Source organism: Peromyscus maniculatus, chromosome 11, assembly GCF_049852395.1.
Source record: "Peromyscus maniculatus bairdii isolate BWxNUB_F1_BW_parent chromosome 11, HU_Pman_BW_mat_3.1, whole genome shotgun sequence".
Classification (NCBI taxonomy): domain Eukaryota; kingdom Metazoa; phylum Chordata; class Mammalia; order Rodentia; family Cricetidae; genus Peromyscus; species Peromyscus maniculatus.
The window spans coordinates 49326200-49398288 of NC_134862.1; the positions used below are offsets into that span (position 1 = coordinate 49326200).

The 72089-nt window shown below is 36.7% G+C and overlaps 1 protein-coding gene across 11 annotated transcripts; it reads right to left on the minus strand.

Moving 5' to 3' along the window:
• Window positions 1–4656: 4656 nt before the first annotated feature.
• LOC102903013 (complement factor H-like) lies at window positions 4657–59345 on the minus strand. Of its 11 annotated transcripts, XR_013043304.1 has the most exons (10): window positions 59187–59342; window positions 50767–50893; window positions 49655–49840; window positions 28596–28754; window positions 18605–18778; window positions 15152–15340; window positions 14603–14779; window positions 13713–13763; window positions 8324–8373; window positions 4678–5526 (listed from the first exon to the last, which is right to left on the minus strand). XR_013043304.1 is itself a non-coding variant. In XM_042258257.2 (9 exons), exons 2-8 carry the CDS (start codon window positions 50843–50845, stop codon window positions 13753–13755), a joined length of 975 nt encoding a protein of 324 aa, XP_042114191.1. In that variant the 5' UTR covers window positions 50846–50893; window positions 59187–59342; the 3' UTR covers window positions 4679–5526; window positions 13713–13752. The 11 variants fall into 11 exon arrangements, 4 of the variants coding, with proteins under 4 accessions (XP_042114192.1, XP_076403686.1, XP_076403685.1 ...); XR_013043302.1 differs by lacking the exons at window positions 8324–8373; window positions 13713–13763 and adding an exon at window positions 11050–11140 and having other exon boundaries at window positions 59187–59343; XM_042258257.2 differs by lacking the exon at window positions 8324–8373 and having other exon boundaries at window positions 4679–5526.
• Window positions 59346–72089: the final 12744 nt, after the last annotated feature.

The window sequence follows — 72089 nt, forward strand, 5'->3', positions numbered from 1 at the left end:
AGGAGATACTGTATCAATAATGACAGGGACATGTGGGGAAAGGTAGTATGTACAGTATGTACCACCTTTTAGGAAAATCCAATGGAGAGATATTTTTGTCTCTTCCTTGACGGCTGCCAGTGTCTAGTTCTTGGTTTTGGAGTGGGTGCCCTTGTGTTTAGAATTGTAATATCCTCTTGTTGGATTTTCCCTTTGATAATAATATAGTGCCTTTTGTTATGTCTTCTGATTATTCTTGGTTTGAAGTCTATTTTTTCAGATATTAAAATAGCCACACTATTTTTGTTGTTGTTGTTGTTGTTCTTCCATTTCCTCGGAATTTCTTCTTTTAACCTTATACCTTGAGGTGGTATCTATGCTTGATGTTGAGGTGTGTTATTTGGATGCAGCAGAAGAATGGATCCTGTTTTCTCATCCATTCTGTTAGTCTGTATTTTGTTATTAGGGGATTGAGAAGATTGATATTGAGAGTTGTCAAATAGCAGTGTTTATTGATTGCTGTTATTTTATTGTTACTTTATTGTTATTGTGTTTTTCCCTCCTTTGATTGCTGGTTTGGGATTGTTTATTCCTTGTGTTTTTATGGGTGAAGTTAACCTCTTCAAGTAGCAGTTTTCTGGATTTATAAATAAATACTATTTAAATTTGTTTTTTATCATAAAATGCTTTTTTTTTCTCAGTTTGTTGTGATTGAAAATTTTGCTAGGTAATGTAATATGGTCTGATATCTGTGGTCTCTTAGAGTTTGTAGAATATCTGTCTAGGCCCTCCTGGCTTTTAGAATCTTCATTGAGAAATTAGGGGTTATTTTAATGGGGCTATCTTTATATTTTACTTGGGCTTTCCCCCTTGAATCTTTAAATAATTTTTGTTCTGCACATTTAGTGTTCTGATCATTTTGTGTTGTGGGGGATTTCTTTACTGCTCCAGTATAGTTGGGGTTATATATGCTTCTTTTACCTTGATAGGCACCTCTTCTTTTAGGTTAGGGAAATTGTGTTCTACATTTTGTTGAAAATCCTGTAGCTGAAGTTTTCTCTGGTCCTTTCCAGCCCCACAGACCCCGCAGCCGCTTATAAAATAATCACTCAGAAGCTTATACTAATTAAAACTGCTTGGCCATTAGCTCAGGCCTACCACTGACTTGCTCTTACACTTAAACTCAGCCCATTTCTGTTAATCTATATGTTGTCACGTGTTCCATGGCTTTACCTGTGTGCCATTACATACTGCTCCCTGGGTGGCAGGCTGGCACCTCCTGACTCAGCCTTCCTTTTCCCAGAATTCTCCTTGTCTGTTTATCCTACCTATACTTCCTACCTGACTACTGGCCAATCAGCACTTTATTTATCAACCAATCAGAGCAACCCATTAACAGCATACAGAACATTCCACAGCAAAATCATTTCTGTGCCTTTGACTTAATTTTTCCTTTTTATTTCAGTTATTTGTAGATTTGGTCTTTTCATAATGTCTCAGAGTTCATGAACTGGATTTTTAAAGATTTTGCATTTTCTTTGACTGAAGTGTCTATTTCTTCTATCATTTCTTGAATGCCTGAGATTCTTCCTTCCATCCCTTCCACTCCATTGAAGAGGCTTACCTCTGAAGTTTTTTGTTTGACTTTCTAAATTTTTAATTTTCACTTTTACTGCACTTTGGGTGTTCTTTAGTGGTTCCATTTCTACTTGAACTGTTTTCATCAGTTTGTTTGTGTTTTCACAGACTTCACTAAAGGAGTTATTCACATCCTCTTTAAGGTTTTTGAAAATATTCATAATAATCATTTTGAAGTCCTTGTCTTGTGCTTCAGCTATATTGCATTTCTCAGAGGCACCTGTAGTAGGGTTGCTGGCTTCTGGTGGGATGTTGTCTTGGTTGTTAATTATTGTGTTTTTGTATTGGCTTCGAGGCACCTGTGTTTAGGATGATTCTTCTTGTCTCCAAAGTGGAGTCGCCAGGGAATGAAGTCAGCAAAGGAAGACAACTCACTACAAGTACTGGGCTGGGGATGAGATTCTCCATACTAACCCTTCCATCCTTTGTTTCTTTATTTCCTTCCTACCTTCCTTCCTTCCTTTCTTCCTTTCTTTCTATTTTTTGAGACAGGGTTTCTTGTAGTGATATTTTATTTGTGCTCTAATAAATAAACCTTGCCTGGAAAAAGCCAGCCACTGTATTAAGCATAGAAGTCAGGCAGTAGTAGCACAAGCCTTTAACCCTATCACTTGAAAGGCAGGGATCTATCTGGATCTCTGTGAGTTCAAGGCCACACTGGGAACAGAGCCAAGCCTGGTGGCACACACCTTAAATTCCAACACTAGTTAACCATAAAGGTCTGGAGGACTGTACAAACAGGAAATGACAGCGTTGGGCAGGAAGAGGAAGTGATGTAGCTGGGCAGAGTGAGCAAATGAGATAACAAAACAGAAAGGCATATAAGCATGGGTAGACAGGAAGTAGGTCTCTTTGGAGACTGAGGGTCATTAAGGTGAGGTTGCCTTGGCTTGTTCTAGTCTTCTGATCTCTCAGTTGTTCACCCTAATATCTGGCTCCAGGTTTTTATTTTAATGAGTGTAGATGTAACCAATCGTCTTTTTAAAATAAGAAACACAGAGCCAATGTAAAAGAGAAAGCCGAGAGGTCAGAGCTCAGAGATAAAATCTTACCTCCTGCAGTGCTCCTAGCTTCCCCGAGAGAGGGAGGTACTTCCTGTGTCTCTGTTTAAATAATCTTTCTGTTCTGCCTTCTCATTGGTTGTAAACCCAACCACATGACTGCCTCATCACTGCCTGTAAGTACCGCCCTCCAGGTCTTAAAGGCGTATGTCTCTAATACTGGCTGTATCCCTGAACACACAGAAATCTACCTAGCTCTTCTAACCACCATGCTCTTGCTATGGCTCTAATAGCTCTGACCCCAGGGCAACTTTATTTATTAACATAAAATTAAAATCACATTTCAGTACAAATAAAATATCACCACAAATGAGACCTTTTAAGAGTTGTGTTACAGTTTCTCTTTGTAATCTAGGATGTCTTGGAATTCACTCTGTAGACCAGGCTGGCATCAAACTCAGATGAGACATGCCTACCTGTTCCTCTTAAGTGCTGGGATGTGTCACCATCAACTAACATATCCTTTTTCTAATTCCTTCATTAGCTTGTGTCTATTGATCGAGGAGTTGAGGTCATTGATATTGTAAGTTTTTTTTATTAAGCAGTGTTTATTGATTCCTGATATTTTGTTGTAGTGTTGTGAGTATCCCTCTAATTTTGATTTACCATTCTGTGATTATCTTTGTGTATTCTTGGTGTAGCTAACCTCCTCTCTGAGACTGAGTTTTTTCTTCTAATGTCTTCTATAGAGGTTTATTGGTGAACAAAAAAGATCCTTAAACTTGGTTTCATCATGAATCTTTTTCTCTATTGATTTTGATGAATAGTTTTATTGGGTATTTAGTGTAGGTCAGCATCTATGGTGTTTCAGAGTTGTACAACACCCATCAATGTCCAGAAGGCTTTTAGAGTCTCTATTGTGAAGTCAGGTAATGTGCTTGCTGTCGTGTGTGCTTGGTCTTTATCCCTTTCAAATTTTAAATCCTTTATTGTGCATATTTAGTGTTTTGATTATCATGTGTTATGGGAATTTTCTTTTCTGGTCTTGTCTATTTCCCTTTCTTTGTGTCTTTTATACCCTGAAAGCATCTCTTTCTTTAGATCAGGTGGAATTTTCTTCTTTGCTTTGTAAAAAGTATTTTCTATGCCTTTTGTCTGTTTTTTCCCTCTTTCCTCTATTGACTGGTCTTTTTAATGTCAAAAATTTCTTTAATGTTTTGTGCCTGGATCTTCTTTTCTTCCTTCCTTTATCTTCCTTCCTACCTTCTTTTCTTTTAAATTTAATATTTCTTTTGACTGAGCTATCCATTTTTCTTCTATTGTATCTTCAAGACTAAATTATCTATTTAACTTCATTAAATATGTTGGAGAGGTTTTTCTCTGAGTTTTTGTTTGACTTCCTGAGCTTTTTATTTTGAGTTTTAGTTCATTTTGATATTACTTTAGTGATTTTATTTTGTTGTTGTTAAATTATACTTTCAAATCTGTTTTTTTTTTCAGTATTTCATTCAACTGTTTATATGTTGTTTTCACTGTCTTCATTTAGGCATTTATTGGTATTCTTTTTAAGATTCTCCAGCATATGCACAATTGCCCCTTTGAAGCTCTTGTTTTATTGCTTTTCTCATGGCATGCTACAATAGGGGTTCTGGTTTCTGGAGGAAGCACATTGCCTTGTTTATTCATGTTTATGTTTTTATGCTACAATATAGGCATCTAGAGTTATGCCATTTGACATTCTTCTTGCTGAAAATACTTGGTCTTACCTTTGTTGAGTAGGAGTTTCACACTTGGGTTGCTCTTGCCTGCTCTGGACTCTAACCATGTGTAGTGGCTTTAGGATCTCCAATTCCTAGACATGTGTGGTGGCTATAGGACCCCTGGTTGAAAACTGTTCAGTGGGTCTACATGGAGTTACAAAGAAATGGAGAAGGATTAGAAAGAATGGATGAAAGCTAAGGAACAGGGGAATTTAGGGGATGGGGATGGAGGTAGGCTGGGAGGAGAAGCAGTAACTTGTAACCCTACCAGTTATGAAGACAAACATAGGTTTTATGTTTATTATATTCAACACAATTTTCTTTATTGTTTTGGGGCATAGAGTATGTGCATCTTACCTGTTTGTAAGTTATACAAAATTTTTATAGGTTTTTAATGCCAAAATTGTGGTATTCAATGTACTCTTATACCCAATTAAAATTTGTTCTTTTATATAGTTGTTGTATATTTAACATTATAAAAGTGGTACATTTGAAAATTAATTCACAAAATTCTTATTTATTAATTAGTAACAAAAGCAAAATCACACAAATTACTTATATTCATTAGTAATATAAAGTATGACATTTTGTTCTTTCATATTTGTGAAATTACACATTTTAAAGACTTGTGTTCACTGTGAATCTTGGAATCAAAAGGTGTAGAAGAAGCTTTGGGAAAGTGGTGGATAAAGACAGATTGGGAAGTGATTACATCTATTACCTTGCCACTGATTTTTGTGCTAAGACACATCATGTTTGGGGAGTTTTGAATAAATCACATTGGCCTTTGTGTCAACAGTCTCTCAGTTGCCAGATTAATCACCATATATCAATACAAGTTTATAATAAAATTGAGTTAAACAATACTTCAAAAGTAAAATTGAAACTATTGATAATATGCATACACCTTAACCAAAGAAAGTTGTATGACTAAATTCAATTAATGCTTTTAATATTTTGTATAAGTGGGATAATCAATGTGACCATCAATCCACATTGTATGAAATAGTTGAGATGCTGCTAGATGATATCCATTTTTACACTTAAATTGTTGAGTCTCCCCTGACTCATAATACTGCTTTTGTTTTTCTCTCCATCTGAAAATTAGGTCTTAATTTCCATAATTTCTTCTGATACTATTTATGGATCTAAAAGAAAAAAATTATCAAAAAAATCAATACATAAACCTACAAAGATTCAGTTTTCAAGTAGAGTGTATTATGTTTAAAGCATTCTTTGCTAAACTAAACTAAAAAACTATAAAAGTAGCACATAAAGTTAAATAAATACATAACATTGCATGATGTCAAAGTTATATGTTTAATGTGACAATAAGATTATAATCAAAAACTTCTAACAGTGGTAACTTGCATTTCAAGATATTCATGTTTGTTTTCCTTTAGGGATCTAAGTATTGGGCAAAGTTATACAATTTGAGTTATGTCATATATGATAACCATATCTGATGTTCAATGATGGGACAATCGTTAATAATATTGAGATTACTCTGTTGAAGTCTGTAGCTTCTTATTAATTGTGTAGTAGAAGCTAGATGCCTCAAACCAAACCAGTGACTCATAGCAATGAACACTTACAGATAGAGATAAATAGATAAATGGACTAAAGGATACACTGTGTGACTCACCTGGCCACACTACAGTTTCCATGATACTTTTTAGGTTTGTTTGTTTGTTTTTTTGTTTTGCTGGTTTGGTTTTTGGTTTTTATTTTAGATTTGGTTTTGTTTTGGGGCTGAGGAAGATATTCCAAAATGGGCATTAACCAATAGTGTCAAGTACATATTATAAAGGTTATCACATATTCTGGGATTTTAAAACATGAACATATATCTTCACTAAAAGTATATTTCATGAAAACTCAATTTTAAAAGAAATTATAAAAGTATATTTCAGTTACTAGTTTTTTTTTTTTTTTTTTACCAGTACACACATTTGCTTGTGTATGGATAAGTAGAAAATCAAAGAAGAAAACATTAAATTTTTTTTTGTTTGTTTTTCGAGACAGGGTTTCTCTGTGTAGCTTTGCGCCTTTCCTGGAACTCACTTTGGAGACCAGGCTGGCCTCGAACTCACAGAGATCCGCCTGCCTCTGCCTCCTCCCGAGTGCTGGGATTAAAGGCGTGCGTCACCACTGCCCGGCTAAATATTTTATATAAATGCAAATGAAAACATGAGATAAAACATTGGAAGGAAACACTAAGTAGTGAAAAGACAGGACCATCATCTCAAACTGGAAAAGAACAAAGAATAAAAAAAAAATCTATGTGTTTTCACTTTTTTTTTTTTTTCCTTTTCGAGACAGGGTTTCTCTGTGTAGCTTTGCACCTTTCCTGGGACTCACTTGGTAGCCCAGGCTGGCCTCGAACTCACAGAGATCCGCCTGGCTCTGCCTCCTGAGTGCTGGGATCACTTTGTTAATGTGGAGAAGGAAGCAAATACTAACACAAACACAAATTGTGAAAATCTAAAATGATGAACAGTGATCAAGCCAAAGCCAAATGAGGGAAAGGTAATGAGCTGTGATTTTTTAGTAAAGGAATGTAATAAATTGTAAATAAAAGAAAAGATAAACAGAATGTTCCCAACCAGAAAAGAAATGGGTATTTTACTGAATTTAAACAACAAAAGTCACTGCTGTTAAGACTTTGGAGTTACTGAGAGCTGTGGCACAGAAAAGCAGAGGAAAGAACATGGAGTAGTAGTACCCTACAGTCTCCACAGCCATCCTATAGCTTCTCTGTCCAAAGGCCAGCACAATGTACCACAGTACAAGGCTGTGATGCAGAACACAAGAAGAAAAACCACCACAAATAGTAAGATAGAAGGTTCCCCGCACACCAACAATGTGTGATATTCAAACTAGAAGAGTGGAAGGATTCCTCTGAATCTTCATGATCCTTTATGAAGTTCCCCAGAAGAAGTTTATAGATACTCTGAACACACTAGTTGAGTCAAAAACAAAGCTCTCTAGACAAGTCTAATAAAATGTCAAAGGGAAGAAAATGATTACTCAAACTCAATCTTCCTATCCTGCAGGTTTGCTATCCTAAGCCCTGATGGCTAGAGTTCCAACTTTATTGAGTGCTGCTTTATTCAAAGGATTGTGGTGGAGGTGAAAGAAAATATATTTGTGGCAACATCTTTTCCCCCCAATTAAAAAAAAAATCTTAGAAAAACATTTGGTAATGCTCACTTAGTATCACACAAATCCAAATCTGTGGGATGACAACTAAGAGCATGGAGGAAGCTTGCTGCACTCATCATACACATTGAAAAGGAACATGGTCCCATATGAGTTAATGAAGGCTCTCTTAAGATATTAGAGAAAAGCAGAATTATAGTCAAAGTGAGTGAATTGGGAGGGGGATCATGTCCAGAACTGAAATAACCAACCAGAGAAGTAAAAGAAATTTTGTGTGTAATGTACTGATACATTCCTATATAAAATGAATTTTAAATTCTGATAGTATAAAATGTCTGCAGATTAATAAACTTCTTTTTGTGTGTAGGGGGTTTTGAGACAGGGTTTCTCTGTGTAGCTTTGCACCTTTCCTGGAGCTCACTTGGTAGCCCAGGCTGGCCTCGAACTCACAGAGATCCACCTGGCTCTGCCTCCCGTGTGCTGGGATTAAAGGTGTGCACCACCAACGCCTGGCAGATTAATAAACTTTTAATCAGACTTATTAGATAAAAAGTAGAGATGGCACAGATCACCAATATCAGAAATTATGACAATTATATTATTTTACTCCTTTACCTATTTTAAAAGAATAATTGGGGAAATATTATGTACACTCATGTCAATTAATTCGACAAGTTTACAATGAATGGAGTTAGTAAAAGCCATAGATTATACCACTCACTCAAGAAAAATAGGTAAGATGAATATAGTTGCTTCAGTATGGAAAAACATGTACTAGCTCACCATCTACTGAATACACATAGGATATTTTGGCTGTATACAACAGATCAGAGCTAAAGGAAACAAAATATATAAGTAAATATAAAGATACACCATGCTCATGAATAGAAAAATTAAATTATACAATATCAATTGTTTCCAAATTGATTTCAGAAAAGCATTTTACATTCAAGAGCAAGCTCCTTCTAAAAGTCACATGGCCAGAGAACAAAACAGTAAGAAAATCCTTCAAAATGCTCAAGAATCTAGATATTTCAAACCCAATTTAAAGATTATAAATTGTCTTGATTAATAGAAGTATCACAATTACCGAAGAATAGATTTCTACAATCTATACTTTCTTTATAATTTAAATATTTTAAATATAATTGATTAAAAAATAAAAGGAGTGGTTGTCTAATATTACAAGATATTTAGCCTACAGTAGTCATTAAAGAAATCTGTGATGTTACAGGTGAATGTACAAACACACAGAGCAGTGGAAAAGAACAGCAAGTCAATAACCAGATACAAATAGGACCAGGATATATTTATCAAGAATCAATAGCAATTTCCTAGTGGAAGATAGCCTTTTATCAAATAGAACATCAATAGGCATTTAAATGCAAAATAAGAAAAAAAAAACTTTCTCACACTCATATAAAGATTAACCCAATATTGATCAAACATCTAAATGTAAAATATAAACTTCTAGAACATTTGCTTTTGGCTTAGGCAATGACATCTAAGATGACATAAAAAAATGACCAATAAAGCAGACCATACCAACCTGAGGAACAGGTATGTGGTCTACCCACAGAACTCTCTTAGTCCCTGCATTCAGTTCCCACAGGTTCAGTCCACCACCATCACTTACTTCCTCACTTCCCACACCCACTGTTATGTCTAAGTTCCCAACTGGGTCAGACATCCCCTGCTTAAGTGCAGACCATACCAGCAAGAAGACAGGTAGGCTGCTCATAGAACTTCTCCACTCTCTCGGTTCCCAGACACAATCTTCAATAATCCCTCCACCCCCGCCCCAATTGATGTGTCCCTGCTCCCAAGTCAGGTGGACATCCTCTGCTCACATGTAGACCACACCAGTGAGAAGAACAGGTAGGCGAACTTGACCAAAGGCCATGCCAGAACTCCAGGTAGACCAAATCCTGTGGCATGGTTATTAGTCTCCCCACCTCCAACACTATCCTCAATACTTTCTCCCTTCTTCATTGCCAGGTCCCAGCTCTTCAACTTGGTTAGAGAACCCCTGCTCAACCACAGGCCACACAGACCAGAAAACCAGAGAAAGAAACTGAATCCAAGGAACTTTTGTTCCCCACCAAACAAACACAAACTCAGAAATTAGCACCTAAGCCTTTAGTCACCTGAAACCCAGAGGTATAGATGCCAGCTAAGAATACAATCAACAACCACATGTTGTAGTAATTATTAACACTGATCCATTAGCCAATAGTTTGTGGCAGCTTGGCCCAATGGGCATGGTCTTCTGTGAAAATATGTGACCGGATAAGGAGTTGGGAAGGAAGAGGTGGCCCCTCTCTTTGGCTGGGTGGAGGTGGGAGCAAGCGATGGAGAAGAGTAGCTTTCAGTTTGGTCTCCATCTCTCCTTTGGGAATGAAGAAGTAGCAGTGCAGCTTTGTTCTGTATTGGTGAGTGTACTGTATTGATTTCACTAGTTAATAAACCTGACTTGGTCCCAGACTTACTCTCCTCCAACAAGAGCCAGGGCAAAATGTTGCCACCAAAGCCAAGCTATTCTACTACAGCAAGGCCCAAATATTCCAACACAGCTGTAGTACAAGGAAAAGAACACCAAAACAACTTTATGAAGATGATAGAGGTCCTTAAAGAGGGAGTGAATGAATTCCTTAAAGAAAGTAAAGGAAAAGACAAATAAGAAATTAGAGGAAGTGTAAATCCATTGAAAAGCCAAGAAAAAAACCTAAACAGTAGAAGGAAACGAATTGATGATCATTAATTTCTCTCTGATTCAAAGTTCAAGATTATGAGAACATGGCTTTCTACAATACAATGCTAAAATAAAATGCAAGGGCAGGGCTATTAGTTCATTGGAACAACACTTGGTTAAGCCATGGCCTTAGGGTCAATTCCAGCATCTAGAAAATAAGATGAACTCTTACACTGATAAAACACCTTCAGCAAAGTGGCTGGATACAAGAATAACTAAAAAAAAGTCTATACTCCTCCTATGTACCAATGACAATCTAGCTGAGAAAGAATTCAGGGAAACAACACCCTTAACAATAGTGGAAAATAACATAAAATATCTTGGGTAACTCTAAAAAAGCAAGTGAAAGACTTGTATGAGAAAAACTCCAAGTCTTTGAAAAAAGAAAGTGAAGAAGATGTGAGAAGATGGAAAGATCTCCCAAGCACATGGATAGGAAGAATTAACATAGTTAAAATGGCCATCTAACCAAAAGAAATCTACAGATTCAATACAATTTCCATCAAAATTTCAAGACAATTCCTTATAGTTCTTTAAAGAACAATACTCAACTTCAAAACAATAAAACACACAAACAAATAATAAATGGTATGACTAAAATAATCCTGTCTAATATAAGAACTTCTAGAGGTGTCACCATCCCTGATTTCATACTGTACTACAGAGCTATAGTAATAAAAAACATATTGTATTTACACAAAAATAGACAGTATGATCAATGGAATTGAGCCAAAGACACAGACATAAATTCACATACCTATTGATGTGTGGTTTTTGATAAAGATGTCAAAAATACACAATAGACAAAGAAAGCACGTTCAACTAATGGTGCTGGTCTAACTGGATGCCTGCAATTAGAAGAGTGCAAATAGATTTATATCTATCATCCTGCACAAAATTCAAGTCCAAGTGGATCAAAGACCTCAACATAAACCCAGTTACTCTGAACCTGATAGAAGAGAAAGTAGGAAGTAGTCTTGAACACATTGGCACTGGAGATCACTTCCTAAATATAACACCAGTAGCACAACACTGAGAGAAACAATTAATAAATGGGACCTCTTGGACTTAAGTTTTGTGTATGGTGACAGATATGGATCTATTTGCAGCCTTTTACATGTTGACATCCAATTATGTCAGCACCATTTGTTGAAGATGATTTCTTTGTTCCACTGTATAGTTTTGTCTTCTTTGTTGAAAATCATATGCTCATAGGTGTGCAGATTAATTTCAGGGTCTTCAGTTTGATTCCATTGGTCCACATGTTGGTTTTTTATGCCAGTGCTAAGCTGTTTTTATTACTGTAGCTCTATAGTGAAAGAGCTACTACATATCCCTGAAGTCAGGGATTGTGATGCCTCCAGATGTTGTTTTATTGTACAAGATTTGTTTGGCTATCCTGGATTATTTGTATTTCCATATGAAGTTGAGTATTATTCTTTCCAGGTCTCTGAAGAATTGTGTTGGTATTTTTATGGAGATTGCATTGAATCTGTATATTGCTTTTGGTAAGATTGCCATTTTTACTATGTTAATCCTACCTATCCATGAGCATTGGAGATCTTTCCATTTTCTGACATCTTCTTCAGTTTCTTTTTTAAGGGACTTAAAGTTCTTGTCATACAGGTCCTTTGCTTGCTTAATTAGAGTTACCCCAAGGTATTTTATATCATTTGTGGCTATTTTAAGAAGCTTTTGTGGGGCAAAGGACATGGTAAACAAGACAAAATGACAGCCTACAGAATGGGAAAAGATCTTCACCAACCCCACATCTGACAGAGGGCTGATATCCAGAACATATAAAGAACTCAAGAAATTAGACATCAAAATACCCAACAGTCCAATTTAAAAATGGGCTATAGAGCTAAACAGAGAATTCTCAACAAGAAGTTCAAATGGCTGGAAGATATTTAAGGAATTGCTCAACATCCTTAGTCATCAGAGAAATGCAAATCAAAATGAGTCTGAGATAACACCTTACACCTGTCAGAATGGCTAAGTTTAGAAACACTGAAGACAGCTTATGATAGAGAGGATGTGGAGCAAGGGGAACATCCTCCCCTGTTGGTGGGAATGCAAACTTGTACAGCCACTTTGGAAATCAATACGGCGCTTTCTTAGAAAATTGGGAATCAATCTCCCTCAAGACCCAGCTATACCACTCTTGGGCATATACCCAAGGAATGCTCAATCATACCACAGGGACTGCTCAACTATGTTTATATCAGCATTGTTTGTAATATCCAGAACCTGGAAACAACCTAGATGCCCTTCAACTGAAGAATGGATAAATAAAATGTGATATATATACACAATGGAGTACTACTCAGCAGAGAAAAACAATGACATCATGAGGTTTTCAGGCAAATGGATGGATCTAGAAAAAATCATCCTGAGAGGTAACCCAGACTCAGAAAGACAAACATGGTATGTACTCACTCATAAGTGGATACTAGTTGTAAAGCAAAGGATAACCAGACTGCAATTCACAACTCCAGGGAGGCTACCTAGTAAAGAGGACCCTAAGAAAGACACAGGGATTGCCCAGTGACAGAGAAATGGATGAGATCTACATGAGCAAACTGGGGTAAGGGAGGGGTAATGGAGTGCAAGGGTAGGGGAAAAGAGAGCTTAGAGGAGCAGGAGATCCCAGCTGGATCAGGAAAAGATTGGGTGAACAAGGAAAGAGATACCTTGATAAATAAATACCCCATGGGAACAGGAAGAAGCATAATGCTAGAGAGGTCCCCAGGAATCCACAAAAATACCTCCACTGTAGAATACTGGCAATGGTCAAGAGAGTGCCTGAGCTGACCTACTCTGGTGATTGGATGGCCGAAACCTCTAACTGTCATGATAGAACTCTCATCCAGTGACTGATGGAAGCAAATGCAGAGATCCATGACCAAGCCCCAGTTGGAGCTCCAGTTGTCCAATTGGCAAGAGAGAGGAGGGATTATATGAGCAAGAGATATTGAGACCATGACTGGAAAAAGCACAGGGACAAATAGCCAAACTAGTGGAAACACTTGAATAATGAACCAATAGCTGTGGAGCCCCCATTGAACTGGATCAGGCCCTCTGGGTAAGTGAGAAAGTTGATTAGCTTGAACTGTTTAGGAGGCCCCGAGGCAGTGGGACCAGGACCTGTCCTTGGTACATGAGCTTGCTTTTTGGAACCTAGGGCCTATGCTGAAACACTTTGTTCAGCCTTGGTGAAGGGAGGAGGGGATTGGACCTGCTTCAACTGAATCTGCCAGGTTGGGCTGACTCCCCAGGGAAGACATTGTCCTGGAGGAGGTGGGAAGGGGGGTTTATTGGGCATGAAGCCTAGGGGGGAGGGAGGAGGGAGGACAGGGGAATCTGTGGCTGATATGTAAAATTAAATTAATTATAAAATAAAAATATATAAAAAAAAACCTCAAGTCCAAGTGGATTGAAGAAGTCAACATAAATCCAGTTACAGTGAACCTGAAAGGAGAGAAAGTATGGAACAGCCTTGAATATACTGGCAAAGGAGACAACTTTCTGAACAGAACATCAACTAGTGTCTCAGGCACTAATATCAACTGCGAAACTGAAAAGCCTCTGTAAAGCAAAGGACAATGTCAACTGTCAGTTGGACAAAAAGGCAACATACTCACTTTTTTCAATGCCAATGACCTGAGCACTATACATGTTTGAACTGATTCTTGAATAAAAATGAATTTTCAGAGATGAATCCTTGGAAAGTGAGCATAAAAATGCCATTTGTTTTAGGATCTTGTTGAATTATTTAGAGAAAAAGCTAAAGCAATCTACCTGGATATAACTTTAAAAAAAACTTAAAAAGATACATAAAGATGAAAAAGTGATATGTTAATATACATCAGCCCAATTAACAAATTGGGAGAATATGTAAAATTAAGAATATGAGCAAAACTAGCATGAAGGAAAAACTACTAAATAAAACTCAGTACATATTTTAAACTGATTACTAATATTAATCATATAAATATTCAAGTCTTGAGTAAATCAGTGGTATGTGCTGCTATTATCATTTGTTTAATTTTAAACTATAATTTTATAATTACTATGACTTAGATGACAAGGAGGTTTCAAAGCATGTTCTACTATGAATTAGCCAAAATTTACCCAATATTTTGTTTTATTATGGCCTAATGTCTGTTAGGTGTCTTTACTTTTCTATATACTTACCAGTAACCGTTGGTATTCACTTACATACATTAGAAAAGAACTATTTTGCCACAGTTATTATAGATGGAATGGGAAATCAAGCGCATCTTGTGATCTCAGTGCTGGTTACTTACTGACACGGATGCATTTGGGTTGAGGAGACCAGCCGTTCTCTGTACATGTAACTATGTCTTGACCATTTGGAGGACTGTAGCCAGGTTGACAATTGACTTTTGCAGACTGGCCCTCTGTATATGATAGGTCCCATAATAAAGATTTTCTATTCTCCACATTATGGAAATTACATTCTCCTAAGAGCCATAAGATGGTAAATTAAAAATGTGAAAACATTAATTTATTCAAAGAAACTAAATTAAAATTTATCATTACAATAGTTAAATGAGCATGCATGATGTTCAGTACTCAATTGTTTAAAAGAATACCACTTGTCTTTAGCTTTTATAAAAAAATATGCAAGCAATAAAGGCATTTTCATAGTCCCTATTTTGGACATTCATTTCATGAAGAACTGCTCATAAAGGTCAGAAACTAGTCTTTTTGCTCAAAAACTCTTCTGTCGGTCTAATTTTTGCTATGAGAGACTTAACTGTAATTATGTATGTGCTTTTCTCTTTCTACTCTTTGATAGAATTAAACATGATTCAATGCAGACATTGACTTACTGACGCATGGAACTTGTGGCTCCCAGCCTTGTCCAGTGCAGATAATGGATCTCTTATCTGAAGATATCTTATATCCACTGTTGCAGTGATAGAAGAACCACTTTCCTGCAGGTACTGGGAGGAGCTGCCTGAGATAGTTTTCATCATATAGACGTCCATTTTTGATTTGTGGAAAATCACAAGGTTCTGCTTGAAATAAAACAAAAGAAAACAAAGCGGAAGTCTCTTTCAGTACTCCCGCCCCCATCCTCTCACCTGTTTCCTCATGTTCCCATTCCCACCCATCCTCAGTCCACCCATGAAATCTCTTCTATTTCCCCTTCCAGGAAGATCCAGGCATCCCACCATGAACCCTCCTTGTTACTTAGTCTCTCTGGGTCTGCGGATTGTAGCATAGTTATCCTTTATTTTATGGCTAATTCCGCTTATGAATGAGTACATAATATGTTTGTCTTTCTAGGTTTGGGTTACCTCACTCAGGATGATTATTGTAAAATAAATAAATAGGTAGATAAACAAACCAAAACAATTTATATATTTAAAAAAGAGAAACAAATAAACAAACAGGAAAGCATGCGCATCATAGATAAGCCATTTGATCAGTAAATTACTTTTAATTAATTAAAATAACTACATGAGAAGACCGAGTATGTCCATGACAAGGAAACAAATGGAATTCTGGCAACTGAGGTATGTGAGGAGGTCTTTCTTCATGTAGCCAAGTTATATCTTAGAGCTCACCAGAGAAGTGAATTAGAGATATTTGTTAATATATAACTTCTCATTTAGCATTTGAATTAGAACAGAAATCTAACATCATTACGTCATATTGAAGTATTATTTTATTTTCATATTGAAACACTATATAGTTTGATGTATTAATAAGTTATATGCAATATTTCATTAAACTTTAACTCTTCATGTTATTATTTTAAATAATTAGCACTTTTAATATCAGGATAGCATTAATCTTTTTATGAAGTAGGATTGTACTTTAGAGAACCTCACAGCCATTATATTCACAAACTCAACAATTACAGATACCACAATGAATCTGCACAAGAATAGAAAATCAACATGTAGGCACAAATGGAGTAAGGTCTCAGGGAACCATGGTTCTCACCTCTGAGCCATTTCAAGCTCATAGATTCAGGAAAAGGGGAGGAGGTCAGTACTCTCAGGTCTACATCCACCCACCAGTGAATAAACCTGGTTCCAAGGGACAGTTTCAATCCAATGTTACACATATGCTCTGGTTAAACTAAATACATCATCATATCAAAACTCAAACTTAGGAACCTGGGGAAAAGATAGGCAAGGATGAGGTGTTGTTGATAGAGTTGGAGGCATGTGAGAAGAAAGAATATTGAGAATCCATTATATACATGTAAGAAATTATTAAAGAACTAAATTAAAAATATAGAAAAATTACTAAACAGTTTCCTTTTAGTTCTCATATGTATTAATAGTATTTTGTAATGAAACTAGCTTCTTTTATATATTTATCATATAATATATTTTATATATTTTCCAAAATCTTGTGTCAGCTACAAGCTTGGCTCCTCACTGCAGCTCCTGTTGGGAGATGGTGTAAATTTCAGGAACTGCTGGCCAGCTGAAGTAACTTAGGTCACTGGGGCTATGCTTTTGAAGGGATATTTGGATGTTGGCTTTTCCTTTTTAGTTATGTTTCCTGGTGGAGAGGGGGCAAGTAGCTTTGCCTTAGCACGCAATCCTTGACATGATACTCTGCCTGCCACATGTCTAAAGTGGTGGAAGTCACTACAAGTGTAAATCAATCCTTGTTCTAAGTTATTTACTTCAGTAATATTGACACAAAGCCAAAAAGATGACAATAAAGCGTTCCTTGGCCACTCCCTTTTTTTTGGCTTAGGGAATATCAGGCTTAAGTATGATACACATTTACCATGGACTGCTAGAAAGGAGGAAAGAAGGAAAGAAAGAAAGAAAGAAAGAAAGAAAGAAAGAAAGAAAGAAAGAAAGAACGAAAGAAAGAAAGAAAGAAAGAAAAATAAATAAATAAATAAATAAGGATGTAGATAGGCAAAAAACCTGAAAAGAATGAAGTAAATAAAATACCCTTGACTCAAATAACACTGTGTTGTACACGTGTTAAGAAGCAACTGAAGTTCTTCCAAGCAAAATCTCCAAAGAGGGAAACAGAATTTCCTTCATGTGTGTGTTGAACTCAGTATATGAAGAACATCCATGGCAAAACTATTGTGTGTGAATAGATCACAGATGGGTTCTGGGCCCCCACTGTCTCTCTGATCAGTAACTCCTCAGCAAGTTAGCTTTCATCAAGCAATCTATGCAGAGGCATATCTGTGGTGGTATTGTGTTCCCCAAAATATTGTGTACTCTAATAAATTTATCTGGGGTCAGAGAACAGACAGCCACTAGATACAAAGGCTAGAGAATGGTAGCACTCACACCTTTAATCCTAGCATTCCAGAGATAGAAATCCCTCTGGATCTCTGTGAGTTCAAGGCCACATTGGAAATAGCCAAGCATGGTGACACATGCCTTTAATCCCAGAAAGCCAGCCTTTAATCCCAGGGAGTGGTGGTAGAAAGCAAAAAGATATATAAGGCGTGAGGACCAGAAACTAGAAGATTTGGCTGGTTAAGCATTCAGGCTTTTGAGCAGTAATTCAGCTGAAACCCATTCCGGATGAGGACTCAGAGGCCTCCAGTCTGAGGAGACAAGACCAGCTGAGGATGCGGCGAGGTGAGATAGCTGTGGCTTGTTCTGTCTCTCTGATCTACCAGCATGGACCCCAAAAACTCGCCTCATGTTTGATTTTATTAATAAGAACCTTTAAAATTACAGCTACACATATCTAATAATGAATTGAGGCCTCTTGTTAAATCCTTGTGAGTGTGACATGTTGAACACAGAGCCTAAAGCTCAACAAAGGCTCCTGATGACTGAGAGCCATGGCAGTCTCTGAGAGCACCACACTGATGCAGAGACAGTATCTAAGTCATCCTCAAATCTGGACTACACAAATGTGAAGAAGATATTTATTCATTATGCAGCAAATATTTTTGATGAATATTTGCTATAATGAAAATAAATAAAATTAATTCTATGATGATATTCTTATCTAATAATTTGCTAAAAAAATCTTTGAAAGGTTTATTAATTAGAAAAATATACCTATGCATATATATATATATATATAAATTTGAGTAGAAACAAATTATGAATTATTTGTTTTCTAAAATGTGGTTTAGTATTACTTGAAATGTTACATTTTAATATTACTTAAAAATATAATATATAAAATATTACTTTGAACAATAAAGTGTTTCTAAGGATTGTACACAATCAATAAGTCAAATATTTGTTATTAATATATCTCTATCTGTGCCTTTTTAAAAGAGTAATTTTCAGGATTATAGGATTAAATATGTGAATAAAGCTTACAGTTACATCTTGGAGCAGGGATCCAGCCATCACTTGTACACTTTACAAGAGGTATTTTAGTTGCAGGATAGGAGCCAACTTTACAATCATATATGATTGCATCATCAGTTTTATATTCAGTCTTCTGAGGAAAATAGAAACCATTTGGAATAGAAGGAGGTTTGCATGTCGTTTCTGAAAAGAAGTATATATAAATAAGGAAAAATATTTATTCTCATTAAAATTAAGAATATAAAAACTAAATACAGATACTATTTACTTATACTGATAACTGTGCAAATGAAATTTAATGAGCACATCTTTATATGCTTGACATATCAGTCAGGCTTCCCCTCTCTCATCATGATGTATGTGTGCCTCTCTGACATTAATTAGTTTCTCTGGATACTGTCACATATAGTACTTCATGATTCTATAAATGGCAATAACTTCACCATATATAACATTAACAATTCCTTTCACTTTCTAATTCTTTCCTTGACATTGTTGCTCTTGACTCTCACTGGGTCTATGTATTAATATTCACAGGCTTTTATTTCTAAATAGTGTGAGGATTTCACATCTTATCCTTTTGAAGTAACTATGTCCTTTGATTTACATGGGACAATTTAGTGAATAAGGAAGCTATATCTTTCACCTACACAAAAACATAGTGTAATTCTTTCACTTTTAAAATAAGAAAAAAAAAACACTACTATCATAGATAAAGCACTTGATCAGTGAATTACTTTCAATTAATTACAATAACTACATAAGAAGACAGAGGGTATGATGGACAGGAAAACCAATAAAATTCAGACAACTGAGGTATGTGAGGAGGTCTTTCTTCATGAAGTCAAATTATTTATTGCAACTCAACTGAGAAGTGGTTTAGACATATTGTTAAATCTAATATGGTAACTGCTTATTTATAATTTTAACTAGAACTGAAATATTATATTATTACATCATATGGAGCCATTCTTGTATCTTCATATTGAAATGCTATATTGATCATTGTATTAACATGTTCATATGTAATCTTTCATTAAATTTTATCCCCTCATGTTCTTATTCTTTTGTTTGATTGTTTTTGTTTTTTGAGACAGTGTTTTCCTATGTAGCTTTGTGCCTTTCCTGAAACTCACTCTGTAGCCCAGCCCGGCCTCAAACTCAGAGAGACCCACCTGGCTCTGCCTCCCAAGTGCTGGGATTAAAAGTGCGCTCAAACCACCACCCAACTACATGTTCTTACTCTTAAATTAATACTTTTAGTATGAAAATAGTATCATACTATTTTCCATGAAGTATGGTTGTACTTCTGAGAACCTCACAGAAATATGTTAAGAGAATTCCTACAAAAATGTACAAACACAAATTTTCTACGGTTTCTTTATTCATTTTAATTTTTGTTTTGGCAGGGAATATTTTCAAAACTTTTGTAAGCATTTAGTACATGGTCTATAAATTTAATTCATTTTTATTTTAAGTGTTCACCAATCATTGAGCATCAAGGTTATTCCATCTTGTATCTTCTTTATTTCTTCCCTGTCTTGATGTTTTAATCATATAAGTCTTTTACTTTCTTGAATAGTTATGCCAATAAACTGTATTTTAGTTTTTGAAGCTGTTGTGAAAGGTACTATTTCTTTGAGTTTTTTCCCTTGAATTTGTTTTTTATTTGCTTAGAGGAAGGCTACTGATCTTTGTCTGTTAATTTGGTTTCTAGTTTGTTTGCTTGAAGTATTTAACAGCTGTAGAAGTTTCTTTGTAGAGTCTTGGGTTCTTTTAGGTAGAAAATGATATCATCTGAAAATGGAGATGCTTTGACTCCTTCTTTCCTTGCTTGAATCCCTTTGATCTGCTCCCTTATCAGACTGAGGGCTTGTGTCTTTGCCCGCTGAGTCATCTTAGTCAAAGCATCCAGGAGTCTCTTTGCAATCTTTCCTCTGTGTGGGGAAGTCTCTTCTTGCTCTGGCTGCAGAGCTAGGGAAGTTAGTGCTGGCTTCTCTCCGTCTCTCTCTGTGCTGCCGTTCCAGGTCTCAGGATCTTGTACTTGCTGAGTCCCAGCTCCCCTACCACCGTGTAATTTAACTCAAAAGTGCGGCTGTGAAAGCCTGGCCCTGTGTTGCAGCCTGAGATTTCAGTTCTTCTTAGTGTCTGAACGGCAGAAGCACGAAGATCAAGAGTTCAAGGACATCCTCAGCCAAACAGTGAGTTCAAGGTCAATTTTGGAAGCGTTGAGCCAGTGGGGGTGGGATAAGAAATCTATCTACCTGTGTTGATTTCAGGAAATGGAGAAGGATGCTAGGAAATCCAGCCATTCAGTCATCCTGGAAAATCTCTACATATCAAAGACGTTTCAAAGAAATCATGGCCAACTCACTATCTTTTAGGTGTGTTATATATCCATTGTGCTCTACATAATTCATTAGTATGTTTATAAAATTAACTCATTAATAACTTCTGAGAAATACTTTAAATATAATTTATTTAAAAAACACATATATACCACACCGATGTAGAGTCGACAGCAAAATCATCTTCAAATCTAGCCCACAAAAATGGAGAGACAACAAAGGTTCATTATGAAGCATCTACTAGAACTCAGGGCCCAGGACCAGATGGCTTCAGTGCAGAATTTTTACCAGACTTTCAAAGAAGTACTAATACCAGTACTTCTCAAATTATTCCACATGCCATGCTTTGTTGATGCCTATAGGAGGCCTGCCCCTTTCTGAATAGACATGGAGGAGGGATGGATGGGGAGGGGGTAGATGGGAGGTTGGGGGGAGAACAGGAGGAAAGGAAGGAGAGGAAACTATGGTCAGTATATAAAATAAATGGAAAATTTTAATTAATAAGAAATTATTCCACACAATAGAAACAGATAGAACATTACCAAATTCTTTTTGTGAGGCTGCAGTTACCCTGATACCCAAACCATACAAAGATTCTTCAAAGAAAGAATTACAGACTAATTTCTCTCATGAACATTGACGCAAAAGCACTCAATCAAACACTGGCAAACTGAATTCAAGAACACATTAAAAAAGATCATCCATTATGATCAAGTAGGCTTCATCCCAGAGATGTAGGGATGGTTAAACATAGGAAATTCTGTCAATGTAATCCACCATAAAAACAAAATAAAAGAAAAAATAACATGATCTGTAGCTCGGAAGTTTCTCTCCTGGTCTGGCCAAGCCCCCACAGTCATGCAGCCCACTTATAAAATAATCACTCAGAAGCTTATATTAATTAAAACTGTTTGGCCATTAGCTTAGGCTAACTACTGACTAGCTTTTACACTTAAACTCAGCCCTTCTGTTAGTCTGTATGTTTCCACATGTTCCATGGCTTTACCTGTGTGCCATTACATGCTGTTCCCTGGACAGTGGGATGACATCTCTCCTGACTCAGCTTTCCTCTTCCCAGAATTCTCCTCTCTGCTTATCCTGCCTATACTTCCTGCCTGGCTACTGGCCAATCAGCATTTTATTTATCAACCAACCAGAGCAACACATTCACAGCATATAGAACATCCCACAGCACCTCCCCTTTTCTGTCTAATCAAAAATGAAGGGTTTAACTTTAACATAGTACAATTATACATAACAAGTAAGAATTACAGTTACAATATCTAGTCTATTTGTATTTTGTAAAATTAAAGAAAATATTTTATCTATCCTATATTTGTGAGCCTAAGGTTTCATATCTAATTTATCTTAACCAAGGAAAATTTTATCTAGTCTTCAACTACATCAAAGACCCCAGAAGGATATAATATTACCTAAGTAAAAAGGAAGAGCATGTAAGCAACTTCCAAAACTCTGGAAATGACAGGGACAGCTGCCTTCTTGGACAGTTACCCAAAGTTCCTCTGTAGTGTTGGGACATCCATCTTCAGCCTAGAGGCTTAGAGTCTTTCAGTCATTTTTCTCTATGTCCTTTAGAATGTCTGGCAGTTTCTTCTGTGAAGCAGGAACCTGAAGGACCATCTTGCCTTGCAAAGTTCAGTAGTCACCTTCCTATGTGTCCTGTATGTCCAGTAGATACAACATTTTGTCAAGCAGTCCAGGTAAGAACAGTTTCTTGCCCAAATGGCTGCTTTTGCCAAGAAGAAGAAGATAAACTCAATAAGGAATGTCTTCAATGCCCATCTTTCTCTTTGAAATAATTGGTGCTGCCAGGAGCAGATGTGTCTCACTGTCCAGAAAGTCTAAGTTTTTATAAACATTTTAAATGCCATCTTCTGTAGGTCTCTAAAGTGTTTAAAGATTACCTATCTAACTAAATTATATCTATATATATCTAGAAAACTTAACATGACTATAATTTTGACTATCATAGAAGACTAATTATTAATCTGTATTTCTTAATTACTCATTACAATTTCAAATGAGCTGCATAAACATAATACCTTAAACAAGAGTAGAAATATACATACGGTATAACAAAATTAACTTTAAATTTGTATCAATAAATTAAAATCCATAGCAATGTAAAACATTTCAAACAAGTTGTTGCTCCTTAAAAGCAGGTTCAATAATCTACCCTTTTATCCTATCATATCTATATCCTTTATATCTATATCATATCCTCCTTTCTTTTCTTTTCGTGGATACCTAGCCTGAACTAGCCATCCCCTGTAATCAGATTGGTGACTACCACAATTGTCATCAGGGAGCTTTCTTCCAGTGATGAATGGAAACAGATACAGAGACCCACAGTCATTCATTAAGCTAAGCTCGGGGAATCTTGCTAAAGAGAGGGTAGAAGGATCAAAGGACCCAGAGGGGTCAAGGATATGACATGAAAATCCACAAAAACAACTAACCTGGCTCATAGGAACCCACAGAGTCTTAACCAACAACCAAGGAGCCTGCGTGTGACCAACCTAAGCCCTCTACATATATGAGACAGTTGTGTAGCTTAGTCCATTTGTGGAACTCCTAACAATGAGAGCAGGGGCTGTCTCTAATGCTTTGGCTTGCTCTTAGAAACCTAATCCTCACACTGGATTGCCTTGCACAGCCTAAATATAAGGGGAAATGCTTAATCTTATGCCAACTTGATGTGCCAAGCTTTGCTGATACTCTTTGGAGGCCTGTCCCTTTATGAACAGAAACAAAGGAGGAATGGATTGGGGGTCCTGGAGGGTAGGTCGGGGGAGGGAATGGTGGGAGAGGAGGGGAGGGAAACTTCAGTCAGGATCTAAAATTAATTAATTAATTAATTAAATTTTTAAAAAATAACAAAAGCATTGTAAACCAACCACAACTGCTTAAGATGAAGAGATACTTCCCAAAAGAGTAAATACACATACAAGTGAGGGAAAAATGCTAAATATCATTAGCTATCACAGCACTGCCAATTAAAGCCACAATGAGATACCTTTTCACCCAGTTAGAATAATCCATTATTACATAAAATTGCCCTTAAAAATATCAAATGCTTAATAGTGTGTGGAGGAAAAGAAGCTGATAAACTGTTGATGAGAATGTGATTATTTTGTAGTTACTATGGAAAACAATATGAAGATTCCTTAAAAATCTAATCTACCATAGATTATAAAAATAGATCTATCATACATCATCCCTGTATCCCTCTTATGGTATATACCCATAGGAAATGAAATCAACCTACAAAACATGTATGTATATGTTTATAGTAAATAACAACATTACAGTAGCTAAGATGGGATATTTGTCTAGATGCCCACCAATTGATTAATTTATAAAGACAATGTAATATATTTATATTTAATAAAAAAGATAATTTTATTATTTGAGCATGAAAATGGCAGTGGAAGACATTAAGTGAAATGATCCAAAAAACCAGGAAGACAAGTCTTATGCATAATCTCTCATACAGTGGAAAGTCCTTTGAATGCATGGCAATGATTCATAGAGCTGGGTCGCATATGTAATGGGATAGTGCATTAACAGAGGTTGGAAGACATTAAGTTATAAAAGCAAAACACAGGGAGACATGTCTTTTGTGCTCCCCTCCCATGTTGAAAGTAAAACTAAAATGACAGTGATTAGTAGAAGTTAGATGGTGTATCAAAGGGGAGGGGAGCATGTATGAAGGATGCTGTGTTTAGTCACTGCAAGCTATATACAGATATGGAAATATCACGCTGGCACCCAGCTTTATGGACATCAATACATGTTAACAAAAACTCAATAATATATAATAACATATAACTTGTCAACTCTTTTTATATGAAAATGAACTAATCATCTTGCCTTCCTCTGATATTTGTTAGTCAAGCAGTCATCTAAACAGTTCTTTTAACCTGTGAGTGTTCCTTTATAAACAGGAAAATTTCCCAACCAGGAAACTGATTTTCCCATGATTTATAAAAATGCAGTACTTATGTAAACATTTTGGTGGCTCAGACAACTCTCTATTTCTACATGTTATTTTCTTGTTGCCCTGCAGTTGATACAAAGACTGGCACTGATATTTAACTGATGATAATGGTGTGTACACTGAAAATTGGATGGAAGTGATTTCTCCATTGGCAATAGTTGGAGGAGGCTCACATTTCCTTGTTGAGTCTAAGAACACAGCATTTGAATGTTTGAGAGATCAAATCAAAGTACAGGCTTAAGCAGAACCAATGAAAGTACAGTACTAATCATAATATCAAGACTCTAGTGATTTGTGGCTACAGAGAAGATTGCTTGAGGATATTTTAATAATATAAACTGAGAGTTACAGTGCAAGTTCTTCCTCTTTATTCACCTAAAACACTTACTGAAATAGAATAAGCCTGTTTGCTCTGAAACTTTCTAGTGCTAATCAATGGCTTAACGACTGCTGACCAGACAGAGGTCAATGTTTTCCCTTGTTCTTGTAATCAGATATTCTTGTTTCTCATTGTCATTTTGTAGAAACACACATTTACCAACAGTAATGTGGGGAGTATAAACTTACAGAAGCAAATGAGGCTTGCTAGATTCCTGATAAGGTCAAGGTAAAAATAAGTATTGCCTCTGTTAGGGTTTCTATTGTTGTGAAGAGACACCATGACCATTGAAACTCTTATAAAGAAAAACATCTAATTGGTGCTGGCTTACATTCAGAGGTCTAGTCCAATGTCATCATGGAGGGACCTCAAAGCCCACCCTTAATGACACACTTCCTCCAACAAGGCCACACCCACTCCATCAAGGCCACACCTCATAATAGTGTCACTCCTTATGAACCTATGGGGGACATTTCATTCAAGCTACCATATTATGCTTTTGCTAAGTTCAACTGGTATTCTTGTGAATATACCTTTAGTAACCAATATGTAGTGGGTAGCCATTCCAGCTTGGTTCTGGAAGTTCCAACCCCCATTGAGACTCTGGCAACTGTCACGCCTACGAGGCGGGGCGAGGGGAGGCGCCTGGGGACCCGAGAGCTGGATGGGCCAGCGCTCGCTCTGGGTGCTCTCTCGGTGCTGGAACGCTGACCGGTGCAGATTGACTGTGCAGAGCTCCGGAGAACACCGCTGGACTGCATTACAACTTCCCCAGACCCTGCGACCTACCCATTACTTAATTTGTTAGTTACGCCATTAAATAAATATCCTTTTAACTACGTGGAGTGGCCAAAATAATTTCTCCAATATCTGGCGCCCAACGTGGGGCACGAACCCATGACCCTGAGATTAAGAGTCTCATGCTCTACCGACTGAGCTAGATTCCCGAAAGTTGCTTGCATCCATCTACCATTTCTCAGGGACCATTATGTTCCTTCTCAGGTCTTTGATGGGATTGAAGACTAGCAGTTATAGTTACAACTTAGTATATATATCTTAGATAGAACGTATTAAGTATTAGGTTCAGGTTCTTTAGGATAGGACACCTTTGAATGATCTTTATAACATGCTGTTTACCTATGCTCTATACTTCTCTGGATTTTAGTATGTGTTTCTTGCTTGATATTGTTTGCATTGGTTGTAGTTACATCTGATCTAGGTCATTATCTCTCATTATTTCTGGACAATATTTGATAACCATTCCTTTGTATATAGTCTTGTATTAGTTTAGAACCTTCTTATTTAGACAAAAAGGGGGAGATGTAGTGGGTAGCCATTCCAGCTTGGTTCTGGAAGTTCCAACCCCCATTGAGACTCTGGCAACTGTCACACCTACGAGGCGGGGCGAGGGGAGGCGCCTGGGGACCCGAGAGCTGGATGGGCCAGCGCTTGCTCTGGGCGCTCTCTCGGTGCCGGAACGCTGACCGGTGCAGATTGACTGTGCAGAGCTCCGGAGAACACCGCTGGACTGCATTACAACTTCCCCAGACCCTGCGACCTACCCATTACTTAATTTGTGAGTTACGCCATTAAATAAATATCCTTTTAACTACGTGGAGTGGCCAAAATAATTTCTCCAATACCAATATATGAAGAAGGGAGGGAGACATTGAGAATTCTGATTAAGAAACTCAGGAATCAACTAACCAGACAATGGTGTGTGATTTGATTTTCTTTTGGACTGCTAACTGTCATGGTGAGGCCACTGGAGAAGGCTGCAATCAGGTAATGATAATATGTTCTGATGAATAAGTTTTCAACAGAAGCATAATGAAACTGAACTGAATTCCAACATTGTTTAGAAAAAAAAGCAAAAAGTTCAAGACCCAAACAAAATGTTTTTGTGAGAAGGAAAATGAAAAAATTGGGTAAAAGGCATGCTTAAGCATATTCAAGAGCTGAGTAAAAAAAAGCGTCTTCCCATACACTACCATGGAGGCCACAGGAAGTGAATGAACTTTGAATTCTATGTCCTGTGGTGCTAACCTTTTAAACAAAGACATTAATGAAGACATTTTCATATGAAAGAAGAGAAAGAGAATGTTTCTCCAGTAGAGAGTTCCTCATAAAAATAATTACTGGAATCATGCCAGAAATAAAGACTTCAGGAGAAAAGTAACTGGTACAAGAATGGGCATATAGTAGATATTCCTGATCATAAGATTGTTAAGTTATATTTATGTTTGATATGAAACTTGCCATTTGATAATGGTGCTCAATATTTGTAAGAGAAAATTCTAATGGCATTTTACAGGAACATTGAAAATTGGAAAGGTAAATGGATTTTAAAGGTAAGTGCAGTTTCCAGATTCCATTGAAGTGTAAAGTGACAGCATTAGTAAAGGATGATACATACACACAAATACCTAGGGTGACTTCAGTAATAGGAATTTAGGAAACTATTAGAGATAGCATACTTAAATTATGCCCTCAAGAGGAATGAAAGATGTATGCCAAAATAAAATTCTTGAAAACTACTCCTCAAAGAAAGGGAAAAAAGATAAATAAGACTGAGGGACAGAGAACACAAACAGAAATTAACAAAAGGACAGATATCTTTAACACACAAGTAACTTTCCCATGCAAATGATCTAGACAGAGGTTTGAGAGATAGACTAATTAGTTGAAGATTCTTTATAGACTTGATATAAATTTGTCCCTCATCGATATATAATTCATATTCAATCTATGTGATTATTGAAGTAATTTGGAAATTACTGAACTTAGAAAAATGTCTCAACACATATTCATAAATCATTCCCATATGTTGTATTCAAAAAGTAAGAAGCAAGGAAATACTATGATGAAGATATTGTATTTTATTTACATGGTGATAGTCTATTATGCCATGTATTTACATTTCAAAATGAATATTTTGCAAGTGTTTTCTCAAGCTTCAAACATGTATATTTTCTTTTATACATTTAATATCAAATAAATAAATTAGTGGCTTAAGATTTAAAATGATGAATTTTTTCCTTAGTTGCAATTGTTCCACTAATTTAATAAAATCTTTGTTAAAATATCCTACCATATTTCCTCATTAGTTTACCAAAAGAAATAAAATTTCAGCAATATAATTTTTTTTTGCATTTGAAAAATTCTTCTCACAGGAATTACCTCATATTATTGTTATTAATATGAAAATGTAAATTAAAGTTTCAAATAAATATTGGGAATATTATGCCCTACCTTTGCATCTTGGTGGTTCTGTCCAAGTTCCATTTTGACATATCACTTCCACTTCTCCAAATATTTTAAGAGGTTTATTACATTCATAACGTACTGTCTCACCAGATAGCCATGTTATAGTAGCATTTTCTACATGTGGTGGGTCCATACAGGAATTAGCTAAAGAGAAGAAAAAACTATTATTACCTATTTGTTCATCTTAAATATCAATCAACATATAAGATTCCATATATATTTAAATGGCATTTAGAAACAGTAATCTCCTAAAGTTATTTGCTACTTTCAACAAATTTACATGTAATATTGAGTTATTGAATATACAATAATGTCCTTTTATAAAAAGTTGGGGATTTGGTTCCTTAAATCTCTTCCAGTCCTCCAGTAGAAAACTGATCAATATTTTATACACTGAAACCAGTGTTCCTCAAATTTCTGTTTAGGTGCAGTAGCATACAGAATATAGAATACATCCTATAAATGCAGTATGAATTCCTCAACTGAATGTACCAGGCTGTGCTGACTCCCCATGGGGGGCCTTACCATGTTGGAGGAGGGAATGGGGGGTGGGTTGGGAGAAAGGCCAGGGAGGATGGGAAGAGGAAAGAGAGGGGGATCTGTGGTTGGTATGTAAAATGAATAAAAAATTTCTTAATAAGCCGGGCGGTGGTGGCGCACGCCTTTAATCCCAGCACTTGGGAGGCAGAGCCAGGTGGATCTCTGTGAGTTCGAGGCCAGCCTGGACTACCAAGTGAGTCCCAGGAAAGGCGCAAAGCTACACAGAGAAACCCTGTCTCGAAAAACCAAAAAAAAAAAAAAAAAAAAAAAAAAAAAAAAAAAAAAAATTTCTTAATAAGAAATACTTAAAAAGGCAAAAGTCAGAATGAAGAGATCACTTGACATCAGTTTTGGCTTGGCCATCATCTTGTTTATTAATTTTAAAATTTCCCTATAAGAATAAACACAGAGGTATTTCTTTGGAGACTAGTTCAAGAATTAAGAACACAGTATCACTTTAAGAAATATTCAACATCCTTAGTCATCAGGGAAATGCTTATCAAAACTACTTTCAGATCTCATCTTACACTGGCCAGAATGTCTAAGATCAATAACACAAGTGATAGCTCATGCTGGTTAGGATTTGGAGCAAGGGAAAAATACATCAATTGCTGGTAGGAATGCAAGCTTGTATAGCAACTATGAAAATCAGTGTTAGACTCCCTCAGGAAGATGGGAATTGAACTACCTCAAGAGATATTACTCAGGCATTAAAAATGAAATTATGAAATTCATAAGTAAATTGATGGAACTAGAAAAGAGTCATCCTGAGTGACAAATCTGAAAGACAAACATGGTCTGTATTCATTTATATGAGGATATTGGTTGTTAAGTCAATGATAACCAAGCTACAATCCATAGAAACACTAGATTAGATATATGGTAAGAGATGGGGGTGAGGAGGGTAAACCAGGTAGATCTCCCTAGGAAAGGGAAATAAAATAGATAGTTATGGAGGGATGGGGGCACTTGAATGGAAGGATCAACCAGGGAAGAGGAGGGAAGAGGGCCATGAGGGATAGAATAGGGAGAAACAGTTAAGGGGCACTTTAGGGGTGATATTGGAAAGCCAATAAAGTAGATGATGCTTAAATATATATGCATATATGATGGCTCTCTAAATAAAATTTCCATGTATGTAGGAGACAGAGTCCCAAATTGACATCTCTTGTCACTAAATTAAGCTTCCAGTAACATGAATGGGTTACATCTAATTGAGTTGTTGGCCAAAGGGGTCCCATGGGATTTATAAAACAACCAAGCTATTGCAAAGACTATAGGTTGCTCTCCACAAACTCACAGCAAAGCCCCACTGATAAAGAAAAGATATAACTCTCTGAAGATGGAGAAGTTGAGCTACTGCCTACCATGAGATTTTATCTAGAGTTCTAGTGTCTTTGGTATAGGAATGCACTTTGCACGCTTTCAAGGGAGAAATATAAACACCAACCCAGCAAAAGCTGTTGGATCTACAATGGTATTCTGCCTGCAAGACATGATAGCACAGTGGTGGCGCAGTTTGTGGGAATAAGCAACGAGTATTGAATTTGACTTAAAGCCCACTTCGCAAGATGAAGCCCGATGTGGCTTGGGTGCCCACGAACCTGAGACTAGATAGCCCAAGGACCCGAGGTAAAACCAACTGTAATTTTTTTAAAGGAGCAATCAAATAATTGCTAATGACATTTCGCTGTACTTATAGATCATCTACCTGGCTAGACCATCATCAGAGAAGCTGGGGAACAAATACAGAAAATACAGAGACTCCAAGCCAGACATTATGCGGAGAATGAGAGACCTTGGAATACTCACCCTTAAATGGGGTGTCTCCATTAAATCTCTGCCCTGAGGGCTCAGGGAACCATGCGGAAGAGGAGGCAGGAAGTGTAAGAGCCAGAATGAACGGAGGACACACACACAAAAAATTAAAGCCCTCTAAATCAACAGGATCAATGCATGTATAAGCCCACAGAGGCTGAAACAGCATGCACAGGGCCTGCATGGATCTGCACAAGATGGGGTCCTAAAGAAGAAAGAAATGGACCCAGGTCTCAATCCCTAATCCAGAAGCTATCTCCAATTACTAACCACTTGCAGATGAAATTTAGTTTGCTCCGAGGGAGTCTTCCTGAGGAAACAAACTACTCTTAAGGGTGTGCTGCATGCCCAGCAATAGTTGGCCAACAGAAAATGAACTCAAAGGCTTTTTGGGAGTTTCCATGTTTTATAATGTCAAAAGGGGGGTTTTCTTTCCTTTTTTTTTAATTTAAAATTTTCTTGTTATTGTCTTTATTTTATTTATATTTTCTCCTCTCTTTTTACTCTGCAAGTCCTTTGCATATATAGAATGGTTTCAGGTTTGGTGTTTTTTTTTTTTTTTTTAATTCCTGAGTGTGTGAACAACTGGCACTTTATGCATATATATTTTTCCTGTACCTTTTCTTGGGCTCTTTTTGTTCAGTTTGTTTGTCCTATTCCAATGTGCTACTTTTTGTTTTATTTTATTATTATTTCTTAGAAAAGTGTTTTCTAATGAGAGACAGAAATGGGGTGAATCTGAATGTTAACAGATGTGGGGAGAAATTGAGAGGCATAGAGGCAAGAGAAATTGTAATTAGGATATATTATGTGAGGAAAAAAAACTATTCTCAACAAAAGGGAAAAAAAAGCAGACTGTTTCAAGAATAACATAGTTATAAGAAAATGGTATCAAATAAAATGTAAGCCACATACACAAATCCCTGAGAAGATGGCAAAGACCATAGAGGAAGTATGATGCACTCAACACACACACTGACTAGGAACAAGGCCTCACATCAGTTGCCTGATGCTCTCTTAAGACATTAGAAAAACAAGGAATCTCAAAGTAGTTTTGATTTGCCTTTCCATGATGGTTAAGTATGTAGAACATTTCTTTAAGGGTTTCTCAGCTATTTGAGTTACCTCTATTGAGAATTCTCTGTTTGGATCTATACTCGATTTTTGTTTTTGTTTGCTTGCTTGTTTTGGTAAAACATTCTCCAATTTTACATAGGATAATTAATAATATCTTGAGAAACAAATTTGGGGAAAATTTTTCAAACAAATGTTAGTTGATAAATGATACCACTTTAATCTGGGGCTTTCTTGTAACTTGAGATGAGTAATACAAATTTAAATAATCAATTTTGTTTTCAAAAGAGAATTTTCTTATTTTTCAAGAAGAATGAAAGCAAAAAGAAAAGTGAAAATGCTTTTAAATTGCAATAAATATCCACTACTCTACCTACCAGAAGAAAACTGTACTTAGAATTCCATTCTATGTAATGTGAATATATCCACATATGTGTTTTCTATTTAGAGCTATACTTCATTTTTAAAATTTAGTTGTTTTTTTTTATATCAAGTTTCATGAGTTCTTTATATATTTTAGATACTTGGCCTCTATCAGATATGGAGTTGGTAAAAACCTCTTCCCATTCTGTAGATTGCTGCCTTGTCTGAATGACAATGTCCTTTGCTGTGCAGGGGCTTTTCAGTTTTATGAGCTCTTGTTTATTAATAGTTGATTTTAGTGTCTGCTTTAACAGTGTTCTGTTCAAAAAGTCATTTGTGCCAGTGAGATATTCCATCTTACACTTGTCAGAATTTCTAAGATCATAACAGTTCATGCTGGCTAGGACATGAAACAATGGGGAAAATTCCTCCATTGCTGGTGGGAGTGCAAATTTTTATGGTCACTTCGGAAATCAGTATGGCAGTTCTTCATAAAGTTGGGAATCAATCAATCTACCTCAAGATCCAGCTATACCACTCTTGGGCATATACTTCAAGGATGCTTTATCCTTTAACAAGGATACTTGCTCAGTCATGTTGATTGGTGCTCTGTTAGTAATAGCCAGAGATTGGAAACAACCTTGGTGTCCCCCAAGAGAGAATGGAAAAGCAAATGTCATTTACACAATAGAGTATTACTCAGCTATTAAAAGCCAAAATAAAACATTTGCAGACAAATGTATGGAAATAGAAAATATTCATGCTGAATGAGGTGACTTAAACCAAGAAAGATAAATATGGTGTGTTTTTCCTTATATCTGGATAGTAGCCATTAAATAAATGATAACAAAGCTACAATCCCAGTAGTTTGATTTTCTCTGTAGGTTTCCCCATCGTGATCTTGATGCCCCTTGCTCATAGAATTCCTCTTCTCTTTCTTTGACTGGACTCCTGGAGCTTGACTTGGTGTTTGGTTGAGGATCTCTGCATCTGCTTCCATCACTTACTGAAGAAAGGCTCTATGCTGACAGTTAGGGTACTCACTGATATGATTACTGGGGTAAGACAGTTCAGGTACCCTTTCCACTATTGCTAGTAGTCTAATCTGGGGTCATCCTTGGGGATTCCTGGGAACTTCCCTAGACCTGGTTTCTCCCTATCCCCATGATGTCCCTCTATCAAGGTATCTCTTTCATTGCTCTCCCACTTCATTCCTGTTCCAGCTCGACCATCCCATTCCCTTATGTTCTCATCTCCCATCCCCTACCCTCTATTCACTCCCCTCACCCCCAGTTTACTCATGGAGATCTCACCTATTTTTCTTTCCCAATGTGATCCATGTATCCCTTTTAGGGTCCTCCTTATTAGCTAGCTTCTCTGGTGCTGTGGGTTGTAGTCTGGTTATCCTTTGGTTTACATCTAGTATCCACTTATGAGTGAGTACATACCTCCACAGGACTGGACTAGGCCCTCTACATAAGCAAGACAGTTGTGTAGTGGGTAGCCATTCCAGCTTTGACCTGGAAGTTCCAACCTTCATTGAGGCTTAGGTAATGGCACGCCTACAAGGCGGGGCTGAGAGAGAACACTAAAGACCTGAGATCCAGATGTGCGGCTCTCTTGGTCCCTGGACCCTGGACGCTGAAGGTAGAGTTCTCCAGAGAACACTGCTGGACTACACCTTTCCCAGACCCTGTAGCCTATCCCTTCACTTGTAAGTTACCCCACAAAATAAACCTCCCTTTTAACTATGTGGAGTGGCCTTATAATTTCACAAATACAGTTGTGTAGCTTGATCTACTTAAGGCATCCCTGACAGTAAAATCAGGATCCATCCCTGGTGCATATACTGGCTTTTTGGAGCTCACTACCTGTGGTGGAACTTCTCACACAGCCTTGAGGCAAGGAGAGGGGCTTGGACCTGCCTCTACTGAATGTACCAGGCTCTGCTGAGTCCCCATGGGAGGGCTTACCTTGTTGTAGGAGGGAATGGGGGTGGGTTGGGGGAAGGCTGGAGGGGCGGGAGGAGGGAAAAGGGGAGAGGGGTATCTGTGATTGGTATGTAAAATGAATAAAAAATTTCTTAATAAGAAAAAGAAAGAAAGAAAAATAAAGCACAACTCTTCTATAAAGGAAAAAAGCTATAATCCACAGACTTAGAGAAAGAGGATAGGCATAGAGGAAGTGAGTGGGTGGACACATAAATCTCCCTCAGAGGGAGAAATAGAGTAGATTTTATGGGTGGAATAGAGCTGGGGAAATGACTAGAATGGGAAGATCAGGTAGGAAGGGGAAGAGAGATGAGGTCAAGGGAGAGAATGAGGGGAGAGGCAGATATAATTGAAGGACAACGTGAGGGGCAGTATGGAAACCTAGCACAGTGGAAAGTGAGAAAAAATGACTCAGAGTGATATTCTGCTATGTTCTTAGTTTGGTGTCTTATTCAACCATAGTTAGAGAGGCTTCCTTCTGCAGCAAACAGAGACTCACAGACAGACATTATATATGTAGAGAGAGATAAGATACCTCTTTCTATCAAATTCCTTCCCTCAGAGCTCAAGGAACCCACAGAAGAGGACAACTTTGATATGATGGTTTTTGTTTAATCTTATTTAATAAAAATGAAACTAAAAAAAAGTACTAAAAGCAACAACACTTTTAAGTGAACTAGATTTTACTTAGCCTGCTGAATCAAACTTGTCACAGTTTTGCTATCAGAGGTCTGTTCAGCTTCTCAGTATGGGCTTCAAAATTTCAGAAGAGTAAATAAACTCTTTATACTCTTCAAGTCATGGTGATGAAGACAGACAAAATCAGAAGTTTATAGCTATCTTAAGGAAAACAATCTGATGGAATATTTGAGAATGAGCCTCCTTCTAGCAACAAAACATGAGATATTATCAGAAGATAATCATGTGATAAAGCCTGTCTCTTTGGCACAAACTTGGAGCTCTCTGCTCCATGATAGAGTCATATGTGCAGACTTTAGAAACTCCTGGATGCCTAGCTATTCCATTGGTCCTTTCCATGGAGCTTGGTAATCACTGAGTAGCCAATGGATAATGGAAAAACACCATAAAAGACAATCACAAAAGTAATCCAAGTAATATAAAGTTGCATTTGCCAACTAAAAATGCAGAGAAACCAGGCAGAAGAATTCAGTGATATAGACACAAAAACATTATATTGGCATCTGGGTGACTATTGAAATCATGACCTATGTAAATATTCTTACATGGGTATTATGGTTATCTTGTAATTTTTATAAAGAAGAAAGGATATAGTACAAACCGTTCACATAGCATCAGTTAGGTGATTTGTTTAAAATGCATGTTTTATGACTTTCTGGTTGTTAAGGTATAATTTCTGTCTTCTACACTGAGTTAGGAAATTAGATGCTGTGAGTACTGGGACTTGATTTTATTTGGAATGACTTTTTGTTGGTTTGAAAATAAATCTATGAAGAAGCATTTTCTAAATCTCATTTTACTGTCATAATCCCCCAACATAAGAGGAAATGGAATATAACAAGAATTAAAAACATATGTCTATTTAAAACAAAAATAAAAAACAAAAAGTCTTTAGAAAAAAAGCAGAAATTAAAATCATTTTGTAAAATGAGGGTGGGGGTCTTTATATACTGAACTGAAATAATAAAGCAGGAAAATTTTAGAGAAGGTATGTAATGACCAACACATTCCTGCATAAAATTATCTTTAAACCTTGATAATATAAAATATCTCTAAATTAATAAATATTTGGAAAAAATTGCCTGAAAAAGTAGTGATGGCACAAATTACCAATATTACCATAATGGGAATTATATCATTATAGTGTTTTAAAACCTATTTTGAAAGAACAATTGTGAAATATTATGAACACTCATGTTATTTAATTTGACAAGTTAAAAATGAACAGAGTAAAAGCCATATATATATATATATATATATATATATATATATATATCACCCACTCAAGAAAAATAGATAATATGAATATAATTGCCTTAATATGAAAAACATGCAATAGCTATAAATCTACTGAAATCACACAAGGTCTTTCTGCTACTTACAACAGAACAGTGCTATAAGAAACCAAAGTTATAACTAAATATAAAGATATATTATTCTCAAAAATAGGAAAATTCAATTAATTTGTATAGATTGTCTCCAAATTGCTCTCAAGAAAAGCTTTTCACATACACCAAGCTCATTCTAAAGGTGAAATGTCAACATGACAAGGGACCACAATAGCAAAACAGTTTTATAAAGTACTCAAAGAGCTATATGTGTTAAATAGAATGTAACTATTGTACAATGGGTTGATTAATAGAAATATCACACTTCCCCAACAATATATTTCTACAACCTATACTTTATCATTTAAATATTTTAAATTTAATTGTTTAAAAAGAAAGGAAGTTCTAATATTACAATATATTAAGTCTTCAGTAGTCATTAAAGAAACCTGTGATATTGGTGAATATACCAGCCCACAGAGCAGTGGAGGAGAATAGGGAGTCAATAACCAGATACACAAAGGACCAGGAGATATTTAGCAGGAGTCAATAGCAATCTCACCGTGGAAGATAGTATTTTATCAAATAGGATATTAACGTCTACGCATTGAAATGAAAAATAATAGGCTTAAATTTATTTCTCACATTCATATAAAAAGAAAACAAAATTGATCAGATACCTAAATGTAAAACATGAACTTCTAGAAGAACATCTGCTTTTGGCTTAGACAATGGCATTTTATATGACAAAAATAATGAATAAAGGAAAATTTTTTCCTTTTTCCTTTATTTTATATCCTGACTGCAGTTTCCCTCCTCTTTTCCTATTCCCTCTGCACCTTCCCCACCCACTCCTCTGTTTCTGTTCAGAAAGTGGCAGGCCTCCCATGGGTGTCAACAAAGCATGGTACATCAAGTTGAGTTAGGACTAAGCTCCTTCCCTTGTACTAAGGCTGGACAAGGCAACCGAGTATGAAGAATAGGTTCCCAAAAGCTAGCCTAAGGATTAAGGACAGGCCCTGATCCCACTGCTAGGAGTCCCACAAATAGACCAAGCTAAACAATCATCACACATATGCAGAGGGCCTATGCCAGTCCCATGCAGGCCTCCTAATAGTCTGTCCAGAGTCTGTGAGCTCCTATGAGCCCAAGTGAGTTATTTCTGTGGGTTCACTTATGATGACTTTGACTTCCCTGGCACATACAATATTTCCTCTCTTCAGTAGGGTTCCTCAAACTCTGCCAAAAAAATTGGCTGTTGATCTCTGCATCTGTTTCCATCAGTTACTGGACGATTGCTCTCTGATGAAAATTAGGATAGTCACCAATCTGATTACAGGAGATGATCAGTTCAGGTACCCTCTATACTATTGATGTGCTGGCTATACACTATTGCTAGGAGTCTTAGTTAGGGTCATCTTTGTGGATTCCTGGAGTTTCCCTGACATCAGGTTTCTCCCTGACCCCAAAGTGACACCCATCAAGACATCTCTCTCATTACTCTCCCACTATATCCCTCCCCAACACACAGCTTGCCTGAAGATCAGAGGGTGGAGCTAGTCACTAGTTAACCATAGAGATCTGGAGATTTATATAGATAGGAGACAGGAAGTGATATGACTGGGCAGAGAGAGGAATATAAGGTAGGCAGAGACAGGAGCTTGGCCCTTTTCAGTCTGAGGACTTATTGTGGTAAGAGGGAAAGGGGAAGGGAAATGGTAAGACTGTGGTTGTTCCTGTACTTCTTTGATCTTTCAGCATTTACCCAGATATCTGACTCCTGGTCATATTAAAACCAATTAGAATTTGCTCTATATCTGGTGTCCAACTTTGGGTCATGAATTCACACACAAAAAGCCACTTCCTTGTGGCTTTGTAGCCACTGGCACAGGCCAAAGTTACTACCCCACCAGCTAGGATTTCCTTTTTTTTTTCTACAAGCCTCTGAGCAAGATGGGAATTTTTCTGTTGCAGCTTCTCTGCAACAAACTCCACAGGTATGTGGGCTCAGAAGCCTGCCAGAGTTAGACCCTCACCATCAGCCAGCAATGCCTTTAAGCAGCTCCTACCACATGTGCTTCTTCCCAGTGATTCCCTGTGTTCTTTTTTTTAAGACAGCAGGTTCCCTCTCTTCAGTGTTTTCCCTGGACGCCCTCCTTGGGCTGCTACCATACTAGGTAGCTGCCTTGACACCCATTCAGGTGTCTACTGTTACATGCAGAGAAATCAGCCTCATATTTCACCATCATCTAAATCATCATCACCAGCAGATTTGTTGAGACAATGGGAATTCTTAAAGGAAGGAATTATTAAAAGAGAGGGTTTTCCTCACTTTAAAAAATGGGTAACATGATGGAGGGAGTTAGGTCTCTGTATGATAACATGCTGGACAATTTGAAAATGGAACAATTAAATGAGAGGATAATTAATTTAGATGGGATTTATGTAATGTCCATTGTAAACATTACCAGTTATATAATTTTTGTTTTATCCTTAAAAAAATTGGTTAGTATGAATGCTAAGATACAAGTTTTAAAAATACTTATTAAAACAGATTATAGAGATATTCAGACCCAGACAGAAGAATTTAAAGGATAACCAATCTCAAGATTGTATTATAACAGAGAAAAACATCCCAAAGTTTTCAAACAAACAACTTTAATTTATCCAGTAGCCTTACAGAAACTACCAAATGAGAGATATCCCCAAGGCTATATAAAAGCTAAAAGGACTCCTGTGGAAATGTCAGGTTTAAGAAGATTCAAGGAAGCAATATTCTTATATGGGATGCATTCATCTTCTGTAATACAGATGTTAAACTCATGGTCAACTACTAACAGAATTATCCATCAAGACTGGAGAGACTTGGTTACAGCAGTATTAGAGCCTGGTCTTCAATTACAATGGAGGACCTAGTAGAAACATGAAGCTAAGTCCATTGAACAATGAAGTAGGGCTAGAAGTATGGAAATCTCCCAAGACCAACTTCTTGGAGAGGGAGATTATGCTAATGTACAAAGGCAATCTCTATATGGTGACCACATCCTGGCTTTATGCTGTACAGCAGCTTTGAATGCTTGGGACATAATTGAAGAAGTAGGAAAGAAAACTGAGTCATTTACTAAAGTTATGCAGGGCTCAAAAAAAAAAACCTTCACTGATTTTTTTTAACAAAGGTTAGCTTCAGTGGTAAAGAGAATAATGCCAAATTCAGAAGCTAGACAAATAATAATTGAATCTCTAGCATTTTTGAACATTCTAATGCCCAATGCAAAAGGGTAATTAGGTATTAAAGGCACGATCAGCACCCTTGGAGGAATGAATTTCACATACAGTCACTATTGAATCTCATGACCACGATGATGCTTAGAAAGGTGAGGTGATTTCCAGAGGCTTGAAGAAAAAAATCAAAATGTCAGGTGTTTCAATTGCAGTAAACAAGGTCACCTAAAAAGGGATTATTAAATAGGACATTTCTAGAAACAATGTTTTTTTTTTTTGTTTTTTTTTTTTTTGTTTTTTCGAGATAGGGTTTCTCTGTGTAGCTTTGCGCCTTTCCTGGAACTCACTTGGTAGCCCAGGCTGGCCTCGAACTCACAAAGATCCACCTGGCTCTGCCTCCCGAGTGCTGGGATTAAAGGCGTGCGCCACCACCGCCCGGCGAAACAATGTTTTTTTTTCCTAAGAATAAACCAAACAAAATGTCCCTTCTTCTGGAGTATGCAGAGGGTATAGCAAAGGCAAACATTGGACCAATGTTTGTAGATCAACAAGGGACAGTCAATGTAACCCTATGCCACTGGGAAACACCTTAGGGCCTTCTTTCAGCCCCCCATGGCAAATTTGGTTCAGTCATTTCCTGTCATCATGGAAGAAACTCGTTCCCAGTGCAAATTAAAGAGCCTAATGCCTATTGTAATAAACCAAACTGCTCTGGATAATAAAACAGCTATAGAAGAGAGAATAAAAAATTAAAAAGAAACCATAAAGAGAATATTTTGGAAAACTTCTATAAATGAACAAAGACCAAAATTAAAAATGTGAATTAATGACATTGTCATTGAAGGTCTTCTAGACACAGGTGCAGATGTAACAATAATTGTGCCAGAATCTTGGCATTCAAATTGGCCTCTTCAGGAGGCGAATGTCCAGGCTTTATAGACTGAAATGTTATCTCAGGCAAAACAGAGTGTGAGATGGGTTGAATATATAAGGACAGAAGGACAGAGAAGAAAATTAGGGCCATATGTGGCTAACATAGTAATGAATTTATGAGAATGTGATTTGTTAAAGTAATGGAATACCCAGATTAACATTCATTCAATCTTAGAAACGAACCATAACCTATCATATGTTTCTGGGGAAAATATTAGAAGGTATTATAAAGAACAGTCACTAACCATTCAGGTTGTGCAAGAACAGGCCATAACAGCTGCTGATTTTTCAAAGTCACCAACAGCCCTACCTTTAAAATGGTTAACAGATAAACCTGTATGGGTTGAGCAATGGCCTTTAACATCAGAGAAATTACAGGCCTTAGAAAAGCTGGTACAGGAGCAGAAAAATGCTTAGCATATTGAAAAATGAACCAGCCCTTGGAATTCTCCTGCATTTGTTATTAAAAACAAATCTGGAAAATGGAGAATGGTAACAGACCTAAGAGTTGTTAACAAGAAGATTTAGCCAATGGGCTCTCTACAGTCTGGAATTTCTTTGCATCCTTTATTACCTAAAGTTATTGATTTACAATACTGTTTCTTCACTATACCTTTACAAGAAAAAGATAGAGAAAAATTTATCTTCATGGTGCCTACTTATAATAATTCTCAGCCTGTTAAGAGATATCAATGGAGTATTCTCCCACAGGGAACAAGAAATAGCCCCACCCTGTACTAATGTTTTGTACAAAAGTCATTGGAAATGATACATAAACAATTTCCTCAACCTATAGTTTACCAATACATTGATGGCATCTCATTAGCTGATTCAAATGTAGATACTTTTGAAAGAATGTTTGAAGAAGAAAATTTTGCCTTGTTGGGGATTACGAATTGCTCCTGAAAAAATACAAAGAGGAGATTATATTAATTATTTAGGGTATAAAATAGGCCTACAAAAAATTAGACCTCAAAAGGTTCAAATTAGGAGAGACTGATTGCAGACTCTTAATGACTTTCAAAGATTGCTAGGACACATTTCCATTCTATGGCCTGCTATTGGGGTAAAAAAATAATGAACTGAACAATTTGTTCAAATCTTTAATGATGGCAAGGACTTAAATAGTCCAAGAGAATTATTAGCTGAAGCTGAGAGAGAATTGGCTTTGGTGGAAAAGAAATTACAGGATGCATATGTGGATCATTTGATTCTGGGGCTTGATTGCACTTTGGTTATTTTACCCTCTAAGCATTCTCCTACAGAAATATTAATGCAGAGGGAAGATATTATCTTATAATGGATTTTTTTATCATATAAACAGAGAAAACTTAAAAGCTTTTGTGGAGCCGGGTGGTGGCGGTGCATGCCTTTAATCCCAGCACTCAGGAGGCAGAGGCAGGCAGATTTCTGTGAGTTTGAGGCCAGCCTGGTCTACAAAGTGAGTTCCAGGAATGGCACAAAGCTACACAGAGGAAACTCTCTAGAAAAAAAACCAAAAAAAAAAAAAAAAAAAAAAGCTTATGTGGAAAAGATCTCTGAGTTGATTCTAAAAGGAAAATTGAGATTTTGTTAATTAGCAGGAATAGACCCAGCAGAAATTGTAGTAGCTTTTACTAATGATGAAATTGACAAATTATGGACAGAAAGTGAACCTTGGCAAAGAGCTTACAGTGATTTTATTGGAGAGATTAACAACAAATATCCAAAAAAGGGGGGAATTAAATTTATAAAGAAACTAATTGGATTCTTCCTTATATTTTATGGGGAACACCAATTTCTGGAGTCCCTACATTTTATACTGATGTAAACAAATCAGTAAAGGCAGGTTGTAAATCAGGAAATTTAAGTAAAGTTGCTCAAAACCCATATGAGTCTGTCTAAAAGTCAGACTTATATGCTATTCTGATGGTATTAATGGATTTTACAGACCTCTTAACACAGTTACTGACTCTTAGTATGCAGTAAGAGTTGTTTTTACACATTGAAGCTGTTGAATTTATTCCTCATGAGTCAGAATTAACTTTTTTATTTATACAATTACAAAAAATAATCAGGAATAGGAATCATCCCTTATATATAACATATCAGATCCCAAATGGGTCTACCTTGCCCTCTAGCACAAGGTAATGTTGAAATTGATCAACTATTGATAGGAAATGTGCTTGAGGCCAGAGTTTCATAAAAAAAAATACCATGTCAATAGCAAGAGTTTGAACAAGCCAAGGAAATTATAAGGAAATGTCCTACTTGTTCTTTATACAACCAAACCCCACTACCTGCAGGAAGCAACCTTAAGGGTACTCAAGGGAATGAAACCTGGTAGATGGAAGTATTTCATTTTGTAGAGTTTGGAATATTAAAATATGGACACCACAACATTGATAACTATTTAGGATTTCAATGGGCAACTAATCTGAGTTCTGAAAAAGCTGATTCTGTAATCACACATGTGTTAGAAGTTATGGCCATCCTGGGTATACCTGCACAAATTAAGACTGACAATGCTCCAGCATATGTCTCTGGTAAAATGAAACAGTTTTTTGCTTATTACATTATTAACCATATTACAGGTATACCACACAATCCCACAATCCAAGCAGTTATAGAAAGATCAAATCAAACTCTAAAGGATATGCTAAATAAACAGAAAGTGGTAATAAAGACCACCAGAAATAGGCTGCATAATGCTTTGTTAACTTTGAATTTTCTCAATGCTAATTAGAAAGGAATGACAGATGTGGAGATACATTGGATAATAGAAAAAAGCTATGGAATTAAATCAGGCTGTATACTTTAAAGATGTGCTGATTGAGAATTGAGACTATGATATGTATTACATTGGTTTTGCTTTTGTTTCCTCAAGAGAAGAAAAGCTATGAAAATACCATCCTAATTGATAAAGGTTTGATTTGAACAAGAGAGACCTCTTAATTAGAAGAGATGATAGTTCATCAAGCAGCATGACCATTCAATCTAAACTAATTTATAGGACTAGCAAATGTTTGTCATTTAATTAGATATAACTTGTCAAAAGGGAACCTCCCAAAAATTAGGGTTGGGGAAAGGCTCTGTTTTTGGCTTTTCAGGAGAATAAAGGCATTCAGTTAAAGAAACTGAAGACCATTGAACAAATGAAACATCTGAAGAAAAAGGACAAATCAACCAGAAAAAAATGTGCCAAGAGTAAGAGTAATTTGGCCTATTAGTATATCACATTTCCAATAGGATAAAATTTCATAAATATTCCCAAAAGTTTATTTATGCTTTTCTCTACAGACAGATAATGCAAATGGTCTTTTTGTTGTCCCAGTTCAATTTAAAGTTAAAGCTGCCTTTGGAGTTGGAGTGTGGCTTTATCCTTCTCTAAACCCAAGCATGTGTGTTAAAGTAAAATCCAAAATCTCTATCTCACCTGATATGGAGCAGACAAAAAAACAAATTAAGGAATCTTTCTATTTCTACTAATGTCATGCATGATCATTTCAATTTATTTTGACTCTCTAAAACTTTTCTTAAGATTTTAATATTATCTCAAAATTTATAATATATATTAAATTTATTTATATATAATTTGTATTTATATATATAAATATATATATATTAAAATTTTGTCATGATATTAATGGTCATATAGAGTACTAACTAATTTAGAGAAAAGGCTTCATCTAGCTTCCCATACATGATTTTGGGTTTGAGTCTCTATCAGTTTTCTGCAGAGAATCATGATCATGCCTATCAGCAACATTTGAAGTTTCCAAACGGTTGATGTGGTCCCAAAATGATGATTGCACATGGAGTGTGATAATTTCAATAAGTTGATAAATACCACACAAACATCAGCTTTGGACTACAAACTGCTCACTGAGATGACCCAGCTTCACAGACTACTCTAGCCAGGACTTGAGACAAGTCCTGCACTTTCCCATTATACAGAGACTGGACAACGAATGATACAGCTAACTCTCCCAGGACTTGACAATTAACCCAAAATTTTTTTCAGGATCCCCTAAAGATGCTGTCACCCCCAGATAGCAGGAAGTAATTTTAAGACATGATGCCCATATTCTCAAGAGCTGGGGTGGGTGGTTTCTGACCTTTCAATGGGTTATGGATATTTGTCAATGTTAAGGGTGATTGGTTACAAGTTGTTATTGGTAATGGTCAAGAAAAAAGATAAACAAAGGAGATTAGAATCAGGGTTCTTGTTTTGAAAAGAAAAAGGGGAGATACAGATATGATAGGATAAAAGGATAGGTTATTGAATTTACTCTAAAAAAAGATACAGATATGATAGAATAAAACGTTAGAGTTTTGAATCTACTCTAGAAAAATGATATAGAAATGATAATATAAAAATGTAGATTATTTAATCTACCCTGAAAAGAAAAAAGGATACATATATATATATATATATATATATATATTTATATATACACACACACATATATATATATGATAAGATAAAAAGGTAGATTATTGAATCTACTTTTAGAAAGTATCTACTTGTTTTAAATATTTTAAATTGATAAGGATCTTTGTATAGTGATACTAAGTTGTAATTTTTTTAAAACATATTGTACATACATTTCTAATCTTTTTCGTTATTGTACCTATACATCTCATTTAACAATATAATGCAAATTGCTAGTCCTTGAAAGTTATTATTACAAACTTTTAGAAGAATAAAGAAATGAAGGTTTGTAGTTAGTCATTACAATTAAACTTGTCATCATATTAGGTATGTTTTCAAGGTCAAACATATATTTTCAATAGACTGGTTGTCTTCAAACACTTCAGAGATCTACAGAATAGACATTTAAGATGTTGTAATAACATTGGTTCTTTTTTTATGATTATTAGAAATGTTTGCTCCTGGCAGTATCAATCTACTTTGGAAGATGATGAGCATCAAAGAAACTCCATATGGAGCTTACTTTCTTTGTGGCAAAAGTTAGTTACTGAGCAAGAAAGTGCCATTGCCTTGATTGCTGACAGTTACTATCCAAAATGGACAAACAGGACAAAAAAGAAAGTGACTGCCGAACTTTGCCAAGACAAGGTGGGACAGTCCTTCAAAAAACTGCTTCAAAAATAAGTCTGTCAGTTATGGTAGGCTTGTAGGCTGAAGATGGATGCCCTAATGTTACAGAGGAACCCTGGGTGACTTTCTAGGCAGCCAGCTGTTTCTGTCATTTCTCACATTTTTTGGAAGTTGCTTGCTTGCACTTCTGTTTACATAGGTAATATTTCTTTCTCAGGTCTCTGAGAGAGTTGAAGACTAGATAGTTTAGTTACCGATACAGAAAAAAAAACTCACCAAGATGTATAAGGTATATAGGGTTGAGAGACATTAAAAGATAATTTTGACAATGCAAATTAGGATAGAATATGAACAAGTCTTTGGACTCACCAAAATAAGATATATAATGGAATATTTTCTCTGAATTTGTCAAATGTTAATGGAGTAGACATTGTTGATGTAATTATTGCCTGCATATATAGTATATACTCACTGTACTTATTGTTTATAGTTTTTCTTATATTAGTTATAACCTTCTGTTTTGTTTTAGACAAAAAAAGAGAAATGGGGTAATATTTTGTTTGTACTCTAACAAATAGCTTGCCTGAAGATCAGAGGGCAAAGCCAGCCACTAGTTAATTATAGAGGCCAGGCAGTGATGCCTCACACCTTTAATTCTAGCACTTGGGATGAGAAAATAGGAAGATCGGGAGTTTAAGGCCACCCTTGGCTGCATGAGATTGATCCAGTCTAAAAGAGAAATAGAGCCAGGCAGTGGAGGCTCACACCTTTAATTTCAGCACTCAGATTCTCATGCCTTTGATCCCAGTACTTGGAAGACACATTCCTTTAATCCCAGCACTAGAAAGATGGAGGCAGGAAGTGACATGGCTGGGAAGAGAGAGAAATATGTGGTGGGATGCATCTATGAATTCTGAGTGGTTGTGAGAGCATGCACAAGGCCTGCACAAATGCAAACTAGACCAGTTCTATCACAGAGAGGGCTGGCAAATCAGCCATTCTCCAGTACAATACCACACATCAAACAAAATGAAAATAGTACAAATTTGGCTTCTTGCGTTGGTTTAAGATGAAAGGTAAAGAGTACAAAAATTTGGGTTGGTAGTAGAAGTGGTATATACCCAGGAATAGTTGGATTATGCAAATATGACCAAAACACGTGGTATAAAATTTTCAAATAAATAATAGAAAAAGAAAATTCTGAAAAAAATTAAAATTATTTTAAGTGTCACATATAAACAGAAATAATTCACAAATATTTCTTGGGCTTCATTGAGTGTTAAAATACACTGACTGGAAATAATATTATAAACTCATAAGATGAGCCATGCCATGCCATAAAATATTCACAAATTTGATAAAGGAATCGTATCCTAGATATGTAAAGAATTATAAAATAAATTTAAAAAGAAAATATTTAATTATAATAGGCATTTTAGGTGATTGCTATTATTAGTCAACTATGAATATAAAATTAAAAGTATAGTGATATACTTCCTTTGCTAATGCATTTAGAATCTAAATCATGACCCTCATCATTTTTAGAGGAAAACAAGTCAACTGGAAGCCTTGCTCATTGCTGCTATTGATATAAAATGTCCCAATCATCCTGAAAATGTACATGCCAGTTTCTTACACACTAAATCATGCACATGTCATAGCACTCATTTCAGCTGTAGATATTAATCTAAAAAATATTTTATAAATTTTAAACTAATAGTTTATCTTCAAATTTTCATAAATACCTCAAAATTTTCCACAATTAAAAATAACCAATGTGTTTCTGAAAATGGTACCTAGCTAAATTACCATATATTTATGTAAAGAAAAAGAATTCTAAAGTAATCTATGGTGATAAGAATAAAATAACATCTTAAAAAGTCACAGAAATACACAAAAGCAGTATGTCCATAGAAACCAGCCCAACTAAGACCATAGAAAGAATTTGTAAAATTAATAATGTAAGTAAACCTAGCATGAAGGAAAGACTGTCAAATAAAAATTCAGTATAAATTTTAAGTAGGTCACTAATATTTATCCTATAAAAGTTTAAATCATTGAGGACAGAAAATGCTTAGAGATTAATTAAACAATGGAAATGTATCGAAGAACAATACTAACAAAAGTTCCTCATCAGCAAAATGGTACAATAGAAGTCAATTGCCAAACATTAAAAAACAGATTAAACTTTTAATGATGAATCACATTCATAAATAGGAAGATTAATATTATGTGGTTTTTTCAAAATTGTTCCAAAAATTCATGATAATGTCAAAATATATAAAACCAAGGTTAATTTAAGAAGCTGTGGTCCAAAGTAAGAAACAAATTTGAAACACACACACACACACACACACACACACACACACACACTATATATATATATATATATATATATATATATATATATATTTCAAAGAGATTAATTTTTTGAACTCAACTTTTCAGGAAAAATGTCATAGAAAAAACTGATTTTGATAAATAAATGAAAAATTTCTATTTTTCTTAGGTTTGTATTTTAAAATCTCAAATGCTAATAAAAGAAATACATAGCAGCATTACTCTGCTGTAATGTTTACAGACAGTTATTTTGAAAAATAATAATGAAGTGTAACATCACACAGTCATTAGCAAGGACATAGAACAAGAAGAAGGCATTGAAACAAATGTATATTGGTACAGAAACTGGAGAAAAACATGAAAACTAGAAAATGCACAATGGCCCAGAATTCCCTTTCCAATTATACATCATAAAGAACTCAGAGATAATTGGCATTTCTGTAAAATGTTGTATTACTTCTTGAATATATGAATTATATGCATAGCTTTTATATTTTTTCAATTTTAAGCTAAAAATTTTTAATTGATATGAATCAAATGACAAAATGGTTTCAAAATATATACTGTTATGAATTAAATGAAATGTGCTAAATATTTTGTTGTAGTATGGCCCAATATCTACTATGTGTGTTTACTTTGCTATATACTTACAAAAAATCCTCAGTATTCACTTATGTACACTTGAAAAGAAGCATTTAGCTATAGTCAGTACACATGGGATGGGGAGTCAAGATCATCTTGTGATCTTAGTGCTGGTTACTTACTGACAGGGATGCATTTGGGTTGAGGAGAGCAGCCATTCTCTGTACATGTAACGTGTCTTGACCCATTTGGAAGACTGTAGCCAGAATAACACTTACCTTTTTTTTTTTTTTTTTAGATGATTTTCTTTATTAAGAAATTTTCTACTCACTCCACATACTATCCACAAACCCCCCTCCTCCCTCCTCCCACCCTCCAGCCCTCTTTCCTAAGCCACCCTGCAACCCCCAAATCAAGGTCTCCCATGGGGAGTTAGCAGAGCCCAGCACACTGAGCCTAGGCAGGTCCGAACCCCTTCCCACTGCACCAAGGCTGTGCAAGGTGTCACACCACAGGCACCAGATTCCAGAAGCCTGCCCATAGACCAGGGACAGATCCCGATCCCCCTGCCTTGGTGCCCCCAAAACAGTTTGAGCCAAATATCCGTTTTCCGTATCCAGAGACTGGACTAGGCCCTCTGGATACAGAACACTTAACTTTTACAGACATGCCCTGTAACTTTCTTGCTTGCAAAGCTGAAGATTCCCCATTCTCCACTTCATGGAAAACACATTGTCCTAAGAACCATAAGATGATACATTAAAACATAAGACCTTCTTTTATTAAAAAAAAACTAAATTAAAACTTATCTTTACAATAGTTAAATGACATTAAAAATAAATCTAATACTCAATGTTTAAAAGAGTACCACTTATCTTTTGTTTTTATAAATAAAACATACAAGCAATAAAGACTTTCTCATAGTCCCTATTTTTCATGTTCATTTCATGAAGAGCTGCTCACAAGGGACAGGAACTGGTCTTTTTTTTCTCACAAATTCTTCTGTTGGTCTTATTTTTGACATGATACTTAAATGTAATCATGTATGTGCTCTTTTGTTCTCCACTCTTTGATAGAGTTAAACATGATTTAATATAGATGTTGACTTACTGCGGCATGGAACTTTAGGCTCCCATCCTTGTTGAGTGCAGTAAATGACATTCATGGGAAAAGGCCCAAATCCTCTATTGCAGTAAATGATGGATCTCTTTCCTAACTGTGCTGGGAAAGAATGTTTGTGGATTGCAGCAGAAACTAGACCACCATTTTTGATTTGTGGATAATCACAAGGTTTCACTGCAATAAAAAAAAAGACAGAAAAACACTCATATCATAGACAAAAACTCGATCAGTGAATTACTTTCTATTAATTAAAATAACTATGTCCAGAGATTGTCCCGGAGAAGGAGACAAATAGAATTCAGAGAGCTGAGGTATATGAGATGGTCTTTCCTCATGAAATCAAGTTATTCCTTACAGCTCACCAGAGACGTGGGCCAGGAATATTTATTAATATTCAATAACTATTTATAATTTGAATTGGGACTGAAAAATCTAATGTTATTACATCATATTGAACTATTTTTGTACTTTCATATTGAAGTACTATATTGTTGATTACATTAATAAGTTTTTATGTAATGTTACATTAACTTTTTCTTCTTTATATTCTTATTTATAAATAATTAGTACTTTTAATATCAGAATAGTATGAATTTTTGCAGGAAGGATGATTCTACTTCAGGGAACCTCATGTAATATTTTAAAAGAATTTCAGCAAATGCCACTGACAAAAACACACAAATTTTCTATAGCTTCCTTATTCATTTTACTTTGTTTTATAAGATAATAATTTCAAGATTTTTCTATACATTTGGTACATGGTTTACTAATGTATATTCTTTCCATCCTAAGTGTTCTTCTTCAACAAATTTGAGAATTATACTTTTCATAGAGCATTAATAAATCAAGTTAGCTCACTGAGGTTTCTCGTTAAAGGGTACCAAAGAGAGGCATGGTTTCAGATATCATTATGACCACAATCCAGCTCTTAGTTAGTCTTCATTCTCATACGGGTACAGGTGAATCTGTCTCTGTCCCCTTTATTGACAATTCCTCAAAACAAACCTAACCAAGAAAGTGAAAGTCTTTTATAATAAAAATTGATTAGTTGATTCTGTGGACTGTGTTCTTCTGGTGCCCTTGACCCCTCTGGTTCCTACCATCCTTCCTTCCTCTCTTCTGCAGGATTCTCTGTGCTTCCCCTAATATTTGGATGTGGGTTTCTGCATCTGCTCCCATCAGTTGCTGGATGAAGCTTCTATGATGAAGATTACTCTGGGCTCTGGTCTATTAGTATAACACAATATAATTAGGAATCATTTCATTGACTTTTTTTTTTTTTTTGGTCAGTCATATTTGGTTCTATCCAAGGTCTCTGGGCTATCCAGTCTCTGGCTCCTGGTTACTTCACTGACTCTTTGCCTGCCTTTGGGACCCTTTTACTCTTACTGGGTTGCCCCATCCAACCTTAATATGAGGGGATTTTCTTAGTCTTAGTGTAAATTGTTATGTCATGTATGGTGGATTGAATGTAATTGGCCCCCATAAAGCACACAGGGAGTGGCACTATTAGGTGTCTTTGTTGGAATAGGTATGGCCTTGTTGGAGGAAGTGTGTCGCTGAGGGGATATGTTTTCAGGTCTCCAATAGTCAAGCTACACTTATCACTTCTTTTTGACTACAGATCAAGATGTATTAACTTTCAGCTCCTTCCTCATCACGATGTCTGCCTGCACTCCTCCATGTCCTGCCATGATGATGATAATAGACTAAACCTCTGAAACTATAAGCCACCCCTAATTAAATATTTTTTTTATAAGCATTTCCATGGTTTGTAGCTGGAAGTTTTCCTGTGTCTCACCTGGTCCACAGCTGCTCAGACCCAAGTAACAAAAGCTTATATTAACTAAAACTGCTTGGCCATTAGCTCAGGCTCACTACTGACTAGCTCTTGCACTTAAACTCAGCCCATTTGGTTAATCTCTATGTCACCATGTGTTCCATGGCTTTATCTGTGTGCCATTATATGCTGCTCCCTGGATGGCAGACTAGCATCTCCTGACTCAGCGTTCCTCTTCCCAGAATTCTCCTTGTCTGCTCATCCTGCCTATACTTCCTGCCTGGCTACTGGCCAGTCAGTATTTTATTTATCAACCAATCAGAGCAACACATTTTCACAGCATGCAAAAAGACATTCCCCCATCACTTACTCTTTTCTTTCTAAACAAAAGGAAGGTTTTAACTTTAACATAGTAAAATTGTATATATCAATCAAGAATTACAGTTATAATATCTAATCTATATTTTGTAAGATTAAAGAAAATATTTTATCTATCCTATATTTGTGAGTTTAAAGTTTCATATCTAATTTATCTTTTATCATAACCAAGGAAAATTATAACTATCTAGTCTTCAACTACATCAAAGACTCCAGAAGAATATAATATTACCAAAGTAAGCAGGAAGTGCATTATAAGCAACTTCCAAAAATCTAGAATAACAGAGACAGCTGGCTGCCTGGACAGTCACCTAAAGTTCTTCTACAATATTGGGACATCCATTTTCAGCCCATAGGCCTAGAGTCTCTCAGTCAATTCTCTATGTGTCCTGTAGAATGTCTGACAGTTTCTTCTGTGAAGCAGGAACCTGAAGGACCATTTTACCTTGCAATGTTCAGTGGTCATCTTCCTAAGGGCCCTGCATGTCCAGTTTATACAACATTTTGTCAAGCAGTCCAGAAGAACAGTTTCTTGCTCAAATGGTTATTTTTGTCAAGAAGATAAACTCCATATAGAGTGTCTTTGATGTCCATCTTTCTCTTTGAAGTAAATTGGTGATGCCAGGAGCAGGCATATCCTAATGTCCAGAAAAGTCTAAGTTTTTAAAACATCTTAAATGCCATATTCTGTAGGTCTTTGAAGTGTTTGAAGATTACCTATATAATTGAATTATACCTATGTAACCTAGAAAACTTAACATGACTATAAGTTTGACTATCATGGAATGGAAGACTAATTATTAATCTGCATTTCTCAACTATACACTGTAATTTCAAATGAGTTACATAAACAAAATACTTTAAGCAAGAGTAGAAATATACATACAATATAACAAATTTAACTTTAAATTTGTATCAATAATAAAATCCATAGCAATGTAAAACATTTCAAACAAGTTGTTGCTCTTTAAAAGTAGATTCAATAATCTTCCCTTTCATCCCATCATATCTATATCCTATATTTCTTTCTTTCTTTTTCTCTCCAGACAGGGTTTCTCTGTGTAGTTTTGGTGCCTGTCTTGGATCTCACTCTGTAGACCAGGCTGGCCTTGAACTCACAGAAATCTCCCTAGCTCTGCCTCCAAGTGCTGGGATTAAAGGTGTGTGCCACCACTGCCTGGTTATATCATATCCTCTTTTTGTCTTTTAGAAAGAAATTGACTATGACCAATAACAATTTGTAACCAACAACCTAAACAGACAAATGTCCATAATCCATTTTTTTGGGGGGGTGGTATGTGGGTGTAGTTTTCTAGGCTACTTTCTGCTGATAGAGGGCACTGATCATCTTTGGGTACAGAAAAAAAAATTTTAGGATTATGGTCAAGTCCTGACTGGAGTAGTCTGTGATGCTGTATTCTCTGAACCAGATATTTTGAATTTGATTTTGGATATTGGATGATCTGAGCCATGGTGTCATTGGAGACCTTTCAGGGGGTCTTAGCTGGTCAAACCTGATGTATCTTAATCTGAAACAAATCCATAGCCTCTTGCTTCCTGTGGACACAAAAGCAGAGTCTCCTTTCCAAAGCAACATATCCTTAGATCCAAATTTTGAAGTCAAGATACTATATATATACATACATGTATATGTATATATATATATATATATATATATATATGCTCAATTTAGCAACATTTACAAATGTCTTTCTGCAGTTAAAAACATCAAAGACAACACAATCCAGATTCTCTGTATAATATCCATCTCTACATGGCTTATTTTTTATAATACCTTTACTATCTCTTTAAAGACTATTTTTTAAAAAACTATTTCTTTATATAACTGTCTATATTCATTTTCTTCTCTCTTCCAAGCCTATGTACATTTTTACACACACTGTAAACCATTTAAAGTCTTGTTCCATCTGAATCTGCCTTATTGTGAATCTATTGCTTTAAACTGCAGCATTACTAGGACTGAAATGGCAGCTTTCAATAAGAGGTGTTAAGTGTATTAGTTTGAAAGACATCATAAGATAATTTTCTGTTGATAATACAAGAGAGCACAGAAAGTGAATTAGGTACATTTTGGACTCACCAAAATAGGATAGACAATGGAATATTTTCTCTGAATTTGTCAATGCAAATGGACTAGACATTGTTGATGTATTTATTCCTTGTATATATTGTTTATAGTTATTGTACTTATTGTATATAGTTTTTCTTATATTAGTTATAATTTTTTATTTTTTAAATTTTATTAGACATAAAAGGGGGAAATGTGGTGATATTTTTTTTGTGCTGAAATGTGGTGATATTTTATTTGTCTGTTAGTAAATAAAGTTGTCCTGGAGATCAGAGGAAATAGGAAGCCATTTTAAATAAACACAAAAGTCAGACAGTGGTAGCATATGCCCTTAATGTGACCACTTAGCAGGCAAGGTCTCTGTTTGTTCAAGGCCACACTAGGGAACAGAGGCAAGTGTGGTGACACACACCTTTAATCCCAGTACCAACCACAGAGACCTGTAGGTCTGTACAGACAGAGAGTGACAAGGAAGTGAGGTAGCTGGGCTAAGATAGCCAATGAGAGGGTAGAACAGCAAGGCAATAAAAGCCTGTGTAGACAGGAAGTCTTGGCATTTGGAAGCTGCAGAGCTGGTGAGGTAAGGTTAGCTGGTGACTATTCCTATTTCCCTGATCTTTTCACCCCTATATTTGGCCCCATGTTTTTATTTAATAAGACCATATAGAAATTTGTCTGCAATGGTCATGTTGTCTCTTCACAGCAATAGAAATCCTAAGACAGAAGTTGGAACCAGTAACAGGGGCATTACTGTGACAGGCCTGACCATGCTTTTGTTGGGAGCAAATGAGACTTTGGAAGTTTGGGTTAGGAAAGCAGTGGGGTGCTCTAAGCACTGGTTAATGCATCATGCTACTATGAGGGGTGCGTGTTCCAGCTTACAGAAACCAAAATACTATATGGAAAAGGACACTGTCAATTAGACAAATTGGCAACCTACAGAATGGGAAAATTTTTTATTGACTTCATATAAATAGGGGACTAAATATCTAAAATATATGAAGAACTCAAAACCTAGGTATCAAAAAAGCCAAATAGCCGGGCGGTGGTGGCGCACGCCTTTAATCCCAGCACTCGGGAGGCAGAGCCAGGCGGATCTCTGTGAGTTCGAGGCCAGCCTGGGCTACCAAGTGAGCTCCAGGAAAGGCGCAAAGCTACACAGAGAAACCCTGTCTCGAAAAACCAAAAAAAAAAAAAAAAAAAAAAGCCAAATAATCCAATAGATTAAGGTATAGATCTAAACAGATAATTCTCAGTAGAGTAAATCTCATATGGCTAAGAAACACATAAAGAAATGTTTAACATCATTAGCCACAATGGAAATGCGAAAATTGCAGGTAAATGAATGCAACTAGAAAAAGTCATTCTGAGTAGGGTAATCCAGACCCGGAAAGTTAAATATAGTATGTATTTACTTATATGTGGGCATTATCCATTAAATAAATGGTAACCAAGCTACCATCTATAGAACCAGAGAGAATATGTATAGAGGAAAGGACTGGGGAAGGGGACATATAGGACTTTCTGGGGTTGGAAAATTGAATAAATTTTGTGGGTGAACTGTGAATGGCTAGAACTGGAGTAGGAGAATCAGGTAGAAAGAATGGAATGTGGGGAGGCACAGCTAGACTTGAGAGGCATTATAGGAGCAGAATAGAAGCCCAGTGCAGTGGAAACTTTCTCAAACATATGACGGCTATCCAAATAAGAGGGGGAAAAATCCCAATTTGTCATTTTTTGTAGCTAAGAGAAGATTCCAGTACAAGGACTGGGTTACATCCAAAGTTATTGGCTAAATGGCTCACATTGGAATGCACCAGATAATCCAGACTGTTGCCAAGGAAGTAAGATGCTCTCTACAAGCTGACAACAAGGCCCTATTGTTGAAGACAACACTCACACAACTCATTGAACATGGAGTGGTCAAGCTGGTGCCTACATAAAACTTTTTTCCCTATTTCTAGTGTCTTTGGTAAAGGCAGGTACTCTGCAGACTACCAAAAGAGAAATGTATACAACAACTCAGCCACAAGCCCTTTGGTCTACAATGCTGCCCTGACTGCAAAATATGCTAAGGCAATGGAGGCACAAAGCTTGTAGGAGTAACTGAGTAATGTCTGATTTGACTTATGACCCTTCCATGAGGTTAAACCCATACCCAACACTACTTGGGTGACTAAGAACCAGACACTAGATAGCCCAAAGACCTAGAGTAAAACTGAAAACTGGTCTTTTAAAAAAGGAAATAGTGATAAAAATGGCTCCTAATAATATTCTTCTATACTTGTAGAGGAGCCCTTCATTCAGCATTCATCAGAGACACCTCCATCTTATCAATTACAGAGACCCACAGCCAGACATTACTGAGAGAGAGAGAGAGACAGACAGAGACAGAGACAGAGAGACAGAGACAGAGAGACAGAGAGACAGAGGGAGACAGAGAGAGACAGAGAGAGACAGAGAGAGACAGAGAGAGACAGACAGACAGACAGACATTCGGATGCTTAGCTCTAAATGAGATGTTTCCATCAAATACCTCCCCTCAGAGATCAGGGAACTCAGTGGAAGAAGAGGTGGAAAGGGTGTAAGGGAAAGAGCAGATGGAGGACACCAGGAAAACAAGACCCTCTGAATCAACTGAGAAAAAAGTTCATATGAACTCACAGAGACTGAAGCAACAAGCACAGGGCCTGCATAGGTCTACATCCAGTTCTCTGAATATACATTAAAGCTTTCCGTTTAGTGTTTTTAATGTAGTGCCTATATATGTGAATGAGTGGTTTTCTAATTCTCTTGGACTCTTTTCTTATGTTGGTTTTTCTTATCCAATTTTAACATGATTATGTTTATTTTACCTTATTATATTTTATTTGGTTATGTTTTGTTGTTATCTTTTAGAAGCCTATTCTTTTCTAATGAGAGACAGAAAGGGAATATAGATCTGGATGAGAGGGAAGGTGGGCACGAACTGGGAGGTAGAGGAAACTGTAATTAAGATATATTGTATAAGAAACAAATCTATTTCAATAAAAGGGGTAAAAGAATCAATTGAAAGATATAGATGAAGATGATGACATAGACAGATAGATAGATAGACAGACAGACAGACAGACAGATAGATAGATAGACTAGATAGATGATAGAATGAAAGACAAATAGAAAAGTAGATAGGCCAACAGACAGCAAAACTGATAGCCAAACTTTGTCAAATTGTTTCCAGAGCATAAACTCAAGACTACAACCTGTTTTAGTATTGTAGACAGCTGGGGTTCCAAAGGGCACAGCAGTGTCCCATGACCTGAGGCTTCCAAGTAAAGCACAAAACTAATGGAAAAGTAACATCATCAAGTTGTCTTGCATATATCCAGCATAGACTGAAGAAGGATGTGTGAGGCTAGCCAGCTGGAGTTTCCCATCTAGATTGCCAGGAAGAGCATAGAAAACAGTGAAAGACGAGGCTTGGCAAGTTCACCTATGCAGGGGAAGGGGGTATTAATCGGAAACTCCAGTTTATGGTTTCAACTCTTCCAGTGAGTTCCTGTTAGATATTAAGAGCACCTGACTTGTTCATGTGATCTCTGTTGCTATTTGTTCTATTTCTTAGAAGCCTCATCCAAGAGGACTCTCAAAGTGGAAATCCAGATGCCTGCCATAAATTAGCCACCGTAGTGGACCAATGCTTGATATCTTGAGGGCCTGAAATCATGTTTTACTGTCTGTTTGTAATCTATTTATCTACCTCTTACTTGCTACATATTCTTTAACTTTTGTTGCTGTACACTTAGTAAATTCACTTATTTAAAAGGAATATTATAAATATGTAGGTCATTCTCCAGAATATACAGAATACCAGACAACGAACTGCATTTACAAATACCATTATACAGACTGAGCAGGGTGTGTTTAGGGATATATTTATGTATATACTTATACACATATACACATATATCCTCCCATATATATACACATATGTATATATTCCCCCATCTACACACACACACACACACACACACACACACACACACACACACATATACACACACATGAATGCAATAAAAAATTAGTGAAAGAAGAGGCCATGAGTCAGAGAAAAAGGAGGGGTATATGGAACAGTTTGGAATTAATAAATAAGGGAGAAATGTAATTATATCATAATCTCAAAAATTTTCAGAGTACAAAAAATTTAAAGCATTTGCTTTCTGTTCTTTGACAGGATGGATTTTTTTTTTCTCATTAGGTGACTGCTTTCATGTGACTGCAATCAAAGTGATTTATCATACTGTAATAAAATGAGTTTAAAATCTCTAAAATAATGGTACAAATTTTGTTACAAAATGTGAAAAGGTGAATCTCTAAAAAGTTTGTAATTATCTTGATTCTACCCTTTTCACTTAAATGGGAACTGAGGAGTTACATAAATAATCCGTAATTACATGTAAACAATAGCAAACAACAAATAGCAAAATATAGAATACCAGAGTAAAATATAAAAACCAGAGTAAAGAATAGTTTAATTCCAGAATCCCACACCTTGTTTAAGGCATTGTTTGAGATTCCTTGGATGTGATGGCATCCTGAAACCCTGAGGGACAGCTGTAAAATCCCGGTAAAGCACACAGTGTTAATACAGAGGTGACATAATCTCCTACTTTCTAAGTTCATTGGAGAGAACAGAAAAGAGCAAATTGTTGGCATTTTGGTGCCTTACATTCAAAATAGCAATATTCTTCACTGGCTTACTAAAAGGCATTTTCATTTGATAAATGATAATTTGGTTTCAATGGGGAAAGTTACTCATTTTAATGACTGTGACATTAAAACTTGTCTGATCTGTAAATATAAAATAAATCCCACACATACTCAGAGATATTTAGAGTCTGTTGTGAGTTTTGTCCTGGTCAGTGGCTTTAAGTTGAATACCATCTTAAAGATTCATCTTGTTACATTTATTATTCACACACTTCAAAAGAGAATTTCTATTTGTGTCTCCAAATTATATTTAGAAGCCATTCACACATAAAATGGGTTTAGAAGATAGAGAAAAGCCCATTTTATTAAAATTTTTCTTTTTAATTGCTTATCAGAAACTCCATAAATCAATCAGTTTTTATCACTCAAAAATTTTTTCTAATTTTTTACTTAAAATTTTTATAGTTTCTTTTCTGTGTCCAATATTTTATAATAAAATTTAAAATTGATTAAAAATATTCACATACACACACAGCAGATAAATTTGATTAGGAAGTACCTGTTTCAAACCTGTTTCTACTTACCTTCTTTGACAATAGAAAGCCATAAGGTTAGAAGGACATTGCCTAAGAGCAACATGCTAGACCACCCCATCTTCTAAAACCTAAAGCTCTCCAGCAGTGGTGGTGCTTCTAGAAATCCTGTCATTAACAGTACTATTCGTGACTACATTACTGGCAGCTAGTTTGGTAAATATCAAAGGTCACAGAAGGAGGAACAAAATAAACAATATTCTATTGGTGTTTTCACATTAATACTCTAAGTTAATCATTTTACATTTATTAAGCAATAAAAAGCATCCAATTTCTCTGTGCCAGTCTCCTAGACAATCAAACTGTAGTATTCAGAAAAGAAAGTGAGAGATTAAATTTCTTTTTTAATTTTTAATTAATTTATTCATTTAACTTTTCCATCTATCTATCTATCTATCTATCTATCTATCTATCTATCTATCTATCTATCTATCTATCTATCTATCTATCGTTTTTATATCCCAACCAAAGTTTCTCCTCCCTGCCCTCTTCCCAGTTTCTGCTCCCAACCCCATCTATTCCTCCTCCACTGTTTTTCTTCAGATATAGACCGCACCCACCCCCAAAGATATCAGCCAGCTATGGTATATTAAAGCTAGATGGGGCAATCTGGTAGGAGGACTGGGTCCCGAAAAGAGGCATCAGTGTTGGAGACAGCCCCTTCTCTCACTCTTAGGAGTCTTACACAAAGATCAAATGGCATAATATATATGCAGAGGGTCCAGGTCAAACCATACAGGCTCTCATTGTCAGTCTTAGTCTCTGTAAGTCACTATGAGCCCAGGTTAGTTGGTTCTGTGGGTGTTCTTGTGGTGCCTTTGACAGCACTGGGACCTACAGTCAGTCCTTCCTCTCCTTCTTCCACAGGATTCCCCCAGCTCTACCTAAGGTTTGGCCGTGGGTCTCTGCATCTGTTTCCATCAGTTTCTGGGTGAAGCCTCTCTGATGACAGGCTAGGCACCAACCTGTGAGTATAGCAGGATATCATTAGAGTGTACAGGAAGACACAACTGAAATCTGGAGGCATCTGGGATGAGCTAGATACCCAGAGCAGTGGAAACTCACAGGAATTGATGAGGGTGATTTTTGCCAAGACTTCTAGCAATGAGGGATGTGAAGTCTGAACAAGCTTTCTCCTGTTACCAGGCAAGATTTCCAGTGGAAGGACTGGAACCCCAACCCAGCCACAGAATCCATTGACCTAAAATTTGTCCTGCTTACAAGATGTGCTGGGGTAAATTCGGTGTAGAATTTGTGGGAGTGGCCAACTCATAACTGGTTCAGCTGGAGACTCATACCTGAGAGGGAGTTCCCAACTGAGGGCCAGGACTCAGGGCTGGGATAACCCAGAGACCTAGGATAGAACCTAATATGAAAGGCAAAAAAGGAAAAAATTACTCATTTCTAAGGAACAGAATAAAACAGTAAAGGAATTCAAGAAGACAGTGGAGATTATGTTGAAAAATTTTAACCAGATTCAATTTGTAAAAATTTCAACACAAACTTGGAAATAAACAAGAGTACAGGTTGTGGTAGTTTGGATGTAATTGGCCCCCATAAACTCATAGGAAGGGGCACTATTAGGAGGGTTGACTTTGTTGAGGTAGGTATGGTCTTGTTGGAGGAAGTGTATCACTGTGGGGTTGATCTTGGAGGTCTCAGATGTGCCCAAGCTATGCTCAGTGCCTCAGTACTCTTGCTGTTGTCTTCTGGTCAAGATGCAGCCAGCACCATGTCTGCCTGTGTGCCACCGTGTTCCCTGCCATAATGATTATGGACTAAACCTCTGAAACTGTAAGTGAGTCACCCCAATTAAATGTTTTCCTAATGAGAATTGCCATCATCATGGTATCTTTTCACAGCAATAGAAACCCTAATTAAGACAGAAGTAAATTTAAATATGTCTGAAAATGTCAATAGCAGCAAAATCATGGCTTAAAATATAAAACAAAAACCCTTCAAAGATTAGCCATAAAAACTGAAGCAATGCATCTCTGTAACTTAGCAGCCTAACAAAATTGTCTTAGTGAAAGCAGTGATCAGAAATTAAATAAAATCAACATGAAATCTTATGAAAATATAAATACCATTAAAATAGTAGATACACAAATCAAGTATAGAGAAAAATCAAATATGAATTGTAGATGTAACCAACCGTCTTATTAAATAAGAAACACAGAGCCAATGCAAAGAAGAAAGCCAAGAGATCAGAGCTAAGAGCCTTACTTACTGCCTGCTGCAGCTAGCCTCTTCAGCCAAAAGACCTCTCCGAAAGAGACCTACTTCCTGTGTGTTTGTCTTTATATAGTCTTTCTTTTCTGACTTCTCATTGGTTGTAAACCCAAACACATGACTGCCTCATCGCTGCCTGTCTGTAGAGACTTCCAGATCTTCTATGGTATTGAGATTAAAACCATGTGTCTCCAATGCTGGCTGTATTTTTGAACACACAGAGATCTACCTAGCTCTGTCTACCAAGTGCTGGGATTAAAGGCGTGTGCCACCACTGCCCAGCCTTTGCTATGGCTCTAATAGCTCTGACCCCCGGGCAACTTTATTTATTAACATACAATTAAAATCACATTTCATTACAAGTAAAATATCACCATAGTGAATATAAAAATTTCTCTTAAAAACATATTTCAGTTGGAAATTTTAAAGGCAATTCAGTGTAACCAACTTGACTGCCTCCCAGGAAAGTAACTCCAGTTTAAACATTATATACTTATAATGTACTGCATTGCATAGTCATAAATTTGTATAGAGGTACATTAAAATGAGTAGACAAAAGAACATGATCATAAAGAAAATATTTGGAGCTATCATAATACCTTAACTCAAGAAACTAGAACTGTATGACAGCTGAATAAAAACTGATATACATACTAATGTAATAGAAGAGATACTTAATAAAGAGATCTATGCATCTATGGTTAATTGATCTGGATAGAGTTTTGAAAACATACATTGGAGAAAGGACAGCATCTTCAACAAAGCTACAAAAAAATTGATATCCATGTGGAGATGATTAAAATTTGATTCCTGTCTCTCATTCTGGGCAAAAACCAACTTACAGTGGACTAAAGACATAAACATAAGACTAAAACAACACTGAATTTACAAGGGAAAACATTAGGGAAACATTTCACTGGGTTTGAACACTGAATGTGTGGATGGGATCCTGAAGTAAAAGACACAAAAGCAAACTTGACCAATGGGGTTTAGCACATTAAAATACTTCTGTATAACAAAGACGGTAATCAATACAACTTATAGACAGACTCTAGAATTAGAGAAAATGGTGGTCAGTTCATCACTGTCAGGGGTTTACATATGTTACAAAAGAAGCTCCTATGTCAAGAAAACATGAAATTGAAAAAAAGTTATAAAGTTCACCAAACAAAACTAGGTAAAATAAAAAACACTTAATAAATGTACATATAAGTGAGGAAAAATGCTAAATATCATTATCTATAATTTCACTGGCAATCAAAGCTCCAATGAGATATCTTATCACCCAGTTAGAATTGTGTTATAGAAAGGAGCCCTTAAAATAACAAATGATTGTGAATGTATAGTTGGAAAGAAACTCAAAAGCTGTTGATGGATGTCAACCCAGACCCTGGTCTCTATAGGATCATGGACCCAGACATGGCCCTTGGCTGCAGCTAGGTCCAGATGATACCATGATCCTGGGTGATAGCACAGGCAACCCCAAATATGTATGACCTTGGTTGCAGTATGGCCCCCAGACTCCAAAAAGGGCACCCAGATTTCAGCCCAGACCACGTTTGTAATATGGGCCATGGAATTCAACACAGACCTCAGCTGTAGTTGGACCATTGACCCAGACATGGTCCTTGGCAGCAGCCCATGTCTGGATGTCACTATGGTCCCAGGTGGCAATGAAGGCTACCCAGATCATCACAGACACAGTAACACCCGAGGACATCAACACAGCCCCAGGTGGTAATCCAGACCCTGGGAATCAGCATGTGCCCTCAATGTCAAAAGGAGCCACAGACATCAATACAGACCCTGATTGCAGTAGGGCAATGAACCTAGACATGTCCCCCAGCTTAAGCTCTGGCACAGACATCACCATGGAATGAGGTAGTAGCATGTGCCACTCAGATTTGTGTGGCCCAGGCTGCAGCATGGTCCTTGGGAATCAACACAATCCCAGGTGGCTAATCAGAAACAAATGTTAAGCCTTCAGTGGCAACAGGAGCCACAGATATTGACTTAGACCCAGGCTGCTGTAGGACCACAGACCCAGTCATTGTTTCCAATAGCAGCCAAAACTGCCACCCAGACCAGCATGGCTCTGGCAATGGCATGGCCCTTGCACACCAGCACACCAACAAGGCCACATGTTACGGCCCAGACACCATGGGCCATGGACATTAACACAAACCCTGGCTGCTGTAGGACTACACACCCAGACATGACTCTTGGCAGCAGCTTAGACCTGGATGACACCATGGCCCCAGGTGACAGTACAGGCCACCCAGATCAGTGTGACTTTGGCAGTAGCAGCCCTTGGACACCAAAATGGCCATAAGTCACATCTCAGACACTGGACATCTTTGTGTCTTTGGTGGCAACATGGGTCCTGTATGTCCACACAGACCCTGGCTATGGGAGGACTACAGAACCAGACATGGGTTAACATCCATGGCTCCTGCTGCCACTGAGGGCCATGTGGATTCCCAGTGTCCGGTCAGCCATCTGCGTCCACATTTGTGTCCAAGGGCCAGGCTGAAGCTGGGGCCATACATTTGAGTTGCCTGCACTTGATGCCATGATGACATCAGGGCCAGAGCTGCAGTTGAGGGTCATGTCTAGGCCCATGGCCTTACTGCAGCCAGGGTCTGTGTTGATGTCCAAGGCTTCTATTACCATTAAAGGTCATGTGGACACCCAAAGTCTGGGGTCATGTTAGTGTCCGAGGGCCATGTTGCTGCTGGGTCTGTGCTGATCTGAGTGGTCTTCACTGCCACCTGGGGTGACATCCAGACCCAGCTGCTGCTGAGGATCATGACTGGGTCCATGGTTCTACCATGGCTGGGGTCTGTATTAAAGTCAAAGGCCTGTGTTGCCACTAGAGGTCACAGAAGTCCAGGGTTCAGGCCACACCCTGTGGCCATGTTGTTATCTGGGGGCCATGATGCTGCCACAGGCTATTCTGATCTGAGCAGTCAGTGCTTCCATCCAGAGCCTGGCTATTATCCATGCCTGACCTGCTGCTGAGGGCCATATCTGGGCCCATGGTCCAGCTGCAGCTGGGGTCTGTGTTGATACCTGTGGCCTCTGTCACCTCAGGGAGCCATAGGAACCATTCGAGATAAAATCAGAGGGCAATTCTGAGCCAGTCTAACCCTTTGTTGGGTCTGGGAAAGCTGGCCCTGACTCTCACTGGACACTGCAGCAAGAGAGCTGGCCCCGACCCTCACAGGAGAACTAGTCCCGGAATGTGGACCCACCCCTTACCACAAGGCAAGAGAGAACTGACCCTGATGCATGGGCACAGGGAGCTGGCTATATTCTCTCACCTGAAACAGGAGGCCCCCGTGGCCTGGACTGACCAGTTCAGCTACCACTAGGCCCATAGCTGTGCCTTGGGTTGCCCCACCCTAACATCTGCCTCATCTAGGACCTGCTGGAGCTCACGAAGGGACTGTTTTTGTGGAAAGATACCTGTAGGAGCTCTATGGCTTGGGGTGGACCCAGGATATCCCAAAGGAGTTTCGGTGAGGTCCAGTGATGATGGTGTACCAGGAACCAGAGATCTTGAACCAGACCAGTGACTCTTGGTCGTGATCATTTGCTAGTAAAGCTGATTGGACAAAAGGGTATAAGATGTGACTCCCTGTTCCCAGTGCCACCAAAACAAAAGAAGAGGTATTAGAGAGGTGGGAAAGGTGAAGGAGGGAAGGGTTTGTTGTTGTTATTGTTTTGTTTTGATCTTGTGTTTGTTTGTTTGCTTGCTTTTTTTTTTTTAATTTTCTTTTGAGGATTGTTGTAGGTGTGATGGGAGGATGTGCAGGGAATGGGAAGTGAACAGAATTGAGGTGCATGATGTAAAACTCCCAAAGAATCAATGAAAAAATTATGTTTAAAAAAAGCTGATGATGGGCCGGGCGTTGGTGGCACACGCCTTTAATCCCAGCACTCGGGAGGCAGAGCCAGGCGGATCTCTGTGAGTTTGAGGCCAGCCTGGGCTACCAAGTGAGCTCCAGGAAAGGCGCAAAGCTACACAGAGAAACCCTGTCTCAAAAAACCAAAAAAAAAAAAAAAAAAAGCTGATGATGGAATTTGATTTGTGTAGTTACTATGAAGAACAATGCAGAGATTCCTTAAAAACTTGGAAATAGATCTGTCATCTCTCTGTCCCTTTTCTGGCAGGATCTCTAAGGAAACAAAATAGAGCTCTCAAGGTCATGAATATTCTTTGCTACCTCACAACTATGATGGGAAATTTGTTTCGACATCTATCCATTGTATACAATGTGGTATACGTTGGAATATTGTTAATAATTTTCATTATTTGAGTATGAAAATGGCAATGGAGGACATTAAGTAAAATGAGCCAACACAGGAAGACAAGTCTTTTGTATTCACTCTCATACAGTGTACAGGAAACAAAATGCTCTTGAATGTGCAACTATGTCTATTAGGAGTTAGGTAGTATATGGAAAAGAAGGGTCATGAGTGATGTATTTACTCATTGCAAGTTGTATACAGACATGAAAATGATGTATATTCTTCCTATTATATGGGTATCAGTGTATGATAATGAAAAATTATTAATGATGAATAGCATATATAATTCTGTAATTTTTTTAAAAAGAGTCAACTAATTTTGATTTCTTCACATACTAGTATTTGCCAGTCTAACAATCAACAAGACAATTATTTTTAGTTCGAGAGTGTTCCATTATGATCAGAAAACTGTCCCAATCATTTGTCAGGATCCATGAGAACAAGGCACTTATGTAAACAATTTGGTGACTCTGGCCACTCCTCATTTCTACATGATGTTTTCTTGTTGTGCTGCAGTGGTACAAGGGTCAGCACTGACATTCAACTGACAACTTCAGAGTGTATATCGGTAATGGGAAAGAGGTGATGTCACATTGTCAATAGGAGGAAGAGGCTAGCATTTCCTAGTCAAACCAAGAAACAACAGCAACAACAATAACAATAAAAACAGCATTTGAATGCTTGTGAGGCCAGCTCAAAGTACAAGCTCAAGCAAAGCCAATAAAACTACAGTGCTAAATATAATATCAAAACTTTTGGTATTGGACTACATAAACGATTGCTTGAAGAAATTTTAATCATGTAAACTAAGTGTTACAGTGCAAACTCTTTCTGCCATCTCACCCAAAGTACTTATTAAACTAGAGCAAGCATGTTGGCTTTGCAGAGTTGTAGTAGAGCACACCATTTGGCTATCTAGTACCAAATGGTCATCCTTGGAAACAAACATACAAGTTACATTACACAGATTGTGGTTATCCTGAAAAATAAAGAGAAAGAAGCAGTTAATAGTAACACAGTCAGTTCTTCAGGGTTAGATCATGTGAGTCAGAGAATGCATAGTGAGATCAAGGAGAACATCACTTCTGTCTGTGACAATAGGTTTATTTCAAGTCAGTCTATTCCTGTACTTGATAGATAAAGTAGTAAAGTTCTTAGGATCAACCAACATGTGTCTTGCTTTTATATTTAACTGCTTTAGTACTTTCAATAATGTTCCCACTAGATACTATATATTTTATTTTACTCTTTTGATTATAAAATATTAAAATATTTCTCCATTCTCTTTCCTCCCAACAAACCCTCTTTTATTCTCCTCTCTACTCTCCTTCAAACCCAAGGCATTTTCTCCACTAAAAATAAAGACTTCCTGGAAACAGTATCAAGCACATTAATTCAATTCCAGCTTCCAGTGTTTGTTAAAGGTATTGTCTGAAATTCTTTGGATACAGTGTCTTTATGAAATGATTAGGAATGATTTTTTTAAATGGTAGAACACTGTATGCATTTAATACATACAGAGTTACTACAGAGGTAAATAGGATTTCTTTGCACTATGTACATTTATAGAAGAAATATGAAAAGAGGCAAAGTGTTTGCACTGAATTACTACAGAGGTTACAGGATTTCCTTGCACTGTGTATATTTATTGAAGAAATATGAGAAAAAAAGTGTTTGCATTTTGGTGGCTTATGTAAAAAGTTGCTTTTTGGAACCTATTCCCTGTGGTAAGATGTCTCACTCAGCCTTGATTCGGGGGCAGGAGCTTGGTCCTGCCTCAACTTGATATGCCATGCTTTGTTGATTCTACTCTTTCTGAGAAGTGAATAGGGGTGTGTAGAAATGAAGTGGGAAGGATGGGAGGAGAGGAAAGAGGGAAAATTGTGGTTGGTATGTAAAATAAATAAAACAATTTAGTAAAAAATTGGCAGTATTCACCACTCTCTTATTAAAAGGCAGTTCCATTTGAAGATTCATAATTTGACTAAAATGGAAAAATCACTCATTTAAATTACTATGAATTTGAAGCTTATCCAATTTCTGACAGTGAAATCCCAGAAAGAACTGTGTAAGCTGCCAGGGGCAGGAAGCAATCAATAGTCCTATCCAACTGGAATGCCCGCGAACTGTAATAAGGATCAGCATGGCAAGATATTTCTAAATTGCAATAGTGGCACTCCTCTATTGGTGGTCGTGAACAACTGTCTAATTGGTATCATGGTCTGCTCAATGGGAAGAAAATAATGCATGACACTATAAATATAGACTACTATATGAGGCCAGGGAGGACATAGATCTCAGAAGAGAACCTTCTTCTACCACTTTACTATTCCAGCACAATTTCTAACGGCATTATAAAATTTATCCTTATAACCAGAGATAAGCGTATCTCTCACCCCTCACCAAAGCAGTTTCTATGTGCAGTAAATGGAGATGATTACAGAAAATCACAACTGATTATAATGCAGCGATCAATAGATCATGGGGAGCTCAGTCCAAATGATACATCTACAACACTGCATCTGCACCTAAGGCTCATGGAACATCATTGATGAAGGGGAGGGAAGATTGTAAGACCTAGAAGATCAGAAAGCCTCTTATGAGGTGTATCCTTCAATGACAAGGAAGCTATCCCTGTGACATCTCAACAATGTGATTGCCTAAAGAAATCCTGAGCAATGATAATATCAACAGACAAGGAAAAGGGAAATCTAAATGGATTTGAACACTCTAAATGGTTATCCCAAACAAAATGGTGAGCCCTAAAAATCATATATACACAAGCTACACTAAATGAACCAAGCGGGATGTGTTTATATATTTATGTGTGCATATATATACATACATATACACACACACACATATATATATATATATATATGTATATATATTTTTTCCCTGCAGACTTGATTCCATTCTTATTTACAACTGAGTAGTGCTGCAATGTGTACCTATATACTGAATTTTCATTTTTAATTCAGTTTTAAAATATTTATAATTTTGTATACAAATACTGTATTTTCATAATTTATATAGCCGATCTTGTGTCCCCTCACTCCATATCCATTTTATAAACTCTTCTATAACTATTATTGTATATATTTATACCTTCTGGGTGCATTTAATATTGGTTATTACATATGCGTTTAGTGTTAATTACTTGGGATTGAGTAATCTATCAGGAAGTTTATCCCTGGAGAAAACTGATTTTCATTCCAAACATGCATTGATTTTCCTGTAACTCTGCTTTTAAGGACATGGCCTTGTGAAATTTTCTCCACCCGCACTGGCATATCGACAGGTATACTGGTTTAGTAAATGGGCAGCTAGGGAAAGAGTCGCATGTCAGACTTGTAATAGATCATCAAACATTTCTAGCTTTTTAGACAATGAAAATCATATATTTTAGGTTTTATTAGTATTTATTGGTTGAATAAATAAATGGGTTTGTTATGTTTTTGTATATAAACACAATGGACTTTTATCATATTCACTACCACCACCCTCCTTTACCGGTTTGCATTGATTTCCAACTTCTTCCCCAATAGCTCCACTTCTACATCCATGTCTTCTACTCTAGATTCCAACCAAGAGGGAAGGCACAGGATCCTTGACTCTCTGAACGTGGCTTATGCATTGCAACAAGATAATTACCAGATCTACCCATTTCCATTCTTACTCATGAATGGACAATTCTGTGCTATGTCTGTACGCCCCCCATTTTCTGCACATGTGTACTTGTTTTGCAGAACTAAGATTGTTTTAATAACTTAGAGGGGAATGGTGTGGTTATCAACATGCAGTTGCAGGTATCTGTGTTATATTCTTAATTTACTTACTTCACCCAAATGCCCAGAAGTGGAAAAACCTAAGAAAACTTCAAAACTCATTTTCACAAAGGCAGTAGAAAATCAGTATAACTCTCTCCAGCCCCTGTAATTCCTAATTTGAGTCCAGCACTCCAGTTTGAGTTCATTGGCTTTGTGTCATCTAATTTGTTTTCTCAAGGAGCATTATCATGGGAGTTCTAATTTGAGAGGAGACAGCATAATTTCCCCTACGCTACTTCTTCACTGGTGTTTGTTCTTTCTTGTTTCTCTGTTGCCGTCCTGCCTGGGGTGGGATGGAATCCCAATGTATTTTCAAGTTTCACCTTCCATGGTGGAAAAATATGTCTTTTAAAAAATATATGAATTGGCATTTTGTGTTTTTTGTTTTGAGAACTGCATATTCATCACACAATTTTTGAATGGATTTTTTTGTTCTCTTGGTATTTAGTTTTTATAAACCTTGTTATATTCTATACATTTATGCTCTGTCATCTGAATTAGAAAACCCTTTCTCCTGTTCTGTAGGCTGTCTGTTCTCTCTGCTGATTTTTTCCCCATTTATGGTAAGGAAACCATTTAATTTAATACAATCTTAATTATTGATCTTCAACATTATTTACTCTGCTATTTGGGTCCTACCAGAAAGCCATGGCCTATATATATATATTTTTTTTTGAGTATTCCTCTACATTTTCTTTCAGCAGTTCTAAAGTTTCATACCTTACAGTAAGGCCTTTGATGCTATTTGAAGTTTTTTTTCCCCATTAAGAGGTAGTTTGGGAATTCTGTACGGGTATCATGTTGTCCAAGCACCATTTATTGAAGAATTAATTTTTCTTACAAAAAGATGTTTTATTCCTTAATGAATAATCAGATAGTAGCTTCATGGGTTCATTTCTATCCTATTCATTCTGTTAGAGTTGATATTTGTTTTTGTGTCAGATGAATGCTCAGTTGAAATATCATTTGTAATTGGATTTCCTATACCTTCAGAATTGATCTATTTGCTTAGGATTGTTTTGTATATTTGTTTTTCCATAGGAACATTTAATTTTTTTTTTATCTAGTTCTCGGAAGAATGTAAATGATTAAGGGCTGTGTTTAATTTTCAGATGTGTGTGTGTGTGTGTGGTTGTGTGTGTGTGTGTGTGTGTGTGTGTGTGTGTGTGGTTGTGTGTATGAAGTGAGCTCTAAGAAACAACGTCAACAGCCTCTCTATTCCCAGAATTAGTTTCTTGTGATGTCATACCCAGCTTTTGACACAGACACTGGGGAACCAACTCAAGTCCTCATGTTTGCATGGCAGACACTTCACTGACTCAGCCATTCTACCCAGGACCTATTCTTAGGTAATTTTGATGGCTGTTGTGAATAAAATTGTTTTCCTGGTATATTTCTCAGAACACTCATTATTCCCATGTACAAAAATACTGATATTTGTGTGTTGATTCTGTATCCTGATACTGCATCACAATTGTTTATCAAATATTAAAATCTTCTGAAGGAGTCACTAGGGGCCTTCAAGTATCACTACATGCAATTTAGGGTAGTTTGCTATATGTATCTCTTTCATTTTTTCTTTTATTTTGTTTTGGCAAACATTACAAGTACTATATTGTTTAATGCTGGTGACTGTGGGCATCCTTGTCTCAGAATGTCAGAAAAAAATAATTCATTGTCCCTTATTCAGTTTAATGTTGGCTGTTTGTCTTGTATGACCATTATTTTGTTGAACTGAGCCTCTTGCTCCTGTTTCTTCAAGTTTTGTTAGCATGCTTTTCTGTATCCATTGACATGACCACATGGTTTTCATTCTTGATTCTGTTAGCAACTGCAATGTATTCATATATTTGCATACATTGGGACAACATTACTGCTAGACCCCAAAGTTTAGGGTCTCAAGTGGGCGCCCCAAGAACCCAGACTCCAGTCCAGTTGATGCAACAGCACGAGGTTTTTATTGATTCTTCTGTACAGTTGGGCAAACTCTTTCCTGGGAGCAAGAGTCGCATCTTACTGCAGCCATATGGGGGTTTTTAAAGGAAAAACCCACAAATGCCATAAGATTACAATTCCCATACAATTTGGTTGCACATGATCATGGTCTGATCACAGAGTGGGTACAGTTGTGTCCGCATGTACATTCTTCCTGAAACCTCAAGAGGGGTATCAGGATGGGAGTGGAGTTTACACAAAGGTCACAGTGGTCCTTCCTGGAACACTTGCAACTATCCCAGTCACAGTTGAGTACATCTCTTAACAGAAATCTTTTTACATTGTTACAGGGGTGGTTGAATAATGATTGAGTCAGCTTGCCCTTGGAACTAGTTTTCTTTTTAGTTCCTTATTTTCCTGGGGCTTGCGGGGGTGTAAGCCTGAAGGGTTAGGGTCTTTCAGTTACATCCTTGTAATGAAAACATTTTGCAGCATTCACCTATTCTTTCTTTGTTATGTGGATTTTGTGTTTTGTACTAGGTGACATTGTGGATTTTTTTCCTGGGAATTCATATTTGTTGTT

Coding starts and splice junctions, on each gene's coding strand:
- LOC102903013 (XM_042258257.2), bottom strand. CDS start 50,845: ATGGGAGCAGATGCAGAAACCCACATCCAAATATTAGGGGAAGCACAG. Junction 28,755..49,654: donor GCCTAAAGTTCCATGCCGCA/GTAAGTCAACAT, acceptor TCTTCTCTTTAG/CTAATTCCTGTATGGACCCA. Junction 15,341..18,604: donor CCCTGCTCCAAGATGTAACT/GTAAGCTTTATT, acceptor TTTTATTTCAAG/CAGAACCTTGTGATTTTCCA.